General features: G+C 44.2%; 2 protein-coding genes across 2 annotated transcripts; both read left to right on the top strand.

Moving 5' to 3' along the window:
* Positions 1–19,744: 19,744 nt before the first annotated feature.
* Positions 19,745–28,602, top strand: DPPA4 (developmental pluripotency associated 4). Its single transcript, XM_040980914.1, has 8 exons — positions 19,745–19,768; positions 20,012–20,191; positions 21,280–21,394; positions 22,947–23,107; positions 23,193–23,243; positions 23,652–23,940; positions 25,178–25,376; positions 28,566–28,602. Exons 1-8 carry the CDS (start codon positions 19,745–19,747, stop codon positions 28,600–28,602), a joined length of 1,056 nt encoding a protein of 351 aa, XP_040836848.1.
* Positions 28,603–34,307: 5,705 nt separating this feature from the next.
* On the top strand, positions 34,308–58,169 carry DPPA2 (developmental pluripotency associated 2). The gene is made up of 7 exons (XM_040980915.1): positions 34,308–34,444; positions 41,960–42,177; positions 43,358–43,518; positions 43,609–43,662; positions 44,425–44,686; positions 49,587–49,782; positions 58,067–58,169. Exons 1-7 carry the CDS (start codon positions 34,308–34,310, stop codon positions 58,167–58,169), a joined length of 1,131 nt encoding a protein of 376 aa, XP_040836849.1.
* The last annotated feature ends 13,377 nt before the right edge of the window (positions 58,170–71,546 follow it).

Here is a 71,546-nt window from a genome sequence, read left to right on the forward strand (position 1 = left end):
TGTGTCTATTAGACGTATTATCATCTAAGATTACTATTAGCTCAATAACATTCATCCACCTTCTATGACATGCCAGCCTCACTGTCCACCACTAGTTGCTCTTAGGTTGAATGAAGCAGGATGTTGGCCTGAGGCACAGTAAGTCCACAGGCATCATCCCATCTCCATCTCTTCAGAATGTCTAGAATGTCCCACAGGACCCACTCAGTCTCTGTCTTAGCCTGCCACTATGAGTACCCTGAGCTACAGATCACAAGCATCCCATGCCACAAGCCTAAGATATTTAAAGTCCAGTGTTGCATACCATGGGCAGCTATTTCCCAAGCCTGGTCACTCCTCCATCAGAAAGTGGCCCTGGGGCATCTCCTACCAGGGAGCAGTCCATCAGACTCTTTCTAATAAAACTCTCTGCTTCAATTGCAAACCTCTCTCTCACTCTCAATAGCCTCTAAACCTAACACTGGCTAACTAGGGTCCTACTAACACATTCTCAACAACAAAATATCCTATCTGAATCAATAGCCTGATTTTTGTGGACAGACACCAAATGCAGGCTCAGTAACAATGAGGAAAAAGACAAGAGAGTCTACAGGACATTTTCTTTGTGCATTTATCCAGTCGTTTTCTTACTGATTACCCAATATTTATGTGCAGCACCCTTAGTCTAGAGTTTGTGAGTGAAGTTAAATTAGACACAGACCTGGTAATCTAGGACCTATAAATACAGAACAAGAATTGTGCAACTATACCTAGTGCCAAGCAAAAACCAAGAGAAGACTGAATAAATGGTGAAGTAATTGGTCAGATCAAAGAAAAATATAGTATGACTTTTTTCAATGCTGCCTCTAGAATCTTGGCCAAATCTAAATCAATGATAAGTAATTCGTTTTCATTCTGGTTGATTCACGCCAACATGCTTCAACAGTTGTCTAGTGCTGGGATTTCCTAAGGACACAGTAAATACTACTCCTTTTCATAGCTCTTTACTTCAAATGTGATGTTAACATCACTATCAAATATAAACCTCACTCCTGTAACAAAGTTCAATTTTCTAACAACCGCCCCCCCCTCCCCCCGCTGCCGGGGGTTCTACTTGTGCAATGCTTTATATAATCTTCCTTGATTTTCAAGTGCCACCAAAAACCACCTCATTCTGATCTTTATGGTACTTAGCAGTCAGTTTCACAACAGTTTCTCTCTTTTTTTTTTTTTAATATTGTTTGCATAGTTGAGAGGAATACACACCCAAGTGGGCTTTTGATTAGGTGTGGAGATTCAGGTAGAAACGTGGGAGGGACATGTTTCAGGATTTTGTTTGGGGGTTTTTGGGGGTGGTGGGGGTTGTTTGTTCGTTTGTTTTTACTCCTGTATCCACAAGGGAGGAATAGGGGGTGTTGTGGGCTATGGAGTTGACTAGCACTCCTTAAGCTGAGCACCTACAGGGAGTGGGCTTGGGGCTAGAAGCACCTGGTCTACTCAGAATCAGCTGTATCCAATATGTGCTAATGAGGGTGTGGGGGAAAGAGTAAACAAGAAGTAGGTGAAAAGTCAAGAGAGGAGGCAATAAAGGGAGGCCTCAGAGAGGCTTTAGAGAGATTTCCACCATCACTGGTCTCCGTGGGTGCCTCATCCCTCAGATCCTCGCCACATCCACGTTACTGGCTCAGCTGGCCGCAACAGGGGGATGACCACTCATTGATATCAAGCTACAGGGATGGGGGACAATCATTTAATGATGCCTTAGAGACCTTGATGTGGGATACTGTGTTCCAAGGGTACGGCTTGAATAGTTTTGATAGTTCTGAGTTGTTGGTTTCAATGCTCCAGGATTGAAAAGATTTTTCCATGGTCTACTAGTGGACAAAGTGCATCTTATCGCATCCACATGCTGCAAAACTTGGCCAAGAGGATTGTCCAACCTCTCTGCTTTTCATTCTCTGACAAGGCAGTTAACATCCCCTGCTGGCCTTCAGGTCCCATATGTATATGGACATGCTGCCCACTATACAGACATTAGCACCTGAGAAGGCCCAGTCCTGCACTCCAAGATCAAACCACACATCCTGTGATTTTCCCTGTGGCCTGGATCTGAATCCAGAGCCTAGTCGGGGAGTCCTCCAAAAACCTTGACTGGAGTGATCTCAGACGTGACTCTTGTGTACACCAGCCAGTGCAGGGTCAGGTGCGATCTGTCACTTGCACCAGCCAAAAAACATACCAGCAGATGCAGCTTCCCAATCAGTTCTGCTCTAGTCCCATATCTCACATGGACTGACTGGTGCTGCAGCCCAGCCCAACCTACCTCATCCAGTCCACCATAGAACTGATCCCTCACACATATCAGTGGGTGCTGCTGCCTGTTCAGGATGATCCCAAGCAGTCCTCACCAAGCCAATCCCAAGCCCTGGTTCTTGTGTGTGCCAGCTTTTGCTGCAACTTAGCCTGGCCCATATCCCATGTGGCTCTCCTACACACTCATGGGTCCTGTGATTTAGCTCAGTCCAACCCATCCCTAGACCTGGCAGGGGTCTGCAAACATGGGGATTGCCCACAGTTCCCCTGAGAGGTATGTTCCCAGCTCTGGATCTTGCACCTTACAGGGGATACTGCAGTCTAGTCTGACATGACTCACTTCAACTTCAGGCACTTGCTAGCTGGTGCTGCAGCCTAGCCTGGCTGGCTTGCACCCACTCTGCTTCACCAGTGGAAGTAGCAGAAGCAGTATCCCAGCAAGAGAGCTGTCAACATTCCCCTAACAGGCCCAACTCCCAGCCTCAGGTCTTGCATGTGCCAGCAGCAGGTGCTCTGGGCACTGAGCCTAAGATGGCCTGCCTCTACTCTCAATATTTGCCAGCAGGTCCTACAGCCTGGCTCAGATTGGCCTGCTCCCAGTCCTATCTCTCATCAAAGGGTGCAGCAGCCTACCCCAGTCCGGCCCAGTTCCAACCCTCATGTGAACTGGTGGGTGTCATGGTCCAACCTGTCCTGGACTGCCCCCTCTCCTGGCTCTCACTCGTGCCAGTGTGTACTGTGTATCAATCCTTCCCAGCCTACCTCCCAGACCCAGCTCACACATATGCCAATGGGTACTGCAACCCAGTCTGGTCTGGCCTGTTCCCAGTCTCAACTCTTAGGCTCACCAGCAGGAGACGTGCCTAGCAGTAGTGTTCCAAAGTTCTCCCTCTACCAGGCCCATTCCCAGCCACAAGTCTTGTGTTTGCTGGTGGATGCTTTATCCCAGCCAAGCATGGCCCACATGTAGGCTAAGTTCTTGTTGGTGGGTATTGCCCAGAAGGGCATGGCCTACACCCCATCCTGAGTCTCATGCGTGCCAGCTAGTGTTATGTTCTAGCCCAGCTTGGCCTGTCCTCAGATGTGGTTCACACAATGCTGAGTGCTATAATCTTCCCTAGCCTGGCCCACCTCCAGCCCCAGCTCTTGTGCTGCCCAGAGAAAGCTGTATCCTAGCAGGGGAGTTCCCCAAGTTCCCCTCTCAGGTCTGCTGCCAGCCCCAGATCTCACTCAAGCCAGTGTGGGCAATGGTCCTGCTTGGCATGGTCTGCCCTCTGTCTGAACCATTGCATTCACCAGCAGGTGCTACAACCAGGCACCACCTAGCCTTCTCCCATCCTTAGCTCCCATGAGTGTCAGATGGATTCCTGCTAGCTGAGTTCTATGATCTAGCCTGGTTCAGACCATCATGACTCTCCTGCTCTCCATACAAACCGGTGGATGCTGCAGTACCAGAGAGGAAGGCCCACAGAATCTGCTCTCAGATCCTATTCTCTCATATTCTGGCAAGCACTGTGGCCCAGACTGATGTGTCCCACCCCGTTTTGACTCTTGCAGGCAGTGACTACAGCCTAGCCCAGCCAGGCACACTCTCTAGCCCCAGCATTTGAGATCACCATTGGGCAGCAGGTTATACTATTTATCCCCGAGCAAGTTTCCCACATAGGTGGATGCTTTGACCTGACCCAGACATTTCCTCTGGTTTTCCTGTTCTAAGCTACTCCATCCCGGCTCCCTCACCTACAAGTGAATGCAGGGCCTCAGTTTGTGCAAGACCCTAGAATTCACTCCTTCCCTATCAAACATGCTCTCAGCCACTCCCACTCCAATATTTCCCTAGGCCTCCTTCCCTGGGAAATCTGCAGTCCTTTCCTTTCCCCCACCCCACCACCAGCCCTAACTTTCCTGCCGTCCTTTTTTTTTTTTTTTAAAGAATAAACCACCATGCTGGCACACTGGTGTAATTCATGTAAATGTAGTAATAACGAGGCCCAAAATTCCCAACATCTACTGGCTGCTTTTCTCCCAGCAGTGTAACACTTGCTTAGTACAAGGCTATATAAGCAGTTGCTTATAGCTGGGGATCACAATAGCTTCTTAGGGTCATTTTCTTAAAGGTAACTCATTTTAACATCTCTCAGGAGCACAGCTGTGTTCATCATTAAATACTCATCAGTATTGGCCCCTAGGGGTCAACATTTTTTTCTTAGAGTTGACCTCTGATTCTTGTTAATGAACTTCCTGATGTGAACACAAAGTATATTTGACGTTTTTAGCATCTACTTCACCACAGTTTCAAGAAAGTTTATGTCCATTAGCAAGAATTTTTGTCTCCTTTGGACTAAGGCAAAGTCCTACTAACATATTTTTTTTACCCTGTTACTTAGTTAATAACAGAATGACCACATTCTTACATTCATTACATATTTTTTTTTTAAGATTTTTTTTTAAGATTTTACTTATTTGGAAGGTAAAGCTACAGAGAGGAAGGGAGAGATTGAGAGCTTCCACCTGCTGGTCATGTTCCAAATGACCTCAAGGGATGGAACTGGCTCTGGCTGAAGACTAGAACCAGGATCTTCATCCTGGTCTTCACAGAGCTGGAGGGACTCAAGTGCTCTACCATCTTCCACTGCTGTCTCGGTTGCATTGGCAGGAAGGGAAGAGGATTATATGGGATTCAAAGTGGTGCCCTGTGAGATGCCAGTATCAGAGGCAGGAGCCCAAACTACTGCACCACAGACACCAGATTCTTTTTCTTTCTTGTTTCCTCTGTTCGCTTTCTTTCTTTTTCTTTCTTTCTTCTTTTTTTTAAGATGCATTTATTTTTTTTAAGATTTATTTTTACTGGAAAGTCAGATTTACAGAGAGGAGGTGAGACAGAGAGAAAGATCTTCCATCCGATGATTCCCCAAGTGAGTGCAACGGCTGGTGCTATGCTGATCAGAAGCCAGGAGCCAGGAGCTCTTCCGGCTCTCCCACACAGGTGCAGGGTTCCAAGACTTTGAGCTGTCCTTGACTGCTGTCCCAGGCCTCAAGCAGGTAGCTGGATGGGAAGCGGGACCGCCGTGACTAGAACCAGCGCCCATATGGGATCCCAGAGCATGCAAGGCGAGGACTTTAACCACTACACTATCACGCCAGGCCCCTTTCCTTCTTATTTTATTATTTCTTCCTTTCTTTTAATCTTTCTTCCTTCCAACCCTTCCACCTTCCTTCCTTTTTTTTCTTTGATCTTATCTAGTTATGTATGTATTCTAATTAACAAAATTATGTTTTTTGTGTACAGCATGACATGTTAAATTTTAAGAACACATTTCTTTATTAATTTGAAAAGCATAGTGACAGAAATGGAAAGTCAGAGAGAAACAGAGATCTTTCATCTACCACTTCACTCTCCAAATGACTGTAATATCGAGGGCTGCGTATGGTGAAACCAGGAGCCAGGAAATACATTCTGGTCTGACGTGGGTGGTAATCAGGAGCTGCCTCCTTGGTGCAGAGGCGCCAAGCTGATCTGAAGCAGAGCAGCCCCTCTGGCATGGGATGCTGCTGTCCCAAGTAGTGGCTCAAGCACTGCGCTGGCCTCAATAACTGTCATGTTTTCAGCCTTTTACAATCATTATATTTTAGGTTGGCTACATCCTAAAAATACAAAGGCCAGTACTGAAACTGATACAATGACCATTTGGAGATGAAGCAGCATATAGATCTCTTCCTCTTTTTTCCTCACTCTGTCATATTGCCTTTAGAATAAATATAAATCTGGGCCTGGCACAGTAGCCTAGCGGCTGAAGTCCTTGCCTTGCAGGCTCCTGGATCCCATATGGGCATTGGTTCTAATTCTGCCGGCCTCACTTCCCATCCAGCTTCCTGCTTGTGGCCTGGGAAAGCACCAGAGGAGAGCCCAAAGCCTTGGAACCCTGCACCAGTGCGGGAGACCTGGAAGAAGCCCCTGGCTCCTGGCTTCAGATCGACACAGCTGCAGTCATTGCAGTCACTTGGGGAGTGAATCATTGAACAGAAGATCTTCCTTTTTGTCTCTCCTCCTCTCCATATATCTGACTTTCCAATCAAAATAAAATAGATATTTAAAAAAAAGAATATAAATCTTTAGAAAATTATTCTTTACTGGGCTGACATTAAAATGCAGCAAGTTAAACCACTACGCTGCAGACAGCATCTCATCTGGGCCTCATTCAAATTCCACATGCTTAATTTCAGCCCAGTTCCCAGGTTATACTTTTAGGAAACAATGGCCCACATTTTTAGAATCCCAATTGAGATAATAAGTTGGAATCCCAGGCTCTTGGCTTCAGGCATCTTCTCCTTTAAGTAACCCTGACATTCCCAAAATCTACAGAACAGAAGAAGTCATTAAGATAACCTTCAGGCTTGTCCTGCTGGACTGGATTCTAGAACATCCCCCACCAAATGCCTAAACGTTATTATTTCTTTAGAAAGTCCAAGTGAACTCACATTTGGCAAGAACCTAATGTTTCTCTGCAACATCACTTTGCATCTACTTCTGATATGGGGTTTTTTGTTTCTCACAGCTGCCCAAGACCGCATAGCTTTCCTTAAGTTCCACCAATGGATTGGACTCGTCTTGAATTGGGTGGCTTTTCTTAGTTTTATACTGAATACTGGTGTTTGCCACTGATTTTTCTTCACTGTGTTTTTCCAAAGCAGCTCTGAAAGTCATTATCGGGTAGACACAGTCAGAGTATGCATTTCCAGTAAATTCCCAGGTGACATTGGTTCTCCTTGTTAGAATTCACTAGTTTATGGGTTAACTTCTCAGGCTCTTGACAGTGGTAGCTAGATTTGAATCCACTCTCTCTCTTTTTTTTAAGACTTATTTTCTTTATTTGAAATGACAGAGCTACAGAGCAAGAGGCAGAGGCAACACAAGAAGAATCTTCAGCCCCCTCATTCAATCACCAAATGGCTGTAATGGCCCTGGCTGCCTGGCTAAAGTCATTAAAAGTATCTTGGAGGGGGTCAAACACAGTAGCCTAGTGGCTAAAGTCCTCACCTTGAAAGCACCAGGATCCCACATGGGTGCTGCCACTTTGTATCCCAGCAGCCACACTTCTCACCCAGCTCCCTGCTGATGGTCTGGGAAAGCTCTAGAGGATGGCCCAAACCCTTGGGACACTGTACCCGTGTGGGAGACCCAGAAGAGGCTCGGGGCTCCTGGCTCCAGCCATTGTAGCTGCTTGAATCAACGGACGGAAGATCATCCTCTCTGTCTCTCCTCCTCTCTGGAAATCCGACTTTCCAAAAAAAATGGAAGTTTGGAACAGTGGTTAGAATGCTGCTCAGGACACCCACATTTTATTTCAGGTGCCTGGGCTCAAATCCCTGTCCCTTCTCCATCTCCAGCTTCCTGCTCACGCACTTTAACAGCTGATGTCTCAGGCCTGCCCCTGCCACCAATGGAGAAGGCTTAGATTGGATCTGACTTCGTCCGGGCCCAGAGTACTGCAGCCTTTGTGGGATGAGCCAATAGAAGGAAGATCTCTCTTCATATGTCTCTCTGCCTTTCAAGCAAAGGAAAAGGAATACACAATTTTTTTTTAGGAAAAAGAATTGGAAAAATGTATTCTATCATTGCTCCATTCAAATACCTGGCCTGATAAATTTGAAAGTTATGTGTTGTTGGTTTTTTTTTTCCTTTGCTTTTTTTTTTTAAAATACTTTTTTTTTTAAAAGATTTTACAGAGAAGGAAGCTTTCCACCAACCGTTTCACTCCCTAAACGGCAGAACTGAGCTCATCCAAACTGGGAGCCAGCAGCTTCTTCCTGGTTTCCACAAAGGCACAAGGTCCCGAGGACCTGGCAATCCGCAGCTGCTTTACCACAGGCCAGCAGCGGAAGGCTGGAGCAGAAGTGGAGTGACCGGGATACAAGCCACTGCCAGGAGGATGAGCTTGCTACACCACCACACTGGACCTGGAAATTCTGTTTCTCTTTCTTATGATTCTGAATACATCCCCAGAAAAACAGGGGGAACCTTTCACCTTAATTCACAGATAGTAATGCTATATACAACAAATGAAAAATGTTTGAGTATAATTTGAATGTCAGTTGCTTAATTCTAAGTGAAGCATGACATTTTGTTTTATTTATTCAAAACGCTGCACTTTTAAAAATAAATAAATAAATAAAATGCTGCATTTTTAAAATACTGCCTTTTGGTTCTGGCACAATAGGCTAGTAGCTAAATCCTCGCTTGCATGCCCAGGATCCCATATGGGTGCCGATTTGTATGCAGCTGCTCCACTTCCCTTCCTGTTCCCCGCCTGTGGCCTTTCAAAGGCAGGTAGGATGTCGTGGTCACAGAGAAAGCTTCACTTGCTGTGCCACAACTGCGGCTCCCACCTTAGCTTCCTCTGTGACCACGACATGCTCCACTGGCTATGGGTTGAGCCCCACCTGCTCCATTTCGATGCAGCTTCAGGCTGAGACACCTGCAGGTGGGGCTCTAGGACAGGCACCGTCCCCGTGTGAAATAAAGATGACGCCCAGTGGAAGAGCTCTGGGAGTGGGTCGGGCAGAAAACTAAGCTGTTTTGAAAAAGAGACTAATCGACTGGGACCATTTTCATACTCATGAACACTTCGTGCTCACCTCCCCTCTCCCTATGAGAATCATCTGTGATTCGAGTGCTTGACTAGGACCATCGACCCTGGAGATCTGCATTGGGTTCCTGACTCACTCAGATTCAGTCTGACCCAATTACTGCCCTTGTGGGCCTGTTGGGAGGAAACCAGCAAATAGAAACACTACCTGTGTCTCTCACATTCTCACTCTTTTCTAGATTAAATAAGGAGAGGATTAAACAAATAAAGAATATTAAATCAAATTGTGTTGTTCAATAATTCTGAGAGCAAGTATACACCATGGTATTGTGTGTTAGGCCTCCTCCTCCGGTACTGGCATCCCATGTGGGCTCTGGATCGAGTCCTAGATATTCCACTTCCATTCCAGCTCCACTAATGTGCTGGGAGGGTGGAAGGTGATGGCTAGGTCTTTGGGCCCCTGCACCCTCATGTGAGGGACAGAAGTTCCTGGTCCCTGGCTTCAAAGTGCCCCAGCTCCAGCCACTGTGGCCTTCTGAGAAGTCAATCAGCAGATGGAGGCTTTTTCTCTCCCTCTCTCTCTCTCTCTGCCTTTCAATTAAATTAAATAAATCTTTAAAAAAAAAAAAACAAATCATTTTTCAACATTTAGAAAAAAATAATTCTAAATAAATGTGTTCAAAGTTTGAGAAACAGAGACAAAAATTTAGTGCCTTAAGTTCCAGGTAACGAGTCTAGAAACCTAAGGTCTTGGCTCTGTGTGAACAATTCTTGCAACACAACTTCACAGGAGACTGAGGCATAATTGCAAATGAAGGTAATAGGGAAAGACAAAATGCAAAGAGAAGCAGCTAGCTTCTTCAGGGATATTTGGTCTCTCTTTCCAGCAAAAGAAATATTCAAAGGTTGCAAATTTATACTTACAATTGCTAGAGTATTGGTATAATGTTAGTATGTTAAAATGTTAAGAATATTAATGTTAGGTGATATTAGGCCCTTTTGGGTGAGAAGCCACTACTTCACTAGGTCAGAAGGCGCCTGCACTGTGGGAAAGCTCCACTTTAGTGATAAATCTGTCTCCCTTGTTTCTCTGTGAACTTATCTACCATCTAACCTGGGTGCAGGAAGGCAGGGGCACAGTTCCCCGGCCCCAGAGACTGGAGGAGCCATAAAGATAAGGGTGCCAGGATGGGATGAGCCGTAAATAATAAGTGTGGGAGCATAAACAATAAGTGTGGGAACGTAAATAATGAGTGTGAGAATGGAACAGACTGCTTGCACCTAAATTTGTTACTTTTGAGTTGACTTTGATATATGTTACAGCCAAGACAGGGTATATAATCTCCAGCCTTATGTTAAGTCGGGGTCCGATCCACTTGGCTGGCCTGTGTGCCCCAAGTACGATCTGACCCCAGCATGCTGGCACAATAAACTCTGTTTGCTTTTTGCATTACCAGCAAGACTCTTTGTCGTTTTCTGGGGGTTGACTAGCTCGCACCCTAATGTCTGGGCGGGGAGCTCTGGCCCGGACTCTAACACAATATAATGTGATTAACAAGGAAACAGCCTGAAAAATTAGATGGAGGTCCTCTTGGGTCCCTGTCTTCAGGCCCCGATTGTTGACACCGTCTGACTTTCATTGGCCATACAGTATTAAATACTAGACTCTAAAATGTTCAGAGGGCCCAGCACAATAGCCTAGCAGCTAGAATCCTCACCTTGAACTCTCCGGGATCCCATATGGGAGCCAGTTCTAACCCAGGCAGCCCCACTTCCCATCCAGCTCTCTGCCTGTGACCTGGGAAAGCAGTCAAGGATGACCCAAAGCCTTGGGTCTCTCTGTACCCGCTTGGGAGACCTGGAAGAGCTCCTGGCTCCTGGCTTTGGATTGGCTCAGCTCCAGTCGTTGTGGCTGCTTGGAGAGTGAACCATCAGATGGAAGATCTTTCTCTCTGTCTCTCCTCCTCTCTGTATATCTGCCTTTCCAATAAAAATAAATAAATCTTTAAAAACAAAATAAAATGTTCAGGAATAAGGAAGTTGCACAGCTGTAATAATTTTCAGTGCTCTCACCAGAAGGCAAACACAGAAGCATGTACACGTTAATTCTGGATCTTGTGTTGCTGCCTTGATTTTCCTATGTGGACTTCTCTGTTCTTTCCTATTTGTACTTAATTTTATCCCTTTAAATTTGTTCCCTTTGTGTTTCCCTTCTCTTCCAATCTTAAGTCTTTCTATTTCTTTCTCACTCCTTCCTGTTTTCCTCCCATCCCCTCCCTTTGGTTGATTACAGCATATGTGGAAGCATATTTTTAAATAATAGGCATATTGAAATGTTCTCATAAATTGAGAAAGACACAGGACATTTGTACTTTCTAAGATTCCATGTATCTTTCCAAATGAGGGGGTAGAAATTTATCAGATTAAGACATCAACGTTCCCTACGATACGGAGTCTGAATCTCAGCTCTACTCTCCGTTCTTGTAAATGCAAACCCTGGGAGGCAGCGGGTGATAACTCAGGTACCTGTCCCCCGGGTGCAAATCCCAGAGGCTGTTCCTGGCTGCTGGCTTCCTTCAGAAGCAGCACAGCAGTTGCAGGATCGCTCTCGCTCGCTCACTCTCTCTCTCTCCCTCCTGCTCCTTAAACAAATAAAAATATTTACAATTACAGAGGAAGAGACAGAACTTCCATTTATTGATTCAATCCCCAAATCGTCTCAGCATGCCAAGATCCCATATGGGCGCCGGTTCTAATCCCAGCAACCCGCTTCCCAACCAGCTCCCTGCTTGTGGCCTAGGAAAGCAGTGAGGATGGCCTGAAGCTTTGGGACCCTGCACCTGCATGCGAGACCTGGAAGAGGCTCCTGGCTCCTGGCTTTGGATCCACACAGCACTGGTCACTGCGGTCTCATGGGGAGTGAATTATCAGATGGAAGATCTTCCTCTCTGTCTCTCCTCCTCTATAGATATTTGACCTTTCAGTAAAAATTAAAAAATAAACCTTAAAAAAAAAGATCACATGAGTCCCTAATGATAAGTATTGTGTGTTTAAGATTTATATGTTTTCACAGAAACTCAGATATACAGAGAGGAGAAGACACAGAGAGGAAGATCGTCGTCCACGGATTCACTCCCCAAGTGACCACAATGGCCAGAGCTGAGTCCATCCAAAGCCAGGAGCCAGGAGCTTCTTCCAGGTCTCCCAAGCAGGTGCAGCATCCCAAGGCTTTGGCCTGTCCTCAACTGCTTTCCCAGAAAACAAGCAGGGAGCTGGATGGGAAATGGGGCTACCGGGATTAGAACTGGTGCCCATATGGGATCCCAGCACGTGCAAGGAAGGTGAGCACTTTTACCCCCAGGCCACCGTGCCAGGTCCTGTTTGCTTGTTTTAAAGTAAAAAAAAAAAAAAAAAAGAAAGAAAGAAAGAAAAATAAAACAAAGAAAGAAAATACCCAAGATCATAATCTCACAAGAGAAGAGGGTTGGTACCAATGTGCCTCCAGGGATCTCCAGACCACGCTATAAATGGGAAATCCACAGACTGTAGTTGAGGCTCTAGTGGAGCTAATGGCCATGTAAACAGCTGAGCACTGGCCAAGCTGTACTGCAGCAGTATCCAGACACTTCTCTGCTGCATTCCTGGAGACCCTGTTGCCATCCATGACTGAACTGGTTCTGGGAGTATACCATACCTGCCATCTCCACCTCTATCTCTAGCTTCCACCACAAATTTGGAGTAGTTGAGAAATACGTCCTTCTCTTATTATGGCTTTATCCCCAGTGAAAGAAAAACTGCTTCAAGAGCCGTAAAAGTAGGTGGTCCACTGGTTCCTTTGAAACTCAGAGTAGGGCCCAGAACAGTAGCCTAGTGGGTAAAGTCCCACCCACTGGGATCCCATATGAGCACCAGTTTGTGTCCCAGCTGCTCCACTTTCCATCTAGCTCTCTGCTGCTGGCCTGGGAAAGCAGCTGATGGCGGCCCAAAGCCTTGGGACCCTGTACCCACATAGAAAACCCAGAAGAGGCTCCTGGCTCCTGACTTCTAATCGGCTGAGCTCTGGCCATTGCAGCCACTTAGGGAGTGAATCTACAGACGGAAGATCTTCCTCTCTGTCTCTCCTTCTCTCTGTATATGACTTTGTAATAAAATAAATAAATAAATCTTTAAAAAAAAGAAAAGAAAAGAAAGGCAGGTTTTTGTTTTTTTTTTAATGCAACGGTTTATTCCCTATCTGCTCCTGAAAGTTGCAATTCTCAGTAGTCACTCTCATTTAAGTCAGGCTTACTGTGGTGTACATGCTTACGCTGCTAGCTAAGGCATAAAGCAATGCTTAACATAAAAACTAGCTGATTTCAGAGCTGGGTAAAATTTAAAGTCACAAGAAAATGTATAACATTTAACAAGAATTAAGGCTTTTGAGGAAAAATGCAAACATGCTACAGAATTAAATTAGCCTGCATTTATACTCTCACTGCTAAATTCATTGGGATGGTTACACATGTATAAAGGCCTCCACTCATCTTTTCTGTTTCTGTGACCATTGCAATGCTAAACCGTAAAGGCCTGCAGGGGGCGCCATTCGCAACAGCCTGTTCCCCAGGAGATGAACCACTGGGCCTCACTCAGCAGTCTTCACGCGGGACTGCATGAAGAGAGGACTGTAAGTAAGGAGATTATTACAAGGGTTTAAGCGAGAAAAAATGAAATCCAAAATACAGATATTAGCTGAAAAGGTGAAAATTAGCACAGAAAAATAGTTCGGAGGCAGACTCAATAGCATTTGATGAACAAACAGAAGGAAGTAGGAATTAGGACGCTGGGAACTGAAGACAAAGTGCCAGACACTACATTTCTAAACTGGTATGTTTTCCATCCTTTACCATAAAATAGGTCATTGTATCTGGTTGAGTTCTTAGGATAGCAAAGACAAAAAAAAAAAAAAAAGCCCGTTGACTAGTCCTGCAGTCTTACTGCCATCTCACTTTCCAGCAAACGAGTTGCTAAGTGGTGTAGCCAACACTGACATGGGCCTCCTCAGTGACTTAGACAAGAACTGCTCCCGGAAGTCCTCAGTGACTCTGGAGTAAAGGTGAGAATCCTGAGGTGCTGCCTGATACAACTCATCTTGACTTCAGAACACTCCTGACTCTATCCTAAGTAACAAATTTGAAAAGAATTAGGGACACGAAGCTGTCACACGGTTGTACAGACTAGAATCTCCAGGAGAGTACCTCAGGGAAACAGCTACAATTGGCTAAGCTGAGGGTGTCAGAGGAAGGTTGGACAATGGGTACCACAAAAGTAGGAGTAAATTCTAGAGTTCTGTCACAGAATGGAGTAAACAAAAGAGCATTATGTACAGCAGACTCTATGTAGACCTGATAGGAGATGATAGGCTTCAAATATTAAAAAAAAATTAAGGAAAATAAATATAAAAGGTCTGCTTTGATCAAAATACTGTGGAGCCCGGTGCAGTAGCCTAGTACCTAAAGTCCTTGCCTTGCATCCACCGGGATTCCATACGGACACCAGTTCAGCTCTGGCCATTTCAGTCACTTGGGGAGTGAACCAGCAGATGAAAGATCTTTCCTTTCTGTCTCTCCTTTTTCCTGTAAATCTGACTTTTGCAATAAAAGTAAATAAAGCTTTAAAAAAGCACCATAATGATTGTCAAAAATACAAAAAGAAAAAAAGCACTATAACAATTACTGAAATATTACACAATGCCCCGTAACTATGTGCAATTATTAAGCTTTAATTTTAAAATAATTTCGTATTATTATCATTTCAAAGACAGACTGACAGAGAGATGGAGAGACATGGAGATAGAGATTTCCCATGGTTCACTCCCCAAATGGTCACAATGACAGGAGCCAGAAGCTCCTTCCAGATCTCCCATGTGGTTGCAGGGAACCAAGGACTTCATCCGTTCTCTTCTGTTTTTCTAGGCCACGGCAGGAAGATGGATCAGAAGTGGAGCAGCCAGGACTTGAACCAGTGACCATTTGGAATGCCAGCACCAAAGCCAGATGTTTAGCCTACTACTCCACAGTGCCAATGCCAAAAAGAGTATTTTTTTAAAGCCTAATTTATTTACTTTGGAAGTTACAGAAAGACAGGGGGAGAAACAGAACAACAAAGGGTGTTCTGTCCCCTGGCTCACTCCCAAATGGCTCTAATGCCAGCAGCTAGAGTTCATGCAGATCTTCCAGGTAGGTGGTAGGGACTCAAACAGTGGAGCCATCTTCAGCTGCTTCTCCCAAGCACTTCACATGAACTGGAACATTAGTGGACAGGCCAGCACATGCATGGGTGCACACATCAGAAGCCAGTGGCATCGCAGGCAGGAGGTCTATGCAACTTCTCTCATTAAAGATAATGGCTAGGCCCAGCATGATAGCATAGTGGTTAACAAGTACTCACCTTGAACCCACCAGGATCCATACGGGTGCCAGGCGCTGGCTCCCACCTTCAGACCAGCATATCTCTGGCTGCTGTGGCCGGTTGAGGACTAAACCAGCAAGTGGAAGATTTTCTGTCCCTCCTTTCTCTGTAACTCTACCTTCCAAATAAGTAAATATATAAATAAAACAGATAAAAAAAAGAAAAGATTACAGAGAGAGATAAGAGACAGGGAGGGAGATCGGCTGCTTCCCTCCCCAGACAGCTGCAACAGCCAAGTGTGAGCCACCTGAGGCTGAGATCCTAAAGCTTCTCTGAGGTCTGACGCTCTGGGCAGCGGCACAAACACTTGGGTCATCACTGCTTTTCCCAAAGTACTAGTACAGAGCTAGGTGAGAAATAAAGCAACTGGAACACAAACCAGAGCCCATATTGAATTCTAGCATCACAGCCATCTGCTTTAGCCACTAGGCCATAATACTGGCCCCCTAAATAGAATTTTTTTTTTAGATTTATTTATTTTTATTAGAAAGGCAGATATATATACAGAGGAGAGACAGAGGAAGATCTTCCGTCTGATGGTTCACTCCCCAAAGTGAGTGCAATTGTCGGTGATTTGCCGATGTGAAGCCAGGAGCCAGGAGACTCTTCAGGGTCCCAAGCCTTTGGGCCATCCTTGACTGATTTCCCAGGTCACAAGCAGGGAGCTGGATGGGAAGTGGAGCTGTCAGGATCAGAACCGGCACCCATATGGAATCCCGGCGAGTTCAAGACAAGTAATTTCAACCACTACACTATCACACCGGGCCCCAAAATAAAATTTTTATGAATTAGATATCAAGTAATAGTGTGCTAGTGAAAATGTCAGTCTTTGGATATGAAAAGATAGGTTCTAATGCACTAGTGTACCTTGATGAAATCATTCTGATTTTGAGCTGTATGGAAATTTTCCATAGGCTTCATTTTATTCCATTAAGACTCCCTTTTTTAAGAAAACACAAAAACAAAGAAAGTCCCAGATCGAATCCATCTTTCAAATCTGTATTCCTTACAGTATTTCATCAGAATCATCTCACACTGACCCAAACTGTGCTGTCCCAAACACCATGTTCTTGGCACATGAGAACAACCCTCTGTGTAGTAGGTGCTAGTCCCATCACTTCCATTTTACGCACAAGGAAAAGGAAAAGGAAAGAAGAAGAACCTTCCTTCCCAGATTGTCTAGCTGACAAAAGCGTTTGGGGTTGAACTGCGGCTTGACTTCGGAGTCTGTGCTCTTAGTATCAACACAAACCAGGAATGGAGAGTAGAACTGGGACCTGAACTCCAGCTCTTTGATACTGAATGTCAACTTCTCAAATGGCATCTTAATCACTGAGCCAAACATCCTGCAGAGAAACCTCTCATTTTCATCATTTTACCAGAACCACCGACATGAAAACAAAAGCAACACCACAAAAGGACGAAATGGGCTGCGTAAGCTGACAGAGCAGAGCTTGAGTCCCATAATCACTGTTTCTAAACAAGAAATCCCTTCCCTTCACATCTCTCCTATAACTTGACATGATTTATTTTAAAAAAAAAAAAATATTTGTTTCATTTCATCTGAAAAAGACACAGACACAGAGAGGTATTTCCCCCTCCACTGGTTCAAGTCTTGAATCCTGACAACACTTGTGGCATGGTTAGGCCAAAGCCAGGAAACGAACTCCAGGCAGGGCTCCCACATGGGGAACAGAGGCCCGAGCAACTTAAGCCACCATAGTTGCTTCCCTAAGTGAGCACTGCTAGCACACGGAAATTAGCAGCACAGTCAGGAGTAGAATACAGGCCCTCCAGTACAATTATACACATCCCAAGCTGCACCTGGACTGCCACACGCGATGCCCGCCCCATTTTTGATTCATTCCTTCATTAATTTAAAAATTTTAAAGGAAAAATTTACAGAGAGAAACAGAGAGCCTACCATATCTTTAAAAAGAGAACCTTGAACTTATCTGGGGGAATCAGTAGATTAAGGACTGTGATATCAAATACGCTAACAACAAAGCTTGATACAACTGTTGTCTTCTATAAAATGAGGTATAATAATGACTGCATTCATATCTCGCTGGGGCCTCCAAAACAAATAATAATGATGACAGCAAATTTTTATTTTAGCAGAGAGACACAGAGAGAGAGAGAAAAGACAGAGCTCCCAGCCTCTGGTCCGTTCTCCAAATGCCCACGATTGCCAGGACCCTGAAGCCAGGAGGCAGGAATCAAACACACACATCTCCGTGTGAATGGCGTGAACTCCACCACCCGCTGCCTCCGCACGTCTGCCTTAGTAGGAAGTTGAAATGAGGAGCTGGAGCACATACAAACTCAGCAGCTCCCAAAATAAGACACAGGAATTTTAACCAAAGTCTGAAGCCTAGAACTTGATATACAACAAATATTCTATAAACTTTAGAAAAGAAAACCCTATTACGGGGACAGATATTTAGCAAGGCAGTCAAGATTTTCAGAATGCTGGACCCGGCGTGGTAGCCTAGCTGCTAAAGTCCTCTCACTGGGATACCATATGAATGCCAGTTCTAATCCCAGTGGCCCTGCTTTCCATCCAGCTTCCTGCTGGTAGCCTGGGAAAGCAGCCGAGAAAGGCCCAGAGTCTTGGGACCCTGCACCCGCATCTAGGAAACCCAGAAGAGGCTCCTGGCTCCTGGCTTCAGATCAGTGCAGTTCATGCCTTTGTGGCCACTTGGGGGAGTGAATCAACAGACAAGAGATCTTCCTCTCTGTCTCTCCTCCTCTTTGTATATCTAACTCTCCAATCAAAATAAATCTTTAAAAAAACAAAAAAAGATTAGCAGAATGTTGAGGTTCACAAGGTATCTTTGCTGTTAATTCCAGCTTCCTGCTACGACTCTTCTTAGGAGAGGACAGGTCACCAGGGCCGAGTTTCTGGCTCCTGGCATCTGGGTAGTGATTCAGTGGGTGGAAAATTTGAATTTTTCTCTCTGCTTTTCAAGTACAGAAATTTCCAAATATAGAAATAAAAAAATGTTTTAAATCACTTATTATTGGTTGTTGGCAAATTTCTAAAAAGTACTAATTATTATTAATACAGAAGGCCACCTCAGTGTTAAACACATTGGGAAACTTGTTTAAGAAGGAAAGATTGGGCCCAGCGGCATAGCCTAGCAGCTAAACTCCTCACCTTGAACGCACCAGGATCCCATATGGGCGCTGGTTCTAATCCCAGCAGCTCCTCTTCCCTTCCAGCTCCCTGCTTGTGGCCTGAGAAAGCAGTCGAGGACAGCCCAAAGCTTTGGGACCTTGCACCCCCGTGGGAGACCTGGAAGAAGTTCCTGGATCCCGCCTTCGGATCGGCATAGCACCAGTGGTTGCGCGCACTTAGGGAGTGAGTCAATGGACGGAAGATCTTCCTCTCTGTCTCTCCTCCTCTCCGTATATCTGACTTTACAAAAAAAAAAAAAGAAGAAGAAGGACCGTAGGACTGGCAATGTTACACACCGTTAGGCATCCACTTGGGAAACCTACAGCCAATAGCAGAGTACCTGCTGGAATTCCTGAAACTGTTTTACAGCCAACTGCCTGCCAATACCTCCTGGAAGAACAGATTGTGGTGCAAATCCTTGCCTTGCCCAGCCCTGGCTGTTACGCTGTTATGTGAGGGGGGGAGGGGCGGGCCTTTGTGTTTGGGGGTTGGGAGAGAAAGAGAAAGAGAGAGAGAGAGAGAGAGCGAGCGCAATCTTCCATTTGGGGACTCATTCTCCAAAAGCTGAGCCGGCCAGAGCCGGTCCGAGCTGAAGCCAGAATTCCGGAGCTCCGTGTGGGTCTCTCACGGGTGGGAGAGGCCTGGGCCATTTTCCACTGCATTACCAGGGAACTGAATGGGAACTGGCATAACTGAGACTTGAACCCACGCTCATTTAGGGTGCTGGCGTCCCATGTGGCGGTCGCTTAGCTGTCCCAACTGACTTTCCTGGAGACTACCATAAAAAAAGCAAAGAAGGAAACGAGACGAGACGTACACGTGGTACAAGAAAACAGCTCGCTTCAGGGCTCTAGGCTGGCCTGGAAACCCTCGCCTTTCCACGGTTCCACGACACACATGGTTCCACGACACACCTCTTCCGAAGCCTCCAAAGCCTGTCCCCCCCTGGAGTTATTCGGGAAAAGTCTTCAGATTCCCAATGCTTGCCACACCTTAGATAACAGTTAAAAGGTCACAGGAAAGGGTCTGGCATAACCTCTGTAATCCAGCCTGCCGTAGCCGCCTCATGCATAAGCAAATGCACTACTTAGCACTCTGCAAAGGCGAGGGGGTTGGGAGCGAGGGTCTGGGAGAAGGAAGCGCACCTAGGGCGACAGGAAGTGGGTGGAGACTCTCGGGCCTCGGACCGTCTTCCAAGTGCAGCCTTGTTTTCGTCCGCTCCATTTCTCTCCCGAGTATGGAGACTGCGAGAGGCAAGGAGGTAAGGCCGCTTTTATTGGGTTGGTTTGTGTGTCTCCCGTCTCTCTCCCCTTCTGACCCTCCATAATCTTTCTTTGGTCCTGAGAACACAGTAAAATTTTCGCCGCATAACTAAAAAAAGAAAGTAGTGCCCTGGACAGGCTTGTACCCTACACTATTGGGGGAGGCAAATAAGAAATGAGGTTCCACGCGGGAATTTGGAGAGATACCTTAGCTTGTGGCAAGAATATGCGGCTAAAGGCAGGTGGTGAGCGGCGCGGAGGGGAGAAGGGCCCTGAAACCAGGGCGTCGCGGCCGACGTCGAGGTCCTCTCCCCGGGGTCTGCAGACCTGCGCGACGTGACCCGGAAGACCTCGCTGGGCCGGAAGTGAGGGAGGCGCGGAGCCCCGCGGCGGAACAGCTCCCAGCCGCGTCCCGCGACCAGGTGGTTTTTTTTTTTTTTTTTTTTTTTAGCCCATTTCATTTTAAGACTTATGCGAGGCCCCGAAGTGAGTACTTCTTGTGAAGGAAATGCAAATGTGAAACTTGAATACGATTGTGGAAGTGGTATAGAGATGCAAAACTACCACGCAAGTGTTAATTTGTCCAGTACTCCCACTTTGAGGGTGATGGAAGGGAACATAGGTTTGGTAGCAAATTTATCCAGGCATTAGGCTTTTTCCCTGCTACGACTCGATAATAATGATATTCTCTTGCTCCTGTAACGTGCTCTTCAGCTGCCAGTCGTCTATGAGGTAACCTCTAGCAGCTGAAAGATAAGTAGTGGTTGTAAGATTGTTTGGAAAGATTAAATAAATGACTGTAAGAACCATGTGGAGCGACACGCTGGAGCCGTGAATCTTCATATGAAACCATTGTATTCCCACTGCTACTTTGTTATTTTAATTCAGTTAACCAATGTGGACTAAATGTCTTTTGAATATACCTTTGTATTTACGATCGGATGGACTCAGTGGCATTGGTCCAATTACACAAGCAAATATAAATTGTTACTGATAAGTGGTGAGGATGAGGTGATCTCGATTAGGTTTAATTCATAAAATGTAACAATACCTGCTAGGACTAGAAAGGGCCTTGATGAAATAATACTTAAAGTGACACTGAAAAAGGAGTTAGGAAGGTAAATAGAAATGGGGCTGAGGGCTGTCACTTCTGGTCACACTGATAATTAAGCATGAATCCTGAAAGCATGGGAAACAGCTGCATGACATGGGCAGGGCAGGAGATAAGCTGATAGATTTTGCTCAATTGTTTATTGTCTCTGAGAACAATAAGCTGCTGAAGGGATGTTGGGTTTTCCAAAGCGTAACTCTAGCTTCTGTTTGGAAAAATTACTTATTGGGAGACAGTCAAGAATGAAGGAATGAGAAGAAAGCCCCCTCCGTACCTAAATGCTGAATGTAGACAGTGAAGGTGGAACTGGAGTTAGATAAGAGTTCTGTTGAGACAAGTGGGGTGTGAACCGGTTGCTATACATAAAAAGAAACTGCTGATTAGTTCCTGTGTCCCCAGAAACCCCCCACAGGAGGCTCAAAGGAAGAATGTGCATTCGCTCAGCCAAGTACATCTTCAAGAACAACAGAAAAGGAAGGGAAAAAACGAAAGAGATCAAAGAAAGATGACAATGGTAAGGGGTTTACAAACCCTCAGGTCCCATTTCCTGAAACCTGAAGGTATTTTCTGAGTGCATGCAAAAGTCCAGGAAGAAATGCAATGTATAGCTTGCGCCCTGCACACCTGAGATTTCCTTTGAAATCTGCCCTCCATTGCACTCTTGAAATCCTTTCGGTCACTTGTGTTTTAACTCGTCTTTTCCCAGGTTCAGATTCCCTTATGTATTTGGTTCTGATAATCATTCTACTTCTGCTTGCTGCTTGCAGCTAAGGAGCTCAGTGTGCAATGATTTGAGGACAGTTTGAAAGCTGTTTTTATTGAAGGATTGGGGACCAGCATGTTGGCTCAATGGCTAGATCCTACCCTACAAGCGTTGGGGTCCCAGCAGGTGCCAGTCCACATCCCAGCTGCTCCACTTCCCCTCCCAGCTCTCCTCCCTGCCTGTGGCCTGGAAAAGCAGTAGAAGATACCCCAAAGGCTTGGGATCCTACACCTGCTTTTGGACACCAGGATAAACTCCCGGTTCCTGGTGTGGGATCAGCTCAGCTCCAGCTGTGGCAGCCGTTTGGGGAGTGAGATGAAAGTGTTTTCCTCTGTCTCCTTCTGTCCATTAATCTGATCAGAATTTCTCATAAAAATTAATAAATCCTTTTTTTAAAAAGAAAGAACGATTGTTTGAAAGGCACAGTTACGGGGGGGGGGGGGGAGAGAAATCTTCAATCTTCCATCTCTAATGGCCTCAAATGGCCACAATGGCTGGGGCTGGAACAGACCAAAACAAGGCATCTGGAACTCCATCCTATCTCCCACATGGGTGGGACACAAGTAGTTTGGAAGTAGGGAGAATTATCTTAAGATTTGTTTATGTATTGGAAAGTCAGATTTACAGAGAGTAGGAAAGACAGAGAGGAAAGATCTTCCATCCTCTGGTTCACTCCCCAAGCATCCACAGTAGCCGGAGCTGAGCCAATGAGGGGCTTCTTCCAGGTCTCTTCCACATAGGTGCAGAGTCCCAAGGCTTTGGGCTATCTTTGACTGCTTTCCCAGGCCACAAGAATGGAGCTGGATGGGAAGTGGAGTTGCTGGGATTAGAACCACTGCCTATGTAGGAATCCCGGGCGTTCAAGGTGAAGACTTTAGCCACAAGGCTACTGTGCCAGGTCCAGTCCCCTCGTGAAGTGCAACAACACCAGGGTGTTTGCTCAGCCGAGATGGCTGGCAGAATTATGATTGTTCAAGATTGTATGGCATTCTCAGATAATTGTTTTGGTCTGTAATAAGAGGACAAGGCACTAATACATTTATGAACTCAGTGTAATACATAAGTCTTTACCCTGGAATGGAATTGCAAAGTACAGCACAGCCACTTGGGTTGTCTGGGTTGGAACGTCCAGAGAGAAATGCAAGCTTTAGCACATGGGATGCTTTAGAACATCCAAGATTTTAAGTTTTATCCTATCTGGCCTTTGGCAAGTAACTTAACTTTAGAAGAAAAAAACATCACAACTAAAACTATCATAGCCAAATAAAAGCTACTGCTGATTTCTTTTTTCTGTTTTTCTCAGTTGCCTCCCATAAGGAAAAGGCAGAGCGTAGTGAAAACCCAAAACCTCGGAAGAAGATACCAATTCCTCCGATACCTACGACTCTGCCGCCCATTGACCTGGTTCACAGAGACATTTTGCGGGCCTGGGGTCAAGAGCTGAGGATAAGCACTAAAGGGCCGGTGAGTCTCTAAGCTTGTGAAACTGTGGCAACTGGGGAAAGCATAGGAACCTTACTTTCTTTACTAACTCAGTATTCTCTTTTAGAAAATAGATCTATATAGGCGAGTCTGTGAATATGCTTTCCCACACCAGAAGGTGAGTACCGTGCTTTTTTTTTTTTTTTTTTTTTGAGAGCATTGACAGTGAAAGGCTCGGTTCTTATCTCTTATGAATTTCATCATCAAAGAGTCAGAAAAACTACCTGATCCTTTCCTTCCCACTCCATTCCTAGTTGTAATGTTCCCCTGTATCTGTTTTCACCAGCGCTGCAACATGATGAAAGCTGAAAATTTAAAAATTGAGTGTCTTTGTTGTGTAAAACAGTTGTGCACTGTGGAATAACCAGATCAAGCTAATTTTTCTGGTGATTACCTATGGATCTAAGCAAGTTTCAAAAATCTAGTACATCGTCATTGACTGTGATCACATCTTCCCACCCACAAGGACATAACTTGTGACAGCGTTTTATTCTCTGTTATCTTTATTCTTTAGACCTATTTACAGGAAATTCCCACAACAGCAAAGGAGGTCAAGATCAAAACACCATCACAAATAAAAGCAAAGATGGAAAAAGAGGAACTGTCCCTGGAAAATGGTACAACAGTGTACCCTGCTGGGACTGAGGCCCTGGAAGCGGCTCCTCCCCTCCTGGAAGGCGTGCCTGTGCCCCTGGAGGACGTGAACACAGTTGAAGTGACAACTTCTGCCCCAGAAGCGGTGCTGGCCTCTTGGGCCAGAATTGTTGCTAATTCTGGGAAGAGGAAAGCAGTAGAAACACTTCCAGAGGCTTCTGGTAAGCCCAAGACAGAATAACCTCCCAGGCAACACTGAGGGTGCTGGTTGGGAGACCACACTGAAAAACATGGCTTTATGTTATCAGCCACATATGAAGAGGGTGACTGTCTGTTTGGCTTCATTTCTTTCCCTTCCTTAGATGATTTAAAAGTAATGGCAGGCCCCAGCGCAATAGCCTAGTGCCTAAGTCACTGCCGTGCATGCTCTGGGATCCCATTTGGGCACCAGTTAGTGTCCTGGCTGCTCCTCTTCCCTTCTAGCTTCCTGCTTGTGACCTGGGGAGAAAGCAATAGAAGGATAACCTTGGGACTCCAGCTGCATGGGAGATCTGGATGAAGGTCCTGGTTTCTGGCTTATGCTCAGCTCAGTTCTGGCTGTTGCAGCAACTTGGGGAGTAAACCAGTTGATGGAAGATCTTTCTCTGTATATCTGCCTTTCCAATAAAAGTAAATACATAAGGGCAGAATCTAAAATGCCTGAAATCAGAGGCCTAAGTTTTCACCCTATATTTTATAGTTTCTGCTACATAAGTAACATTAACAAGCTCTTTAAAACAGGTTTGCTCACCAAAAACTAGATTGGTAAAAGCAGCACGAATCTTACTGTTTTGAAGACATTTATTTTAAAGGCGAAAAGATATTTCATCCACTCAATGGTTCACTCCCAATGGCTGCATCTCCTAGAGCTGGTCCAAACCTGAGCTGAGCACTCATCCAGGGCTCCCATGTGGATGGAAGGGGCTCAAATATTGAGACCATTCTCAACTGCTTCACTCAAGCTTTAGTAAGGAACTGGCTCACAGCAGGGCAGCAAGGATTCAACCTGACACTTTGATAGAGCGTGCTGGCATTGCACACTGGAGCCTAACCCATTGCACGGCAGTGCTGGCTCCACATGCATTGCACAGTGAGACCTGTAGGAGATACAATGAAAGTGTCTATAAAGTGTTTGAGCCAGTTCATTCAGCTGTCATTTGCCCACCTGCACTAAGCCTCTTGGAACCAGATTTTTTTTTTGTTTGTTTGCTTTATTTTTTTTTTTCTTTTAAAGTTTGAGAGGACCTCCCTTCCCCAGGAATATGGGAAAGAAGTGAAGTTGGGATTCCCGAGTCCAGTTCTTGCAACTGCCACTTTAAACAACCTAATAAAATCCATAGTGACAGTCCATGATGCAGTCTTGAATCTGAACAGGTGGACCTGATGTGTTCAAGCTTACCTCCTTTTTTTTCTCCCCAGGTGAGAGGTGGTGTGTAGTCCACGGGAGAAGTCTCCCTGCAAGCAAGCGTGGCTGGGTTCAGCTGCAGTTTCACGCAGGACAAGCCTGGGTACCTGAGAAGAGAAAAGGAAGAGTGAATGCACTCTTCTTGCTTCCTTCCTGCAATTTCCCACCCTCACACTTGGAGGACAATTTGCTTTGTCCTGAGTGTGTTCACAGGTAATTGTTTATTTTCTTTACATGCTAAAAGTGAACACCTGGCTTTTCCTTGTGAGAGAAAAAGCATGAGTTAACATTGATTTGCTATATATTTCAAGATTCAGTATGTTATGCCAAAACTGAAGGAGGGAAGAGGGAATTGGACAGGGAGGGAAGGTGAGAAGGAGAATTTGAGGAAAATTATTTCTCACCTGGAAATGCTTATCGCCTGGGCAAAGAGCAGTTATGTGTTAAGTGAATGCTATGCCTGAAAATGTAAGATTCCAGAAGAAGACATTATGTTATTATAGTTGATGTACACGTTATATAATACTGCACTAAATACTGTGTACTGCTTATATTCCTACCAAAGAAGTATGTTTTATTCCAGCAGCCCTAATACTTAGGTTGTTTTTATTACTTCTGCATATAAATTTATATATAAAGCACACATTTATTTATTTATTTGAAAACAGAATTAGAAAAAGAGATCCTCCATCTGCTGTGTCACTTCCCAAATGACCCCAGCAGCCAAGGCTGGGCCAGGACAAAGCCAGGAGCCAGCATCTTTTTCTGGGATTGTCATGTGAACGAAGGAGCCCAAACGCCTGAGCTATCCTTCACTACTTTCTCAGGCCCATTATTAGTAAGCTAGATGGACAGTGGAACAGCCAGAACTTGAACCAGTGCAACTCTACTCACTACGCCACAGCACTGGCTCATGTTAAATTTTACAGAGAACTCACTGAAGAAGTTAATACAGTGTTTTAATGAAAAAAATGTACATAAGAAATTTGAAGTTAGGTAAAGATTTAATTATGTTTGTTGGAAAGGCAGCTTTACAGAGAGAAAGATTTATTTATTATTTAGAAGGCAGATTTAGGGCCCGGCACAATAGCGTAGCGGTTAAAGTCCTATCCTTGAAAGTGCTGGGATTCCATATGGGCGCTGGTTCTAATCCCCGTGGCCCCGCTTCCCATCCAGCTCCCTGCTTGTGGCCTAGGAAAGCAGTAGAGGATGGCCCAGAGTATTGGGACCCAGAAGAGGCTCCTGGCTTCGGATTGGCTCAGCTCTGGCTATTGTGTCCACCTGGGGAGTGAACCATCGGATGGAAGACCTTCTTCTCTGTCTCTTTTCCTCTCTGTATATCTGCCTTTCCAATAAAAATAAATAAATCTTAGATTAAAAAATAAAGAAGGCAGATTTACAGGAAAGAAGAGAGACAAAGATTTTTTTCATCCAAAGCCAAAGCTTAGAGCCAGGACTTCCTCTCGGTGTTATGTGGGTGGCAGGCATAGGGCCAAGCATTTTAACAACCTTCCACTGCTTTACGAGCTCATTAGAAGGGAACTCAATTGAAAGCAGGAAGCTGGCGTTATAGTCACATACAGTGGCTTAAAGCAGAGAGGAGAGAGATAAAGAGCTTCCATCCTGTGGTTCACTCCCCAACTGGCCACAGCAGCCAGAGCTAAGAGGATCCAAATCAGGAGCCAGGAGCTTCTTCTGGGTTTCCCACACGGGTGCAGGATCCCAAGGCTTTAGGCTGTCCTCAACTTCTTTCCCAGGCCACAGGCAGGGAGCTGGATGAGAAGCAAAACCACTAGGACACAAACTGGCATCCATATGGGATCCCGGTGCGTGCAAGGCAAGAACTTTAGCCACTAGGCAACTGTGCTGGGCCCTGTTATTGTTTTAAAGATTTGTTTATTTTACTTAAAGGTTATAGTTACAGAAAGAGAGGAAGAGACAAATTTTCCATACTCTGGTTCACTTCCAAAGTGGTCAGTCTCTAGAGATGGTCTGGCTTTTGCTGATGGCCAGCTTCCTCTGGATTTCCCACGTGTGTGCAGAGGCCATTTCAGGGAGCTGAGATGGAAAATGGAGCTGCCAGGACCCAAACCAGCACTCATGGGGTGCTAGCACTGTGTGTGGAAGTTTAGCGTGCTATGCCACCATGCCCACTCCATTTATAGTACAGAGGATAATAAACTAGGTTTTGTGGTCTGACCTAGGAGAGATACCAAATGGAGAGAGTATAAAAGCAGACTCCCTCTGAAGAGGGCTGGTTTCAGGATTACTGCACACTAGAGGTTCAGGGCAACTGAAAGAGAATCGAACCCAGGAGCCAGGATGGGGGAAAGACTCCCTCCATCAGCCCATGGAGAAAGAGGCAGGCCCGTACATCCTGGCAGTTCCCCTCTCCCCACGAGGGGACTACGTGTGTCTGTGCCTGTGCTCCCTCCGTTCTGGCTGCCTGGCTCCTTCTGCTGCAGTTCTTTTCACAGTTTCACACCAAGCATGTTGAATAGAACTGAGTTCACTTTGAATAGCCACTAGATAAAAAGATCCATTTGGGAGCCTAGTGGCTAAAAGTCCTTGGCTCGAATTCATCAGGATCCCATATGGGTGCCAGTTCTAACCCCAACAGGCCTGCTTCCCCTCCAGCTCCCTGCTTGTGGCCTGCGAAAGCAGTTGAGGACAGGCCAAAGCCTTGGGACCCTGCACCTGCGTGGGAGCCTTCTGGCTTTGGATCCACTCAGCTCTGGCTGTTGGCAGCCACTTGGGGAGTGAATCAATAGATGGAAGATCTTTCTATCTCTTCTCTCCATATATCTGATTTTCAATTTGTTAAAAAAAAAAAAAAAAAAACACGCACAGATCCATGTAGGCCCCTGCCTGTAAAGTTCAAGGGCTTGATTTTACTGGTCATTCTTCATATTTGTGATGTTGTGAACAACTCATCCGGTGTACTGTGGAACACAAGAACTTACTCTGGGCACTGCGTCGTGGCCTACTGGCTAAAGTCCTTGCCTTTAACACACCGGGATCCCATAGGGATGCCGGTTCTAGTCCCAGCAGCTCCACTTCCCATCCAGCTCCCTGCTTGTAGCCTGGGAAAGCAGTCGAGGACGGCCTGATGCTTTGGGATCCTGCACCCGTGTGGGAGACCTGGAAGAAGTTCCTGACTCCTGGCTTCGGATCGGCACAGCACTGGCCATTGAGGTCACTTGGGGAGTGAATCAGCGGACAGAAGATCTTCCTTTCTGTCTCTCCTCTCTGTATATCTGACTTTGTAATAAAAATAAATAAATCTTAAAAAGAAAAATAAAACTTATTCTATCAAAGCCATGGGTTTCTTTCACAAATGCAACTAGATCATTATTCTTAGTCTTCATCTTTTTAAAAGCAGATATTTTGTTTTCTTTCTAGGAATAAGATCTTATCAAGAAGCCTTCAATGGGATTAAAATATTGAGATTTAAAGGACACAGATTTCTACCTCCTTCTCTGGCATCATCTGCTTTCTTGAGGAGTAAGGAGTCCCAGAAATCATAACTGCTGTTGATGTAATTCCAAGGCCCATCTGCCCCACACACTCGCCTCACCTCACCAGAGCTGCTCTTCAGCTTCCAGCAGACGCATCACTACAAGCAACTTTTGAAAGGCACCCTTAGAGCCTCCACAGCCCTTAACGGGGCCTCTCCGAGTCCAGTACGATGCCTGTGACTGCCCGGACATCATCCTAAACCTCCCACTGTCATGGGAAGCCAAAACTGTGCCCTCTTATGTCTGCACTCCAAGCCTAGCAGACAGTTCACAGCTGAAGCAGTGCACCCTGCCCACTCAGCATGTAGTCCTTGGAAAGGCCGAATCTGTGTCCTCTGCCGCATTCTCCACTCAGAACTTCTGTTACATGGAACATTATTCAACTGCTTTTTCCCTTATAGGACAATCTGGGCTTGTAATTTTTGTTTTTTGGCAGGATTGTTTTTTTTCTCCTGCATCCCTTTCACCCTTTTTTCTGTGACCCTTTTAAAAAGTGAAATAGTGCCTGGTGACATTGGAAGGCCGGAAGAGCTGGGAGAAACCCGAGTCAGGACAAGGACCGAAATCTGTTTCTAGCTCCCATGTGCCAAGTTCCCATTGCACACAGGTACGATGAGAGTAAGCACTGTCTTGGTCCACTTAAGCCATTGCATAAACCCCAAGAGTATTATGAAGCTGTTGAGTCATCAGGCCAGCTATGACCTCGCTGCTGAGGGGGAGCCTAGGAAAGATCTTCACTCTGATTTCCCATCTGAGTGTTGACGTCACAGCCACACAGATGCATCTGGCCTCATAATCGTGTAGTAAGAACCATGTGTGAAGTACATAGGAAATGACAGTGATCTGGACACAACTTAAAATTGCTCTTCTTTCCAAAAAGCAATGGAAGACTCCATGAGGAGATGCTAAAGTAAATGAGCTAAAGCTAGAGGTTGGGCCAGACGTCATTGGTACAAGCAAATAGACCTGTAAAAAGGGTAACAATGAACTGGAATCAAAAGTGGATGTCGCTGCATCTCCTGGGGAAGGAAAAGGGGACATTTTTAAAATCCAGTTCATTATACTGGAGGTAATTCACTTTAAAAATGCTCTGAATACATTTCTATATTTTAACTACCAAGAAACCCCTTCTTTGTAAACCCTCAAGCAAAAGTTGAAATTTGGCCATATCTGTCTTAATTCTACACTTAGTACCACCAGAAATGGTAAGAATTGAGATTTGTTCCAGGTATGATGCCATGGAGAGCTTAGTATCACTAATTGTGTGAGCTTGACCACAAGGAAGGGAAAGGTCCTGATCACACTAATTGTCTATGATCATTAAATAATGTAAGGCAAAAATGAGAGAGAAAAAAGCTCTTGCATCCACAGGTTCACCCCCCAAATGACCACAGCAGTCATGGTTAGGCCATAGTGCAGCCAAGAATCCCATCCTGGTTTTCCAAATGAGTGGTAGGATTCCAAGCAGCGAGAGCATCTTTTGCTGCCTACCCAGATATAATAGCAAAAAGCTGAGTCCGAAGCAGGACAGGTAGGACATAAACCAGCGTTTTGGTATAGGATTCCAGAATGACAAGCCGAGGTTTAACTTGGCCATACCGTAACGCCTCCCCCTTCCATAGTAAGGTTGGACTTAAGATTGTGTTTGTGATATTGGGGAAATTTGGATGTGGATTTTCTTTAATTTTTTTTTGAAAGATTTATTTATTATTGGAAAGGGAGATTTACAGAGAGGTGGATTATTAGCAATGTAAAAGTTCTATAGTCTGAATATTTTTTATATGTAAGACTATGTATATAATAAGTAACATTTCCTCCCCAAAAATTATTTAGATACAGGAAAAGTACATTTGTACTAACTTTCCGGTTTGAAAAGTAAAAACTTCTAAGCATTTACTTTTTGTATGTGAAAAGATCTACTTTGAAGCAAGGAATGCTCTTTTCTCCCTCTTGGACATTCTTTACTTTCAAATCTTTAAAATCCTGTGTTTGGCATTGTTAAGCCTAGTTGTTCTACAATAGATGCTTGTATAATCAGTGAAAATTTACAGTGAAGTATAAAAGCATGGGAAATAATTCACATGAATCAGAACAATAAAGTTTTTATTTCCAAAGACTGGTTTGCTTATTTTTAGGGCAGACTGACACAAAGACAGATGTTCCACCTGCTCGTTCATGTCCCCAAATGGTCTTCGCAGCTGGGCTGGGTCAAGCAGAAATCAGGAGCCAGGCTCTGTAACTGGGTCCTTGTGGCTAACCTGAGCACTGGGCGGTGATCTGTCCTCCCTGGCTCATTGTAGGGAGCGGCTAAGGAAACAGTAGCCCAGTCTGGAGCTACAGTCCATTATAGACTGTATATCGCAAGTCGTAGCTTAATCGGCTTGCCATAACGCCTGTCCTTGAATTATATATATATATATATATATCTACTCAATGTCTAGGTACTGTTAAGTCACAGAAAGATGCTCTCACTTGTATGTATTACCTGGAATTCCCTATTCTGTTCCCTCTAGGGCTGTTGGAGGAATCCTCAATATATCCAAATAGCAACAACCCAATATCATAAAGTATGAAAACTTTTGTTTAATGTATGGACAATTGGAGGATTTGAATTACTGTCAAACAATGGTAAAGCATTTTTACTTCTAGTATAAAAAAATGGGCAAGATATATGAATGAAAATTGACATCTTTATTTGTTACTTATATAAAGATTTATTTATTTATTGGAAAGTCAGATATACAGAGAGGAGGAGAGACAGAGGAAGATCTTCCATCCGATGATTCACTCCCCAAGTGAGCGCAACGACTGAAGCTATGCCGATCCAAAGCCAGGATCCAGGAACTTCTTCCGGATATTCCACGCGGGTGCAGGGTCCCAAAGCTTTGGGCCATCCTCGACTGCTTTCCCAGACCACAAGCAGGAAGCTGGGTGGGAAGTGGAGCTGCTGGGATTAGGACCGGCGCCCATATGGGATCCTGGTGCGTTCAAGGTGAGAACTTTAGCCACTAGGCCACGCCACTGGGCCCTTTGTTTGTTATGTATAGCCTTTACCTATACTTCCAGCTGAAGTACGGTCTTTTGTTTATTGAACACTATTTCATGGACCATTACACTTTTGACTGTAGTGTAATTAAAAAGAGCTTTTCCTCAAAAGTAAAGGGAAAGGGCCCTGAGCAGTAGCCTAGCAGCTGAAGTCCTCATCTTGTTCGCGCCAGGATCCCGGCAGCCCTGCTTTCTCTCCAGCTCCCTGCTTGTGGCCTGGAAATGCAGTCAAGGACAGGCCAAAGCCTTGGGACCCTGCACCTGTGTGGGAGACCTAGAGAAGTTCCTGGCTCCTGGCTTTGGATTGGCTCAGCTCTGGCTGTTGGTGGCCACTTGGGGAGTGAATCATTGGAGAAAGATCTCTGTTTCTCCTCTCTGTATATCTGACTTCGCAATAAAAATGAATAAATCTTAAAAGGAAGCGAAAAAGAATGATAAACACAAACAATCTGAATAGGCTGAACTTACGAAGCCCATTGAATAGGTGTAAAGGGAAGCCATGAAAGTGCGGAGTGAACTGTGTACAGTGGAACTCTACCATACATTTAGGTCTCTAGGGAATTCATTTTAAAGCTTGAATAATGTGTGTCTCCCCATCCTCATCGACTTTTGTAATGTAAAAGCCAAAGTTGGCAGCAACCATCACTATTTCAGTTGTTAATTTCTTATCTGAAAGATAAGAAAACTCCTAAAATTGCAGTATTATTGAGATATAAAAGCATAGAGCTCTAGGAGGAAAAGAACATTGCAGGGAGACGCTTTACATCTGGAAGACTTCTCATTATGGGAATTAACTTGGGTTATTGTCTCGGGCTTTTGGCTACGAGACGACTGGAGTGACGTGGAGGTGTCCAATAGCTTCAGAAGATGCTAATTCTCTCATTTGAACCAATCACCAAATGCAATACTTTCCCAAGTTACACCTTAGTACTAACTGCAGATCGAGGAGTAGAGTTGAAGCAGATAAGGGGGACATTGCAGCCCTGGATGGGGCCTGTGAGGCTCCTGGGCTGAACGACAACTGAGCCAGGGGACAGCTATCCGATGAGACTGGAAAAGGAGTGGAGTCCCAGACAATGCAGGGCCTTTGTTTCCTCTTTATCTTCTTTAAAAAAAGATCTATTTATTTTTATTGAAAAGTCACATATACGGAGAGGAAGAGACCTTCATCTTCTGTCCATCGATTCACTCACTCCCCAAGTGACCACAATGGCCAGAACTGAGCCAATCCAAAGCCAGGAGCTTCTTCTGGATCTCCCACATGGGTGCAGGATCCCAAGGATTTGGGCTTTTAGTAGGGAGCTGCTTCCCAGTGCTTTTATTTATTTATTTATTTATTTATTTTTGATCATGTTCACATAGTTGGTAAGTGTGAGAAGGATGAAGGATTGGGGGAAAGTGGGTGAGACCACTGTTTCCAAATTGTCTTTTCCTTCTTCCTATATCTGAGGGAAGAAGGGAAATAAAAGAGAAGCCACACCAGCCTCCCAACTGTCTCAATACCCTGGGATGGGGAACAGGCACCCAATATTAACCCAGAGTCCCCGGCGGGGAGCATGTTCTAGGGCTCTGCTTCAGCGGTTTTGATAGCTCTGACATACTGTCAATCTCAGCAATCCAAGGATGAGGAAATCCTTCCAGTCACCGTTGCCTGACATAGTTAACCTTAGAGTCTCCATACACCCAGATATTCGCTGCCAGCACTTGGTGGGGATTGTTGTCCAATTGGTTCTGCCCTCCTGAGAGAGAGATCTTTTACCCATTAATATTCTCTCCAGATGGCAACAGTGACCAGAGAAGTGTCAGACCAGAACCAACAACCCACTATTCTGGGTCTCCCACAATGGTAGAGCTCCAGTTATTTGGGTTCCCCGCCACCCCTGCCATTTAAAGCCTCCCAAAATGCCATTATCAAGATGCTGGATTTGAATGGAAGCCAGGACTCAAAATCAAGCATTACACCCCAGAAGGAATGTAGGCCTGCCAATAGGTGGCTTAACCATTGTGTCACAGCGCCTATCCCGTAACTGAGTTTTAAACTGAAGGAAAGAGCTCACCATCAAAAGGCTGCTGGATTTTAGAAAGTAACAAAAGCAAAATAATTATAATAGTATTAGAAAAGTATTAGATACCCAGCCAAGAGTAATTGCTGAAGCTCCTGTTATAGATTGTCACTTGTCTTTGCTAAAAAGAAGTGATCCATAATTACCACCCACTTAGTCATTTCAATAGCTTGGTGGCTATGGGGATTTATTTAATATGTCAAACAGATTTATTGAAGTATAACTCACACACAGTAAAATGTATTCCTTTAAATATATAACCAACCCTGTGAGCATTGAAAAATGCATACAGTCAAGTCACTTCCATTGCAGGATATACCATTTTCAACCTACAGAAAAAATTTCCTCCTTGATAACAGCCAATCCCTATCTCCTGCCCCAGCTCCTGCCAGCTGCAGCTCTATTTTCTGGGCCAATGTTGTGACACAGAAGATTGAGCCACTGGTTTGGGTAACAGCTTTACTTAGCAGGGTTTCTTTTGAAATCCTGACTGCTTCACTTCAGTCAAATTTGCTAACATGTCTGGGAAAGCAGTGAATGATGGCTTGAGTGCTTCTGCGCCACTGCAGGCGAATCCCAGAGTCCTTGCTCCTGAGTTTGACCCATCGAGTCCAGACACTTACAGGCATTTGTGGAGTGAGCAAGCAGATGAAAGGTCTGTTGCTCGGTTTCTCCTTGTCTCTCTATCTCTTCACCTTTAGAATATATAAATAAACCTTCTTTTAAATTAAGCTTTATACCTTGTTCTTACAGTCTTGTCTTTTCCATGAAGACTTGTAGATGGAATGCATTTGAATTCTTTAATCTAGCATAATTACATTTGAAATTGATATTTTTTTAAAGATTTTTTAATTTTTATCACAAAGTCAGATATACAGAGAGGAAGCTCTTCTGTCCGATGATTCACTCCCCAACTGACCGCCATGGCCGGGGCTGTGCCGATCTGAAGCCAGGAGCCTGGAACTTCCGCCAGGTCTCCCACACAAGTGCAGAGTCCCAAGGCTTTGAGCCATCCTCAACTGCTTTCCCAGGCTACAAGCAGAGCTGCCGGGATGGGAAGTGGAGCTGCCGGAATTAGAACCTGCACCCATATGGGATCCTGGCAATTTCAAGGCGAGGACTTTAACTGTTAGGCCACCGCTCCAGACCCTGAAATTGCTATATTTTAAAATTTGTTTCTTTATATTAGTTTTGAGTATTGTGTAAATGTAACTTTTCATTCACAAATTGAAGAATTGTTGATTATTTTGTTTGGTGATTACAAATAAAGATGAATAAACCATTACATAATTTTGTGTGTGAATGTTAAACTTTTACTTCTATGGAGAAAATACCTAGGAAATCATTACATTTTTGCTTTTCAAACAATTCAGTTTCAGTGATAATGATGATGAAGTTCCCTCTGTACTTACAAAGAAAAAGATAAGCTAAAATAATATGGATATGGACCCTGCACAGTAGCCTAGCAGCTAAAAAGTCCTTGCCTTGCACGTTCCAGGATCTCAGATGTGAGAGATTTTCAGATCTAAAATCAACTGAGCAAAGATATCATTTTGTCCCTGGCAGAAACACTGTGCTCCCAGAATAAACCTTTAAATCCTACGGGGTCAGTGTTATGGTGCAGTGGGTTAGGATGCTGCCAGCAATGCTAGCATGCCGTACAGGTGTCAGTAGAACCTACAGATACTCCACTTCGAATCCAGCTCCACGCTAAGGAGCCTGGAAAAGCAAAAGATGATCCAAGTAGGTCCTTGCATTCCACGTGGAGCCCTGGCTGGAGCTCGAGACTCCTGGCTTAAGCCTGGCCCAGCCCCAGTACTTGTAACCAACTGGGAACTGAACCAGCAGACAGAAGATCCTGCTCTGTCTCTCCTCTATGATGGCTGCTTTTCAAACAAATTAACATTTGTTACATTATGTGACTACATTAACGGGGAACATTTTGAGGATCTATAACGACACTGATATCTCAATTAGCATCATAACCTCTGACAGGAAAAATGAAGCCTGGTTCTAACGAGAACCTGCTGTCTAACAGGGAGAAGAAATGAAATGTAAAATTCAAAATGCATACAGGACTACAGGCTCAGGTGTTTTCTGTAAAGAACGAGAGTAAGAGAACGGCAAGAGCAGTCTTTTTTAGGATCATTGCAAGAGACTGGTGTGTAAGCCTAAGGAATGAGGAATCAGAAGAGAGAAGTGGAAAGTTGCTATTCCTGTTGGAAATAAGAGGTTCTGACATTGCCCGGGATCAGCTGATTCACAGTAAGCAGAGAGGCTGAAGCAACGGGTAAAACAGAGCAATGAGTGAAACTAGATCTAGCCGGGCCCTACAGAGATTCTTAGTGTGCAAAATGAGTAAGACATGAGGCAATGGAATTGTACATTTTGCCAAATATTTGGTCATGACCTGTGTTTGAATTATACAATAATATTAAACATTTATTTGTATGTCTAGATATAAAGAATATGTTATAGCTATGAAAGAAAAACATTGCTTCTTTTCTAACCGTTTTGTTGTTGTTGTTGTTCTCTAACCTTAAGAATGAAATCACATTGGATCTATAATATTTGTGTATGACTTTTTAAATGAAGCCGGATTGACTAAGAATCAAGGACTGTTGATGGGGGATTTATATTATTTTTCTACATATTTCAATTCCTCCCCCCATCCCCGCACTTTAGCTTTGAGAGACAAAAAAGGAAAGCAAATACTTAAACTATTTTGTGATGAATGTTATGAATGTATTATAATAATAAAATGCGCTACTCCGTAGAAACCTTGTCCTAGCTTTAAGGTGTAAGGTTTGGCTCTGCCCGGTTAGGTTTTCTTATCAATGTCCCACTCCGAGCAGCAGGGGAAACCCTGGAAGTAGGTGGGACACTTTGTCATCTGGGTGTCTCTCGGCTGTCCGGTTTCTGGGGTGGAAGGGTTGAGTTGGGATTCCAACCATTTTAGGCACTTATCTCTAAAACCATCCAGTCAAATCCTGTTCTAACCAACTCCTAGACCTCAGAGGACCTGTCCCAGCAGTCTTCCATGGTCCCACCCTGAAGAATCTGATCCAACAACACTGGGCAGAGCCTTGCACTTTAAGTTCTCTTTATTTTCAAAAAAAAATTAAAGATTTATTTATTTTTCTTTTTAAAAATTTTTTTCTTCATTGGGAAGTTAGATTTACAGAGGAGAGACAGATCTGCCTTTCATTTTTCACTTCCTAAGAGGCTGCGACGGCCAAAGCTGAGCGGGAGTCCGGAGCCTCTTCCGGATCTCTCTGTGGGTGTAAAGTTATCAAGGTGTGGGATATTCTACACTGCCTACCCAGGACACAAGCAGGGAACAGGATGGAAAGTGGAGAAGCTGGGACTTGAACTGGTGACCATATGGGATCCCTGTACATGTGCGGAGAGGATTTAGCAGCTAAGCTATCACACTGGCCTTATGTTTGAATTTTTTTTAAGATTTATTTTATTTTTATTGGCAAGTCAGATATAGAGAGGAGAGACAGAGAGGAAGATCTTCCATCTGTTGATTCATTCCCTAAGCAGACAGAGCTGAGCCTGTGCTTGCAAGACTTTGGCTGCTAGGCTACCGCACTGGGCCCTTGCATTTTTAAAGATTTATTTTTTTAATTGTTGGAAAGTCAGTTTATATGTATTATTATAATATACATTATTACATTATTATATATATAATATAGTATAGATTATATGTATCATATATAATATATAATATAATATATAAACAATATACTATAATATTTATATTATACATTTATATTTATTATATATGTTATATGTAAATAACATATATAATATATAAATTATAAATATATGATATATAAATTATATATATTATATTATAGATTTAATTTTTATTGCAAAGTCAGATATACAGAGAGCAGGAGAGACAGAGAGAAAGATTTTCAGTCCGATGATTCACTCCCCAACTGACTGCAACGGCTGGTGCTGTGCCAGTCCGAAGCCAGGATCCAGGAACTTCTTCCAGGTCGCCCACACAGCTGCAGGGTCCCAAAGCCTTGGGCCATCCTGCACAGCTTTCCCAGACGACAAGCAGGGAGCTGGATGGGAAGTGGGGTCGCTGGGATTAGAAACAGCGCCCATGTGGGATTCCGGCAAGTTCAAGGCAAGGACTTTAGCTGCTAGGCTATGCCGCCGGGTCCTTGAGATTTTTTAAAAGATTTATTTATTTATTGTTGGAAGGTCAGTTTTACAGACAAAAGAAGAGACCAAGAGGAAGCTCTTTCATCTGCTCCTTTACTCCAAAAGTGACCGCACTAGCCCAGAGCAGAGCCAATCCAAAGCCAGGAACCAGGAGCTTCTTCCGGGTTTTCCACGTTTGTACAGGTCCCAAGGCTTTGGTTTATCCTTACTGCTTTCCAAGCTACAAGCAGGGAACTGGATGGGAAACGGAGCAGCTGGGACTTGAACCGGTGCCCAGATGGGATCCTGGCGAATGGAAGGCAAGGACTTTAGCCACTGGACTACCGTGCACCGTGCTCTGATGCGTTTAAGGTAAGACTTTAGCTAGTGAGCAATTATACTGCCATTTCCCCACCCCCTTATTATTAATTTTTAAAAGATTTTTTAAAAAGATTTATTTTTATTGCAAAGCCAGATATACAGAGAGGAGGAGAGAGACAGAGTAGAAGATCTTCCGTCCGATTGTTCATTCCCCAAGCGGCCGCAATGGCTGGAGTTGAGCCATTCCGAAGCCAGGAGCCAGGAGCTTCTTTCTTGGTCTTCCACACTGGTGCAGGGTCCCCAGGCTTTGGGTCATCCTCGATTGCTTTCCCAGGCCACAGGCAGGGAGCTGGATGGGAAACAGGACTGCTGGGGTTAGAACCGGCGCCCATACTGGATCCAGGAGCCTTCCAAGGTAAGGACCTTAACCCCTATGCTTCTGCGCCAGGCTCCTATTTTTTAAAGATTTACTTGTTTTTTCTAAGGTCATACTTACAGAGACAAGGCATGACGGAGAGAAAGTTTTTCTATTCAGTGGTTCATTTCCCGGGTGGCTGCAATGACTGGTGTTGAGCTGATCCGAAGCCAGGATCCAGGAACTTCTACTGGGTCCCCCATATGAGTGTCAGGTCCCAAGGCTTTGGGCCATCCTCAACTGTTTTCCCCTGCCAAAATCAGGGAGCTAAAAGGGAAGAGGAACAGCCATGTTATGAAACGGCACCCATATGAGATCCCAGGTGATGCAAAATGAGGACTGTAGCCTCTATGATCCCAAACCGGGGGCCCAGAAAACCAGATGTACACAGAAGACAGAGAGACAGAAAGATCTTCCACCCACTGATTTACTCCCCAGATGCCCACAACAGCTGGAGATAAGCTGATCCAATGCCAGGAGCCAAAAGCTTCGTCTGGGTCTCCCAAGTCAGTGTGGGGTGCCAAAACTGGCCAGTCCTGCACCGCCTTCCCAGAGCATAAACAGGGACCTGCATCACCAGTGGAAACCCAAACCTGTGTCCCTGTGGTATCCTAGTGCTTTACACAGTGAGGACTTAGCCATTGCATCACCGCTCTGCTCTCACAATTTAAAATTTTACATATAAAACATTAAGCTCAATAAAATGAAGCTGGACTTTGCAACTGTACTTTGAATATATTACACTAATAAATTTACCAGGGTTTCTTTGTCCTCAGAAAAAGGGGCTAAATATTTTTCCTACAGGCAGAGAAAACCACACAGGGCACTGATCTCAAGGTTCTCACATTCTCTTTATCGCCAATTTGTAAAACTGTGGCTCCCTATGTCCTATGAAAACTGAACCCAACCATCCCTCAATAACATTGCTGAATTTTGTATTGAGAATTGGATCTCTAAATTACACAGTCTGTCTCCACAATTAAGATACTGGATTTCCCAGTATGGGACACAGCAGTGGAAATTACCTAGTTACAAAATATCTCCCTGAATCTTGTGAATCTTTGAAAAAATTCGCTCTTTGACCCATTGTTGTAGTCTTTCAGCAGCACTGTTTTAGAACTGTGCTAAAATGCTGTTTGGAGTTTCCCAGTTAAAGTTTTCCGTCAAGTATCACATTACAGAAATAAAGACAAGAATCTGATTTCTTAAAAAGGATTTGGAGACTTGGTGATTAAAGTATACCTTCACTGGGAACGTTCAGGTTATACGACTGATCATATCTGAGTCAGATAATGAGGGAGGAGAAACAGAGGAGTAAGGAAAACAGAGCTAGTCTGGGTAACAGGAAGTCAAAGGATACATTTGCTTATAAAAGGAGAAATCAGAAACCCTGCGGGTTAAAGAAGTAAACTGCTGATGTCCTTAACATTGCCTGCCGTCATTACTTTCTCCTGGGCGATCTGAAAATGTTTGACTCAAGTTACCAAAGCGGCCAGGTGGTAAGTTTTGGTCTAATTTTAACTTTGTCCCAGCGTCGGTTTTCAGAGCCTTTCTAGAGCTCGTTTGCTTTTTGCCACAAACCCTGACTTCTGGATGTGGGGAACCTCCGTCTGGATAACCTGCTCTTGGCAACTGGATTCTTAACTTTTCTTTGCCACGTGATTGAATGTCTGTGTCTGGGTGACGGTAAAGCGTAAAGTTTCTTGTTTCTAGTCCAAAGAAAGATTTATTTTAGGGAGGACGAAGAAGTGCTGTGGTTGGAAAAGGTGGAAACGAAAAATAAATGGAGGGATAGGAGGGAAATAAAGTGAAAATGGATAATTCAGGTGAAGGCAAAAATAAAGTGACCTAATTCCGTTCTTTTCTTCGGGAATAACAAAGAAAACCACTCCAGTGCCCTTAGTGCTAGATAGGTTTACAACCTAGGCATGGGCAGTCTGGGCAGGGTGAGAAGTTAAAGATGTGAGAATGTATTTACAAAGCCCACCTCACCAAGCTGCGGTCGGGGGCAGCTGAGCTGGCCAACCTTAGGTGTGCGACTGTGGAAGAATTATGTAGCTACTTTTCTCCAAAGTAAAGCAATATTCTAAAATCTTGTCACTGCTTCTTTTTGAAGCAGGTCCCAGTGACTGTGTTTTGGGGGGGAGTGCCTTGAAGAAGTCCTATACAAATGCAAAAGCCACTACGGGCTAGCTGGGAGAGTCACAGCCTTGCCGAGCCATTGTGTAGATTTAAATCTGGGGAGGAGGAGGGGTGTGGTGTCTGATTTGGAAGTGTTAACCTCGGCCTGGCCTGGAAAAGCTAAACTCGGTTTTACTAGCACATGTTACTCTACGGCATTGTTCATTTAATTTTTGAGACTTGACTTTCTCAGTTGTAACACAGGCAAACAAATCGCAATTACCATGAGGATTAAATCCGAGAAACAGAAAAGACAGGAGCAGTGTCTTGGATATTGCAGAGAAACAGTCCTGGTTGCTTCTTACCTGCCTGTATACTTCATTAGGTAACAGAGAGTGCTTGCTCTGGGCTGCATTAGTTACAGCAAATGCAACAAAGAATCAAACAGGTTCTCCCCTCAAGGCTTCAGAGCTGGAAAGGCAGGCGGGGCTCAGACCACGGGAATTTGCAGGTTACACAAGCAAATTCCGGGCTATTTTTTGCATTTTGTCTTTAACCTGGAAAGCAGTGAGGAGCCATTGAGGAATTTTCAGTGGCAGGAGAGCAGCCTGATCACCAAGCCTGAGCTTGGGATAACCGATTACTGCTTGTCCCTGTGACATTTGACAATAGCTGGAATCTTGGGAGAAAAGGCAGAAACACATTCCTTACAGATTTATGAGATAAAGTGGAAGTATTCAGTATTTACTTGATTGGGAGAAGAAGGGAGGGGAGTAATTGCCTCAAGTCCTACCCTTGTATTTTCTCTTTTCCTTATCACCCTTTGTAAATGGGCTTATTGCCCCATCATTGTTTTCCCTCTAGCAGAGGGTGTGTCAATCAATAATCAGCCTCACAAGGAGTTACAGTAACTTTTTTCCACTAGTGGACATAGTTCAAAAGGTTCCTGGAGGGGAACCACAAAGACAAAATTATTTGTTTGCAAAAAAAAAAGAGAAGAAGAAACACAGGCAGTTTTCTTATAATACACATTTTTATAACTGTGTGTGGGGTTTTTTTTTTAACCAAACCATCTTTTTTGCATTGCATTTTTCCCCCAACCTTTGAAAAGTGGTCTCACAGTGATTTTAGTTTCTCATTACATATTAGTGCCTTGACAGTGAGTGTAGTTGCATGGCATGAAATGGAAATTGGTGATTCTTTGCAGGAATACCTTAATGAGGACGATGAGCAAAAAGTGATTTTAACGTTGGTTCCCGTTGATGCTGAATGTAAAGAAGAACATCCGGAGGAATCAAATGTTTCTTCAACTGCAGATATTGAACCTGCAGATTTGAATTCGACGAACACCGTGCAAAACAACCAAGGTGAGAGCAGGGATTGCTCCGGTAGCGACACCCTCGGGTCTGGGAGTATCAGGAATACAGTTCTTCTTCCTGTCCTCGAATTACACAGCAACCACATTGTTTCACACCTGAGTACTTGTGCTAAGAGATTTCTTCTTTGCTGAGACCCACGTTCTGCATTTAAGCACAAAACAGGAATGTAGAATCCTGTGGGCAGACCATACTGTTAATGTGTCAGAAACATGAATTTAGAATCACAATCCATAAAGATCAATTTCCCCTTTTAAAATGGGATTAACACAAATGTCTATCTTCGGCCCAGTGTGATGGCTCAGTGGCTATATCCTTGACTTGTACGCGCCAGGATCCCATGTGGGCACTGCTTCATGTCTTGGCTGTTCCACTTTCCATTCAGCCTGGGAAAAAGCAGTCGAGGACAGCAGAAAGCCTGCACTCAGGTGGGAGACCCTGAAGAAGCTCCTGGCTTCTGGTTTCAAATCAGCTCAGGTCTGGCCATTGTGGCCACTTGGGAACCAGCAGATGAAAGATCTTTCTGTTTCTCTTCTCTGTAAATCTGCCTTTCTAACAAAAATAAATAAATCCTAAAAAATTGAATTAGAAAAAATGATCTAGTAGCCCTTAAAATCATGAAGTTTTGCATTTGTTCGCAGTATTTTATATAAGCATATGAAATGCATATTTCTGGAATGATTTTATTTTTGGTGACTAATAATGAGAACTCCATGACTACGTAGATAATAATTAGAGCCAGCCCAAGCGAGGTGACTTGGGGTGCTGTAGAGAAGAAAGCAGGATCACAAGTGAGCTGCTTTTGGGCCAGAGTTGGGGTAGTTCTCTCATTAGTGTAGCAAGAACTGACTGGTCCAAAATGTAGATATTTGGGAGTAAAATTAACTATAACATTCTTTCCAGGTGGTTCCTTTGGGCCAAAGAAAACAACAGACTAGTGCGTATAATGTAAAAGATATGGAATTTAGCATACAAGTGTATGTTTAAATCCTAGACCTCTCATGTCTAATAGCTGTGGTCTTGGGCAAGTCCTTTAATTCCTAAATGAGTTATCACATGTATAAGAAAAAAATGGCTATGGGAATGTGGGCAATATAAAAAAAAATCTTTGTCAAACTGAAGAATCTGATAAATATTACATCATTACTGAATTTGTTCCATTCTTTCTTAGTTCACCTTTCACAAACAAATGAACAAACCGATGCACGTTCAAAACCTCAGTACAAAACCCAGGTTCTTCCCCTGCCAGCCGTTTTGCCCCCAATTACTGATGTGTCTCGAAACACTTTGAGGAAATGGTGCCAGGCACTTCGTTTGAGTACAGATGGCCAGGTGAGCACACTGGTGGGAATCTTTTCTGCTTGGATTCAGTATGGGAATTTGTCAACTTCTAACTTTTGTTTTGCTCTTTAATTTCCACAGAAGATAGAAGTGTATCTGAGGCTCCAGAGACATGCGTATCCCGACCAAAAGCACGTGAGTGATGCATTGTTGTAGCAGGACAGAGGTGGCTTCGCACTGTAATGGTCTGCTCTGCCACCACTTTCATCTATGTTGGACTGGAAGGTAGAATTTCTTAATAACCAGGAGGGACAACTTTCTGAGCAGGGACAACTGATTTTTGTTTGTTTGTTTTTGAATTAGTTCTGTGCATCATGAAGTGTTTCCTATTCTTAGCCTGTACTCACTAGATGGCTGTAGTAACTCCCCCCTCCACTTTCTCACAGCCTCCACAATTTTTTTTTTTAAAGATAGGTTTTCAATTTTTTCACTGGAAAGGCAGATTTTCAGAGAGACAGAGAAATATCTTCCATCCTCTGGTTCACTCCCCAAATGGCCGCACTGGCCAGTGTGGAGCCAATCTGAAGCCAGGAGCTTCTCCGTGTCTCCCACATGGTGCAGGTTCCCAAGTCCTTGGGCCATCCTTGACTGCTTTCCCAGGCCACAAGCAGGGAGCTGGGTGAGAAATAGAGTAGCCAGGATATAAACCGACTCCCATATGGGATCCCAGTGGATGCAAAGCAAGGATTTAGCTACTAGGCTATTGTGCTGGGGCCTTCCTCCACATTTTGAACATCAGGTATCTTCCAGTTGACAACCTGTGTTCTAAAAGAACCAATATCCCTAAGCCACATTGATATATGTGGGTATGTCAGTGTAAGCAATGGTAAAAGCAGTACAAAGTTCCTGTTGGTAACATCAGGTGTGCTGAATATTGATCGTGAATTTAATTTGTAGGATGTTCCTGGGACACCACGAGAAGCCAAATTGAAGGCATGTTCGAAGAAATATAGAGCAAAGAGCATTGGAACACAGCCCAAGGAAAGCTTTGCTATGAACAAGGGAGAGGAAGAAAGTAACATAGTTGAAGTGCTGACGTCAGCCCGGGAGGCCATGTTGGCATCTTGGGCCAGAATTGCTGCTAGAGCCAGTCAGCCCAAGGCTCTGAATTTCTGTGACATTCCTACCTCAGTGGTACCCTTTTTGCAGGAAGCCTCTGGTAAGATCAACCTTAAAGTGTGTGTACTTTTGCAGAGGTTAATTTTTGTCATAAATTCAATGCTGAGAGATGGCAGAAAGGGATAGAATTAATCGAATTATATGTAGATCAGTAATTGAATTCAAGTAGAATGTGTCTCTTTGAGTTATGTTTGGATGGGATTTTAAGCCAGTTGCTAGAATGGCGATCTTTTTCTCATTGCTAAATAGGATTTTATTTTATTTTTTTAAAGATTTATTTATTCTTTGCTACAATGTCAGATATACAGAGAGGAGGAGAGACAGAGAGGAAGATCTTCCCTCCGATGATTCACTCCCCAAGTAAGCGCAACGGCCAGTGCTGTGCCGATCTGAAGCCAGGATCCAGGAACTTCTTCCGGGTATCCCACACGGGTGCCAGGATCCCAAAGCTTTGGGCCATCCTCAACTGCTTTCCCAGGCCACAAGCAGGGAGCTGGATGGGAAGTGGAGCTGCCGGGATTAGAACCGGCGCCCATATGGGATCCTGGCGTGTTCAAGGCGAGGACTTAAACCTCTAGGCCATGCCGCTGGACCCTAAATAGGATTTTAAAAATGGAAGGAAGATATAATAATGTGGCTGATTATAGACTGAGGTCTGTTTTCTCCTTAATACGTTGTGAGATAATGAATGAGAAGAAAAGCATTGATTCAAATCATTGTTTTACTGTTTCCAATGTATGTGACATTGATGTGTTACTTATTATAAGTCCTGGCATCCTGGTCTATTAAAAAGAGTACAACTACTTGTCTCAAAGAATGACATAAATGATTGACTTATATGAGACACTTGGCACAATGAAAGCAAATGATGAAAAGGTTCTGGACCTTTGGTCGCTAAGAAATCTTGAGATTGATGCAATGCCATCGTTCTCTCTCTCTCTCTCTCTTTTTTTTTAAATATTTATTTATTGTTATTTAAAAGGGCAGAGTCACAGAGAGAAATAGAGAGATCTTCTATCTACTGATTCAACTTCTTAGCTCAACAGGTGGAGCTGGGCCATTCAGAAGCAGGAACTAGGAGCTCCCAGTTCTCCTATGTGTGTGCAGGGGCCAGGACTTGGACCATTGCCAGCTGCTTTCTGAGGCACTTAGTAAGGAGCTGGATTGGAAGGAGGGCATCCAGGAATCAAATTAGCACCTCTATGGGATCCTAGTTCACAGGCAGAGGCTTAGCCGTTTATGCTAAGCCACTGGCCCGTATTTCTGACTCTTGCTCCTACTTGGCCATTTCTTAATTTCATTTCCAGCAAATCCTATCTCAGGCCAGTACAAAATCACTCTTTCTGTCCTGAATTTTCTTTAAAAATTTACTTTATCTTTTTAAATTGGAAAGTCAGGTTTACTGAAAGGAGGAGAGACAGAGCGAAAGATCTTCCATCCCCTGGTTCACTGCCCAAGTGGCTGCAATGGCTGGAGCTGAGCCAATCCAAAGCCAGGAGCTTCTTCCAAGTCTCCCACATGGGTACAGGGTCCCAAAGTTTTGGGCCATCCTCTACTGTTTTCCCAGGATACAAGCATGGAATTAGAAGGGAATTGGAGCAGCCAGGAATAAAACTGGTGCCCATATAGGATCCCAATGCGAGGATTTAGCCACTAAGTCACCATGCTGAGCCCATGACTTGAATTCGTCTCCCCAACCACAGAAATGTCTTGTTTTTTCCTTTATGTGTGTGTTTATTTGAAAGGGGGAGTCACAGAGAGAGAAGGAAAGGTGGAGATTTTTCATTTGCTTATTCATTCTCCAAATAGCTCTTGTGAGTGGAACTGGGCCAGATCAAAGACAAGATCCAGCTTCTTTTGTGTCCGTCTCATGGGTTACATGTTTCATGGGCTTGGGAGATCTTCCACTGCTTTCCCTGGCAGATCAGCAGGATCTGGATTGAAAGTGGAGCAGCGGGACTCCAAGCAGGTCCCATATAGGATGGTGGCACTGCAGAAAGCTTGGCCTGTTGTGCAAGAACTTTTAGAACTAATTCCCTCCAAAGTTTTCTAAAGTCAAAGCCAACTTTAATGGTAGAGTGTTCTTTTCTTCCAGATGCATTTATTTGAAAGGCAGGGTTACACAGAGAAGAGAGAGATGGAAGTATTCCATCCATTAAATTGCTCTCCAAATGTCCCTAATAGCTGGAGTTTCCATGTCAAAGCCAGGAGCCTAGAGCCTTCACACCTGCGCATGGCAGTAAGGCCCTAGTACTTGGAACATCGCTGCTTTTCTAAGTGCGTTAGCAGTATTGGATCAGAGCTGTGGCATCTCATTTTCCTTCTCTTTTCTGTTTCTTTCTTTCTCTCTTCTCTTACTGCCTCCCTTTTTATCCTGATAAAGTTTATTTAAAAGATGAGGCAATCATGGGCACGCTTAGCCTGTATATAGGGATAAAGTGGTCAGGGTGGGGGAAGGTGGAAGAAAGATTTCTACTTGTGTCTGGGGAAAGAGAGCACCCCTCGCCATTTTCTGGCAACATCTGTAATGAAACAGTATCATCCTATAAGGGCTTACCCTTTTGTGTTTCTGTTCATTGGGTAGGCATCTGCTGTGGCTAAGGAGTGTATCCAACTGCTATAGCTCTTACTCTGAACATGTAGTCTCTCTTCCTTTTATACTCTAGGTTGTGTACACTGGTTATCTATAGATAAGGGAGCCCACCATGATTGCCCCTTCTGATTTCAAACTCGTGGTATTTGTACCATTTCCCATTCCTTTGCTTTCTCCCTTTCCCTTCTCTTCCCTTGTTTTCTTGAAAATACTCATTTCTCTAATTGGTTTTGTTCCTTTAAAAAAAAAAAAAAGGTGTATTTATTTGAGAGGGTGAGAGAGACCAAACTCTGTCATCTTATGGTTTGTTCCTTAAATGTGTTTGATTTTCAGGGCTGAGCCATGCTCACGTCAGGAACCAGCCACTGATTTCAGGTCTCCTACGTGGGTGGCAGGGACCCAAGTACTTGACTAATGTTGGGATACAGACTGGGTGGGCGCTGGAATCAATGGTGGGACCGAGACTGGACCCAGGCACTCTGTTATGGCATGGGGTGTTCTAATACCTAGCCGCCTGGCCAGGTACTTGCCTCTTCCTTTAAATAAAAACTGGCCTGTTTTCACCAGTTGAGGCAATACATTGTAGTTGTTAGGTAAATGGTCTATAATTCAGAATTCTTGTTCCTTTGTCTTGGCATGGGTAAGGTTTATATATATTTTAACATCTAATTTCATTTATTTGAAAAGCAATTTTAACATTTATTTTATTTATTTGAAAGACAATGACAGAGGAAGAAACAGATTTTCCATCTGCTGATTCAGTCCCAAGGGGCCACAAAAGCTGGGGTGAGCCAGCGCAGACAGGATCCAGAAACTCCATCTTTGTCTCGCACATAGGTTATTGGATGCCTAGGCACTCGGACCATCAATTTCTGTTCTCTCAGATGAGTTAGCAGGAAGCTGGGTTGGAAGTGAAGTAGCCGGGACTCCAAACAACACTCCAATAGGAGATGTAGAGCTTCCCCTAGTGTGCCATAGCACTGCTCACAGCTCCGGATTTGGGGGAAAGTTATATTTAACACTGCAAGCTATTGCTGTCAGAAAAGCCACTGGGAGATAAATATTAAAAATATTCTTACAAATACATGTATTAATTTATTTCAATCAGTTGGTACAATTCTAGTATTCCAGAAAAGGTAGATACCATTATCTTCTGTGCTATCCCATTTGTGAACTTTGCACGCTTCCTTGAATTTTCATTTCTGAGGCATTTCTTTTGATCTACACGTGAACAGAATGTGAGCAAATTTAAGAGTGCATTGCAAAGAGGTTGTATTGATGTACGGTGTTTTTGAAAATGGTTTTTCACTTTTTGAGGATTTGATTTCTTTATTTGAAAAATAACTCTTGAGCCCTCCTAACGCAGGATTTTACGTACAACCGGAACAAAGCAGTAGGAACACCAGTTGTAATTTTTTTCCCTTGCAAGTAGTGCACATCTCGGGTTTCTTTCGCAGCTTCATGAAAGCTGAAGAAAATGATAGTGAAGTGTAATTCCAACATTGATTTGAATGACAATTGTGCCGTGTACAATTGCTCCCTCATTCTGCTTGTGCATTTGTGTTGAAATTTTGCGTAAGATACTTCTTCATAGATACATTGGATGAAAAGTAATATTTGTTGTATTGATTCCCCAAAATGCAGCCAGCAAATAGAATGTCCTGTTTATAACTGAATAGCATGTGATTTAGCATCTAAGTTTTACAATCCTAGAGTTATATCCTGTCTTTAATGGTGAGTGTATACTTGACCTTGGGCAAATTTGTTTCTTTCTTTCTTGTTTATTTTACTTGCAAGAACAATAAAGAGAAAGAAATTTCCATTTGTTAGTTGACACACCGCAAAAGCCAGGACTGGGCCAGACCAGAATAAGGAACCTAGAACTTGTTCTGAGTTCCCCACATGGGTGGCAGGTGCCCATTTACTTGATAATCCACTGCTTTTCCAGATGCATTAATAGGAGATCTAAGGCAGAGCAGCTGGGGGCAGAGGACTGCTGTTCCCATACAAGATGCCACCATCACAAGCTGTGATTTCTATTTGAAGGATTTACCGTTTGCTGGTTCATTCATCAAATGCCCACAATAACCGGGGTTGGACCAGGCCAAAATCAGAAGCCTGGGTCTTCCAAATGAGTGACAGGGACTTCAGTGCCTGAACTATCACCCACTGCCTCCCATTGTGTGTGTAAGAAGGAATGTGGATTTGAAGCACAGTAGCTGGGACTTGAATCAGGCACAGCAATATAGGATCTAGGTCTCTAAAGTTATGACTTAACCACTGAGCTGCCCTTTTAGAAGCAATTGTGATCTCTGCTGTTGATATTTGCTTCTCTTTCCATCCTCAGGTTTCCGGTGGTGTGTGGTGCATGGCCGACTTCTCCCTGCAGATGTACCTGGCTGGGTTCGCCTGCAGTTCCATGCAGGTCAGGTCTGGGTGCCTGACACTCGCAAGAGAATGATAAGCCTCTTACTGTTACCAGCCTGCAATTTCCCAACTCCAGGAATAGAAGACAACATAATATGCCCTGACTGCACTAAGAGGTAATGCTGAAGTATTTTTAAAAAAAATGTATTTAGGGGCCCGGCGCGGTGGCGCAAGTGGTTAAAGGTCCTCGCCTTGCACGCCCGGGATCCCATATGGGCGCCGGTTCTAATCCCGGCAGCCCCGCTTCCCTTCCAGCTCCCTGCCTGTGGCCCGGGAAAGCAGTCGAGGACGGCCCAAAGCGTTGGGAACCTGCACCCGCGTGGGAGACCCGGAAGAGGCTCCTGGCTTCGGATCGGCATAGTATCGGCCCGTTGCGCTCACTTGGGGAGTGAACCAGAGGACGGAAGATCTTCCTCTCTGTCTCTCCTCTCTGTATATCCGCCTTTCCAATGAAAAAATAATAAAAATAAATCTTTAAAAAAAATGTATTTATTTGAAAGGCAGCATTAGAGAGAGAGAGAGATAGATCTTCCATTCGTAAGTTCACTCACCAAATGATTGCAGTGGCCAGGGTTGAGTCAGTTCAAAGCTGGGAGCCAGGATTCCCATGGTGGTGTCCTATGCGGGTGGCGGGGCCCAAGCACTTGGCCTGTTTCCTGCTGTTTTATCAGGTATTAACACAGAGCTGAGTTGCAAGTGAAACATCTGATATACTGGCACTCGTGGGGGATCCTGGCATGGCAGGTCTTCCTCACAATTCAGTATTGTTCTTTTTTTTTTTTTTTAAGATTTGTTTTTATATTGCAAAGTCAGATATACAGAGAAAAGGAGAGACAGAGAGGAAGATTTTCTGTCTGTTGATTCACTTTTCAAGTGCCCACAACCCTCAGAACTGAGCCAATCTGAAGCCAGGAGCTTCTTCCAGGTCTCCTACATGGGTGCTAGGTCCCAAGGCTTTGGACCATCCTCTGCTGCTTTCCCAGACGACAAGCAGGGAGCAGGATGGGGAGTGGGGCCACTGATATTAAAACCGGCACCCATATGGGATCCTGGCTCGTGCAAGGCGAGGACTTCAGCTGCTAGGGTACTATACTGGCACCAAGATTTTTACATTTTTATTAGAAAGACAGATACACAGTGAGAAGGAGATACAGGGAGATCTTCCATCCATGGGTTCACTCCCAAAGTGACCACAAAGACCAGAGCTAAGCTGTTTTGAAGCCAGGAGGTTCTTCCAGGTCCCTCACACGGGTGCAATATCCCAAGGCTTTGGAATGTCTTCCCCTGCTTTTCTAGGCCACAAGCAGCAACTTGATGGGAAGTGGAGCAGCTGGGATATGAACCGGCAGCCATATGGGATCCCAGCATGTGCAAGGCGAGGATTTAGCCACTAGACTATTGCGCTGGGCCCCATTTTGTTCTCATACTTGGCCTATAGTTAAGGTTAGGAACAGGGCACAGACAGACTTTACTAGTGGATGAGAGCTCAAATGAATGCAGCTGGTCTTTGGCAACCTGTGCAGAGGAACTGAAAGTCACACCCCCTTAGTAACTTGGTCTCAAGGAAAAACTCAAACATTGAGCTTTTTATTATTACATACTGGATATGTACCAGCAGATACAAAAATTAATGGGTGCTTGCATGCTTTGGGATCTCTATGGGCACCGGTTCGGTTCATGTCCTAGCTGCTCCCCATCCCATTCAGCTATACCTGAAGCGGTAGAGAATGGTCCAAAGCCTTGGGATCCTGCACCCGTTTGGGAGACCTGGAAGAGGTTCCTGGCTCCTGGCCTTGGATTGGCATAGCACCGGCTGTTGCGGTCGGTTGGGGAGTGAATCATCAGGCGGAAGATCTTCCTCTCTGTCTCTTCTCTGTATATCTGACTTTCCAATAAAAATAAATAAATCTCTAAAAAAAGGAGAAACTTCAAATGAGATTACATGTATCTTTTTTTATTGGAATGGCAGATTTATAGAGAAAATGAGAGAAAGATATTTCATCTACTGGTTCACTTCTCAAGTTGTAATGCATGGTGCTCAGCTGATGTGAAGCCAGGAGACAGGAGCCTCTTTTGGGTCTCCCACATGGGTGCAGGGTCCCAAGGCTTTGGGCTGTCCTCTACTTTCCCAAGCCACAAGCAGGGAGGCGTGTGGGAAGTGGAGCTGCTGGGACATGCGCTGGTGCCCATTTGGGATCCCAGTGCCTGCAAGGGGAGGATTTTGCTGCTGAGTCAATGTGTTGGCCCCAGAAGAGATTACGTGTACTGCGGAAGAGCTTATCAGTTGGAAAAGAATAATTGAAGTCTTTTTTGTGAAAATAGCATATACAAATATGAAGAAATAAAAGAATAGGATCCACTCAGAAACTACTAAGGTCACTATAATTAAAGCTTAGCATGAAAACGTTTTTGGTGAGGGAAGGAACAGTTCCTGAAGGGTTTTACAAATGTCATTTTACAGCCATATTTTGTTATCTTGATTTATTTTGTTCAAAAGGCATGGTGGGAGATACAGAGAGATCAAAAAAATCTTCAAACTGCTCAGACTGAACCAGGCTGAAGTCTGGAGCCTTGAACTTCATCTAGGTGTCCAACACAAGTGACAAGGGCCCTGCACTTGGATCATCTTCCACTACTCTCCTAGCTTCATTGACGAGGAGCTAGGTGTGAAGCAGGGCAGTCAAAACTGGAATTGGCACTCTGATGGAGTGCCCATGTTCAAGAGGCAGCTTCATTTGCAGTTCCACAACACAAGCCTTGCAGCCATTGTTGGCATTCAGATTTAAGGGAAGGATACACCAAATATGCACAAAAACATTACTTTTAAATATTATATGCTCTGTAAAACTCTCGATGTTCACCCATGAGCGTGAAATTTACCTTTACTGTTGGAATTGGGAAGTGATATGAGAGGGTGTATATGGGGAAGATGTATTTACTGGAAAGGCAGAGTCACGTAGAGGGAGAAAGAGAGGTAAGAGTGAGAGGGTTTCCACCCACTGGCTCACTCCCCAAATGCCTGCAACTGCTAGAGTATGATCCAAAGCCAGGAAGTCTGGGTCTTTGAAATTTAAAGTCAGAAAAACAGATCATGCATTCACTGGGTCACTTGTCAAATGCTCAGAAGCGCTAAGGGCCAAATGAAGTCAGGCCCTCACAGGGGTGGCGGGATCCAAGTAGCTGAGCCTGGATCTGCTGCCTCCTAGCGGATGCAAAGGCAGGAAGCTGGACGACAAGTGCGGTAGCTGAAGTGGCTTTGCTGTAAATACCACTCTTTTTTTTTTTAAGTGTATTAAAATTTTGCACTGGAGGGTAGATCGGTGGGTAAAGAAGAAGTTAACATAATATCTCAGGAATGGTATAATTATAGGAGCAAAGAATTTGGAGATGAATGAGACATTTTAGAGATATGGGAGAAAAAAGGACTGTAAATGCTACTTTTTAAAAAAAAATCACTGGTTTTATTGGAACAGCAGAGACTTTGGGGAGTGAAGCAGTAGGTTAAAGGTATCTATGACTGTCTCTCCCTGTGTTCTTTATTTTTAAAATAAATGAATAATTAAAGGAGCTGAAGGAGAGGTGGGAGTCACATTGATGCTTAGATTAGCAGTGTGGATTAGAGATCAACATTCTCATTGCCATATAGATTGTGAGTAGAGGAGGAAAAATTAGAACACATTTGGAAAGAATGCTGAAGAGAATCAACTTGCCAATCAGGAAAATAATAACGAAAAATTGGAGGTTGAGACATCACTGATTGAAGAGGAAATATGCAAAGGTGTAGACAAGGCAGTGCTTGACAGTGAGATGGCTGTGTAAAGTGATAACTCGGGGGAAGGAAGGCTGGATACAGCACGGCTGCTTGGCTCTAGGGTTCAGAGAGGTCGAAGGGACTGCTTGCTTTTTTATTTTTATTGGAAAGGAGAGACAGAGAAGATCTTCCTTCCGATGATTCACTCCCCAACTGATCACAACGGCTGGTGCTGTGCCGATCTGAAGCCAGGAGACTGGAGCTTCTTCCGGGTCTCCCACACAGGTGCAGGGTCCCAAGTCTTTGGCCCGTCCTCTACTGCTTTCCCAGGTCACAAGCAGGGAGCTGGATGGGAAGTGGAGCTGCTGGGACTAGAACCGGTGCCCATATAGGATCCTGGCAATTTCAGGGCAAGGACTTTAGCTGCTAAGCCATTCTGCCAGGCCCACAGGCTTTCTTTCTTTCCTTTTCTAAAGATTTTTTTTTTTTTCACTTGACAGTTACAGAGCAAGAGGAAAAGAGAGAGAGAGATCCTCTATTCGTTGGTTATTGCCCAAATTGCTGCAGTGGCCAGAGCTTAGCTGATCCAAATCTGGGAGCCGAGAGTTCGTTCTGAGTTTCCCACATGGGTATAAGATCCCAAAGACTTGGGCCATCCTTCAGTACTTTTCCTAGGCCATTATTAGGAGGCATGTGAATTAGAAGTGGGGCTTCTATGATTAGAATTGGCACCCATATGGGATGCCAGGGCTGCAGGTGGAGCATAAGCTTGCAACATCACAGCACTGGCCACACAGCTTTTTAAATTAAAAAAAAAAAAAAAAAGGTAGCTTGGAGTGCTTTTGTTACTTATCGGAATCTAATAACCCTGCAAAGCTGGGTTGCTCTTTTCATTTCAAAAGTCAGACCCTGTATCCCATATCAGAGTCCTGACATTGTTTTCCCATCCAGCTTGCTCTTAACGTCTGCTCTGGGAGGCGGTCGGTGAGGACCAAGAACTTGGATCCCCGCAATTCTTGTGGTAGATCCAGATGGAGTTCTGGGCTGTGCTCCTGGCAATTGTGGGCATTCTCTCTCCTCCTCTGGCTTTCAAATAAATAAGTAAATAACGATTTAAAAACTGCAAAAAATGGGGCCCAGTGTGGTGGCCTTAGCAGCTAAAGTTCTAGCCTTGAAAGCGACGTGATCCTATATGGGTGCTGGTTATAATCCCGGCAGCCCTGCTTCCCATCCAGCTCCCTGCGTGTGGTCTGGGAAAGCAGTCAAGGATGGCCCAAAGTCTTGGGATCCTGCATGCATGTGGGAGACCTAGAGGAGTTCCTGGCTCCTGGCTTTGGATCAGCTCAGCTCTGGCCATTGTAGCTGCCTTGGAAATGTATTATCGAACGGAAGATCTTCCTCTCAGTCTATCTTCCTCTCTATATCTGGCTTTGCAATAAAAATAAAATAAACCTTTAAAAAATGAAAATGATTTTAGAGAAATAAAAATCAAACAGAGAAATCTGGAGACTAGCATCCAGTGTCAGAATGTCAGTGAGTCTCAGTTGCTTTGCTTCCAAATGAGCTTCCTGTTCATGCATCCAGGAGGCCACAGAGGATGGTCCAAGTCCCTGGGTCTCTGCACTCATGTCGACAGAGATCTACCTTCATTCCTCAAATGCTTGTAACAGGTATAGCAGGGCAGGGCTGAATCCAGGAGCACAGGAGTCAGGTGAAGTCTCCCACTTGGGTGGTAGGGCCACTGCTCACTGCTCTCTGACAAGGTGCAAACAAGAGGGATTCATAGAATGGAAGGATAACTAGCTTACAAATATTGACTATTTCAAAATTGATAGGAGAGAGAAGTGTCGCTGTCCTGCGGCGATGGGCGACAGAGCCAGTAATAACACGCGTGGACTCTGACTAATGGTCATATAAGATAAAGGAGGAGGTACTGAGCTTATCAACAAAGCCCATCAACTGTTTATATGCCTTTGCAACTCTTTTGTTTTGTATATCCCACTCAGCTGTTCTCATACAAATGATATATCCATTTAGCTATTCGCATGGTACCCACTCATTTATTTTCATAAAAATATTTTCATACAAATATCAGTTGTAATCCTGTGCTTGCTGACCTTCCAGGGTCACAGTGTCCTTCTATAAAGAAGGACATTTTATGCTCTCAAAACAACAACAGCAACAAAATGACCCAGTAGGGACCAGCACGATGGCTCAACTGACTAATCCTGCAAGCACCATGATCCTATACAGGTGCTGGTTGGTGTACCAGCTGCACCAGTTCGCAACCAGCTTTCTCTTGGTGGCCTGGGAAATCAGTGGAGGATGACTAAGTCCTTGAAACTCTGCATCTGTGTGGGAGACCAGGAAGGCACTTCTGGCTCAGCTCGGATCAGTACCATTGTGGCCATTTGGAGAGTGAACCAGCAGTTAGAAGATCTCTCTGTCTCTCCTCTTTGTAAATCTGCCTTTCCAATAAAAGCAAATTAAAAAAAAAAAAAGAAAAGAAATGACCTATGTATAGAAATAATACACTGTACCCAAAAAAGACAGATATAATTACTATATGGTGATGAAAAAATGAAACATTTAATTTAATCCTAATGTTTTTTAAAAAAGGATTTATTTATTTATTTAAAAGAGAGAGAGAGAGCTTGCATTCTCTGGTTCACTCCCCAGATGATCACAACTGCAGAAGCTGATCTGATCAGAAGCCAGGGGCTTCTTCTGGGTACCTTATGTGGGTGGCAGAAGGCCGAACACTTGGACTATCTTCCACAGCCTTCCCAAGTGTCTTAGAAAAGCTAGGGTTGGAAGTGAGCAGCCAGAACTTGAGCCAGTATTCATGTGATATTCTGGTGCAAATGTGGGATACCAGCAGTTCAGGTGATCAGTTTAGCAGCTATGCCATGGTGCTGGTCCTAAACATTTACTGTAAAATGTAGTACTAGGGGAAATTGACTTGGGGGGGTATTGGATTTGTAGGGGGATGGGAGATCCTACAGGCTATGGAACTGCATCATAAAGCAACAATAAATACTGGATTAAAAAATGTAATAATAGGGACTGGTGCAATAGCCTTGTGGCTAAATTGTTGCCTTGCACATGCCAGAATCCCATATGGCTACCAGTTCATTCCCCGGCTGCTCCATTGTCCTTCCAGCTCCCTGCTTGTGGCCTGGAAAAATGGCCCAAAGACGTGAGACCCTGCACCAGTGTGGGTGACCCGAAAGAAGCTCCTGGCTCTTGGCTTCGGGTTGGCTCAGCTCTGGTGTTAGTGGCCACCTGGGAAGAACCAGCAGAAGGATTTTTCTGTTTTTCCTTCTCTCTGTAAATCTACCTTTCCAATAATAATAATAAAACTCTTTAAAAATAAATATAAAATATAACAATACTGTGCAGTTGAAATTGGCAGGTTGGGACACCACTGATAGCTTTTTTGAGAATAGATTGGGAGGGTCAGTGGAAACAAAAGGGTGGGGCCTGGCACGGTAGCCTAGTGGCTTGCACCTGCTGGTATCCCACATGGGGTTCTGATAGCTCTGCTACCAATTCAACTGCTTGCTTGTGGCCTGGGAAAGCAGTCAAGGACAGCCGAAATCCTTTGGAACCTGCATCCGCGTGGGAGACCTGGAAGAGGCTCCTGGTTCTTGGCTTTGGATTGGCTTAACTCTGGTTGTTTCGGTCAATTGAGTGAGTCAATGGATGGAAGATCTTCCTCTCTGTATCTCCTTCTCTCTGTATATATGATTTTCCAATAAAAATAAATAAACCTAAAAAAAAAAAACAAAACAGAAGGATGATTGCAGCAAGGTGACTGCAGTATGAGAAGCACTGCAGTCTGGACCGTTTGTGGCTGGAAGGAAGTTAAGGAAGCCATGACCGCAAAGAATGTCCTTTTTCTTTGTTCCCCTGCCTCCCTTTCTCATTTCTCTCATTTTCCTCCCGTCATTTTTGTTGTGCATCTAATTTGGGATACCAAATGTCTAAATAAAATGGGGGAAATCATGGCCGTGTGTGAATGGGGAAGAGCTGTGCCAAGGGAAACAAGAAGGAAGACATAATGACAGAGTGGAACCAATTGTAGGACACAGATATGAGCCCCAAGAACAAGTGAGCACCCTGGGCCTCTGTGTGCTACAGAAAGTTTTTAAACTCACTAGGCCCAGATTTTACAACAACTTAGGAGGAACCCCAGATTCAGATTTCTTATTTTGTAAGCATTTAACTTCTTTCCTTCTTTCCTTCCTTCTTGATTAATTTATTTATTAAAAAGAAGGCAGACTGGCAACGTTAGACCAAAAGTGAGAGTAAGAGAGAGCGTCTGCCATGCATTGGTTCACTCCCAGAATGACTGCAACGACCAGGGGTAGCCCAGGCTAGAGGCAGGAGTCTGAACTCCATTCAGATCTCCCAGATGGGCTTTGTGGCTCAAGTACCTGGACCATTTTTTCCGCCTTCTGGGCACATTAGCATACTCATTAGCATGCTGTGACATGGGGCTTTGGCGTTGTTGGCATGAGCAGACTCTGGCTCACTGCAGTGACAGCACCACTAGCATTTTCAATGATATGATGTGGAATGGTTTATCTCACTCTAGCAATATTTTTACAGTTGTTTTCTAACTTGTTTTCTAATTTGTCCCACAGGAATAAGAAATTGATGAGAAGATTGATGACAGTGGGGAAGAAGATTAAACGCACTGTAAGAAAACAGAATATGCTTATGCCACCCCAAAATATGCCACCTTAAGTAGTGTTCCAGTGTGATTTTTACCTTAGGGTACTTGAGAAGAAGGAGATACAAGGAAAGTTCCCTTGTTTACCACTATTAAAAAAAAAAAATCCACTTTTTTTTTACAATAAGTGGTATTTAAGTTAATGAAAGTCCTCCCTCAACCTCTACCAGGAAGGAGAAGTGGTGGAGTCATCTGGCATGCATCTCAGTAATTCTGACCATTCTCGATGTTTCCTGATGCTTTTTGTATAGGCTTATTAAAACTTTAGTCATGTTGAATTCTGCTTGGTTTGGTTCCAGATTCTCTTCCTTATGTGAGCGATTTCAGGAGAAATTACAGATTTCCCATCTATTTACTTCCCCCCTACACCGCCATGTGCCCACTGTGCCTGATTTTTCACAACTGCTTACATTAATGGTGTACATTCGTTGCAACTAATGAGTCAGTCAGCTTAGGCACATTAATTAAAGACCAGACTTTAAAATTTTGTTTTTATTGATAGAACATGTAGTTTTGACAATACAAGAGTACTTCAAAAAGTCCGTGGAAAAATAAAATTTAAAGATATGTTGGGAGTATGTGTTTGGCCTAGAAAGTAAAGTCGCTTTGTCCCTTATTGGAGTTTATGAGTGAAGCAATCAGCAGTGGCATCCATCCGACTTGGGCCTCTTGCTGACAGGGGCTTTGGGTGATGGTGATGGTGGCTCTCGTAACTCAACGTCCTGCTGCCTACTCGACAGGAGACCTGAACTGAGTGCCTAGGTGCAGCCTCAGCTCAACCTCACCTGTTACTGGCATTGGCGGAGCAAGCTGGTGGAGGGGAACTAACTATGCCTCTGAAACATTTTTCAAAGAATGATACATTTATGAGCATGAAAAAATCAAAATTTATGCATAGTTGTTTTCATAATATACATTTTCATGAATCATCTAAAATAGATTCACTGCCCTAAAAATCTCTATACTCAACCTAGTCCTTCTTCCTTCCCATTGATTCCTACATCTGTAGATGGCTATTATTTCCTTTTACTACTCCGTGTCTTTCATCTTATTTCATCTTATTTTAACAGTGATCAGTGGATTAGCGAGACTTTTAAATTTTATTTGTTTGAAAGCAGGGTGACAGAGAGGAAAAGTGATTTTTCTATTGGCTTATTTATTTATTTATTTATTTATTCATTCATTCATTCATACATGAAACAGATGGGGCAGGGCCAGGACAAAACCAGGAGCCAGGAAATCCATCTGAGTTTACCCTGTGGGCGGCAGGAACCCAAGTGCCTTAGCCATAAATAGTTCTGTTTTCTTTAGAACAAACCTAACATCCTGGATAAGAAGCCAGGCACTTCTTGTGATTTGTTTCTCCTTTTGAGCTTTATATGTGACTATAATATTCAAAAATAGTCTAAACACTTAATGCACATAGACTAAAATATTTCTCATTATACTGAGACACCCATGAACAATCATGTTATGTACATAATTTTACAATAAAATTACTGAAACTATTTATTGTCCAAAATTCTACAAATGGAATTGCTGAACAAATGTATTTGTAAATATTTAAATTGCCTAAGCATAAGACACTTAAGTGATGCCAAATTTTCTTATAGAAATTGCTTAGCAAACATTAGACATGGCAGGTTTTCAAATAGCAGTCCTGTAGTTAAAAAAAAGGATTTTTTTTCTGAAAATGCAGTGATATAGCAGAAGAAAAAAGCAAATATCCAATTATTATGTATTTTTAAAAAGATTTATTTTACTTTCATTTGAAAGGCAGAGTTACTGAAAGAAGAAGAGACAGAGAGAGAATCTTTCAACCAATGGTTCACTCCTCAGATGACTGTCACGGCCAGGGCTGAGCTGATCAGAAGCCAGAAACTTCTAGATCTCCCACACAGGAACAGGGGCCCAAGTTCTAAGGCCATTCTCAGCTGCTTTCTCAGGCCATACACAAGATCAAAAGTGGAGCAGCCAGAACTCAGACACCATGTGGGTTGCCAGCACAGCAGACAGAAGCTTAGCTCACTATGTTATAGTGCTGGCTCCAAATGTCTATTGTATGGGAAGGGTCTGAGTTTCTTACCCAAACTACTAACATGATGGAACAATTATCATAATATCTTACATGAGACTTTCCAGTTCGAGTTGCATTTGTCATATCTCAAAACCCACAGAATTTATCTGAAATCTGATTTTCTTTTTTTCAGAAAAAAATTTTTTGAGGCAGACATTCAGAGAGCTAAAGAGAGATCTTGCATCTGCTGGTTCACTTCCTAAATGACCTCGGCAGCCAGAGCTGAGCTGATCTGAAGCCAGGAGCCTGGTGCTTCTTTCTGGATTCCCCATGTGGGTGCAAGGGCCTAAGGCATTAAGTTGTCCTATATTGCTTTCCCAGGCCATAAGCAGGGAGCTGGGTCTAAGATGGAGCACCCAGGACTTGAACCAGTGCGTTCTTGGCGTGGTAGACCAAGGGTCAGACTGCTAGCCATTCTGCTGGCCTCCAAACTGATAATTTTTCCATGGAATACTCTCTCTACTTTCTTGGGTTTAATATACATAAGTGCTTAAGCCTTGGCCAATGGCCTGAAAAGTCAAAGCTGTAGAATATTGTAACCCTGATGAGTTGGTTATTTCTACACATTGAAGGTGAGTATTGGCTACAGAGTTAGGGAAAAGAATAAGTATTTTTACTTATTTATAAAAGTTTTATATTTATAGAAAAGTATTTTTTCAAAATTTATTTAAAAATCAGAGAGAAAACTAGAGAAGCTCTAACCTCCTACCCACAGTTTCACTCTAAATGTTTGCTATGCCCAATACAGGTTTAGGTCAAAGCCAGGATCTTTATAACTTAATCTGGACCTCCTAAATGGGTGTCTGCTATTTTAGTGTTTGACCAGTCGCTTACTGCCCTGTGTCACGGTGCATACCAGCAGGAAACTGAGTCTGAAGCAGAGCTGGGATCAAATCCAGGCATTTCAGTCCAGGATACAGGCATTCTAATTGGGGATTCAGCCACTGGGCTAAGTGCCTGCCCTGATTACAGATTCTTAAATAATAAATCTTAACAACACAGTGTTCAGGAGTGACAGCAATTTTAGCAGCTTTGAGAAACATGACAATGTAAACATGCCCAAATATTGTGATTTAAAGATTATTTTTATGGAAAAGGCAGAGTTGCAGAGAGAGATCCTCTGTCCACTGGCTCATTCTCCAAATGGCCACAATGGCTGGGCTTGGCAATCTGAAGCCATGAAATAGGAGCTTTGTCTGGGTCTCCCATGAGGGTGCAGGGACTCGGCTGAATGCAGCTGCTTTCTAGGCTACAAGCATGGAGCTGGAAGGGAAGTGGAGCAGCTAGGACTGGAACCAGTGTCCATAACGGAATGTCGGCATTGCAGTAATTAATTTATTTGAAAAGGAGAGATGGAGCTCCTCCATCCGTCATGTTCAAAATGCTCGTACCTAACAGTCACTCACATGAGACTGAATTTTTTTCCTATGGTCAGATGTGGCAGAGGAATGCTTATTCTCTTCAGTATAAAATTAAAAGTTCTCTTTGAAGCAATTTTTTTTAAAGTCAGTAAAGTTTATAAAGCAAAAGTTAAACTGTGCATAGGTATCATGACTATACATTAAATCACCGAGTTATTCTTCAAAAACTCTAAACATTGTCTAATACAGCAAAGTTTCAGTTATAAAAATAACACAACAATATCATTTGTAGTTATGCTTTACAGGTGATGATCTGAAAAGGATATTAATTGATTCAATATACAACATCGCAAAGAATGATAAGGCTTATTTTTTTTTACGGTTTGTTGACTTTTTTTTTTAAAGATTTATTTTCTTATTATTTTTTTATTGGAAAGGCAGATATACAGAGAGGAGAGACAGAGAGGAAGATCTTCCGTCCGATGATTCACTCCCCAAGTGAGCGCAACGGGCCGATACTATGCCGATCCGAAGCCAGGAGCCTCTTCCGGGGTCTCCCACGCGGGTGCAGGTTTCCAAAGCTTTGGGCTGTCCTCGACTGCTTTCCCAGGCCACAGGCAGGGAGCTGGAAGGGAAGCGGGGCTGCCGGGATTAGAACCGGCGCCCATATGGGATCCCGGGCATGCAAAGCGAGGACCTTTAACCACTTGCGTCACCGCGCCGGGCCCAGGTTTGTTGACTTTTTAAAAAAAAGATTTATTTATTTTTATTGCAAAGTCAGATATACAGAGAGGAGGAGAGACAGAGAGAAAGATCTCCTGTCCATTGATTCAATCCCCAAGTGACCGCAACAGCCGGTGCTGCACCGATTCGAAACCAGGAGCCAGGAATTTCCTCCAGGTCTCCCATGCGTGTGCAGGGTCCCAAGGCTTTGGGCTGTCCTTGACTGCTTTCCCAGGCCACAAGCAGGGAGCTGGATGGGAAGCAGGGCTGCTGGAATTAGGACCTGCACCCATATGGGATCTCAGTGCATACAAGGCGAGGACTTTAGCCACTAGGCCATTGTGCCAGGTCTGAAGTATTAAATTGTTTCCAGTTGTAGCTATCCTACCATGCTATATAGGCATTAGATTGTGTCAGATATGCAACTTCCTTTTGTACCCATTAACCATCTTTTAGTGTGTTTCCCACTCCCACCCTTTTAAAGGACTAAATATTTTCTGTGTATAAATATCACATTTTACAATTTAACTAATTTTGTAGCTTATTTAAGTGACAGAGAGGGAGGTGGAGGCTGGTGTGGTAGCTCAACTGGCTAGTCCTCCAGCTACAAGCACCAACATTCCATGGGTGATGGTATATGACCCAGCTGCTCCATTTCCAATACGGCTCCCTGTTTATGGCCTGGGAAGGCAGTGGAGCACCTGGAAAGGCCTTGGGACTCTGCATCCCCACACAAGGTTGGGAAGAGTCTCCTGGCTTTGGATCAGCTCAGCTCTGGCCATTGCAGCCCTTTAGGAAGTGAACCAAGAGATGGAAGTTCTTTATGTCTCTCTGTAAGTCTGCCTTTCCAATAAAAAGAACTTCTGGGGCCCAGTGGCGTGGCCTAGCGGCTAAAGTCCTCACCTTGAATGCCCCGGGATCCCATATGGGCACTGGTTCTAATCCCGGCAGCTCCACTTCCCGTCCTGCTCCCTGTTTGTGGCCTGGGAAAGCAGTTGAGGATGGCCCAAAGCTTTGGGACCCTGCACCCGTGTGGGAGACCTGGAAGAAGTTCCTGGATTCTGGCTTCACATCGGCATAGCATCGGCCATTGCGCTCACTTGGGGAGTGAATCATCAGACGGAAGATCTTCCTCTCTCTCTCTCTCTCTGTATATCTGACTTTCCAATAAATAAATAAATCTTAAAAAAAAAAAAAAAAAAGAACTTCTGGGGGAACAAAAAAGACTGCCTTTTGCACTGTCACCTGGGCAGCAGGTTCGTGGGAGCCTAGGGAGTGTGGGCTAGCATAAGCTCTAGGGTACGGTGCTATTGGGGTGTGCAGGGACCTGGGGGCTCACGTCCAGGCTGGCAGAGGGAGCCTGGGAATTTCCACACATGCTAGGTCCTGGGTGGGTAGGGGGAGTGGTGTGGAGAGCCCTAAGTTAGCAAGCTGGCCTGGTGTGCTGGTGGACTGGCCTTGGGGAACTTTGTATGGCTCTGGATCTTGGATGTGCAGAGGGGTAATGGCCCAGTGCAGCACACGCACCAGAAGCTTGGTATCCTAGAGGGCAAGCAGAGCTCCAAGGGCTTTCAGAAGGCTGGGCTGGGCGTCCTATGTGTTCCCAGGCACTGGGACTGGACGCACCAAGCTGGGCCAGACTCCAACACCCTCTGGTGTCCTGGAGGACCAGGGTGGATGTGGGATGGGCTAGGCATGGTCTCAATCCCTACTGAGCCATGTGTGAGCTGTATGTGGGTATGGATGAACCGTGACTGCGCTGAAACACCCAACCGCAAGAACCAGATTGGGTTGAAGGTCAGTCAGGAAACGCCACTGTTCCTGCTAGGACAGGTGAACTGAGTAGGGCTGGCTCATGAACCCCTGGTATGCACCAAATCTGGCATTGGGAGAGGTTCTGATGGAGGAGCCTGGGCAACTCCTCTGGCAGGACATAGACCCAATAGGTAAGCACAAGAAACATGATAGGAAACACCCCAGACTAGGCCATGGAAAGTTTTCCCACTGGCGTACATTTGGCATGGGTTGGGGGCAGACCAGGCTGAATCAGTTCATGTCATCCACTGGGAAATCCAAGCACCAGAACAGAGTGTGGGTCAGGCCAGGCTTGGTCGCGACAAAAACCAGTGCACAATATGGAATGCCAGCATAAGATTGCCTGTACCGGATGACCACAGCGCCCAACCAGCACGCCTGAGAACCAATAAGGAAGGGAATAAGGGGGGGGGGGGTCCCCTTGATGGACAGCTATTCCCACTGGAGAATGTGAGCTGGGATGGGGGCAGACCAGACTAGGCAGGGCTTCAACACCTGTGCGCCTCATGTGGACTAGATCAGGGAAAATCCAGGCTGGGCTGATTATTCCTACTGGTGCAAACAAAATTAGAGTGGGTGAGGGTTGTTGGGGCTTAGCCGCAGCATCAGCTGACAGAAGCTGGCACTGGGGGCTAATTCTGTCAAGTCAAACCACAGAACCACCTGGAGAGTGCATAATCTGGGACTGAGAGAGACCTGGGAGGGAAATAGTGGGCTCTTCCATCTTGGGTTACCACTCCCACGTAAGGACATGAAAACTAGGACAGGTGCTGGGGTGACTAGACAGAGAGGCACTTAACAACATCCATGAGTGCTGGATAGTTGAGTTGGTTAGATGGAACTAAGCTTCAATACTCAACGACATGTACAAGAGCCACAGGGGATGTGGGACAGACTGGACTAGTCTGCTACACATACTGGCAAAGCAGAGTAGGGGACGGGCCTGGTAGGGGTTATTGTGGTTTGCTCTGACGAGGCTGAAGTTCCCACTGGTTTATGTGAGGGCTGAATATGTGCTAGGCAGAACCAGTCTGGACTGCAATACTTATTGATTCCGTGGAAGATGGGATTGAAAACAGAACCAACCCAGCGATCGCAACCACCAGCTGATCAGGGCGATGGACCGAGCTGGGCCCTGTGCTTGCTAGTACATACAAGAGTCTGGTCTGGGAACACCTCAGACAAAGTTTCTTTGGGAATCTCCCCAATCGAAATGCTGGACTCAGAACCCTAACACAGAAGACAGGACAAGGCAATCAATCACCTCAGCTATATGTTGGCAGTGAAATACTGGGCAAACAGAGACTCTAAGAGGGACTGTGTCAATCAGTGGATTCTTCAAAGACCTCATTGTGCTTGGAGTGGCGAGACTGGCAGCGATTCATAACTGGTGAACTATCAAAACCACTTGAGCAAGTATCTCAGAGCATGCCCGACATCTGGGACTTGGGGTGGGTGGGAAACCAAGTGGGTCTTCTCTGTTAAAATCCCCCTTTACCTCAGATACATGAAGGAAACAATATGGAAATAATAGTCTTACCCACTTTCCTATAGCTCTTGAACCTTTTTACACTAATTAACTATGTAAAGATTGTCAAAAATATATTCAAAAAAGGGGAAAAAAAAAAAAAGCAAAAGAAACCACCGGAGAAGAACTCTTGGAGCATGCTCCCCATCAGGGTCCCTGGGATGACATCAGGTAAGCGTTCCTTATTTCCGGGTTCTGAGGCAGTTGGGAGGCAGGTGTGGCCTCTCCCCTTCTTTCTACCCTTCTCTCAGATACAGGAAGATGATAAAGAAAAAATAGAAACAATGGTCTCACCCACTTTCCCTGATCCTCAACTCTCTCCACCATAATCAACTATGTAAACATAATCAAAAAAAAAAAAATTAAGGGCCCGGCACCATAGCATAGTGGTTAAGGTCCTTGCCTTACATGCGCCAAGATCCCATATGGGTGCAGGTTCTAATCCCGGTGTCCCTGCTTCCCATCCATTTCCCCGCTTGTGGCATGGGAAAGCAGTCAAGGATGGCCCAAAGCCTTGGGACCCTGCACCCACATGGGAGACCTGGAAGAACTTCCTGCCTCCTGGCTTCACATCGGCAAATCAACGACAGTTGCACTCACTTCGGGGAGTGAATCAGTGGACGGAAGATCTTCCTCTCTGTCTCTCCTCTATGTATATCTGCCTGTCCAATAAAAATAAATAAATCTTTATTTTAAGAAAAGAGAGAGAGATAGAGGGAGAGAAACAGAAAGACAGAGACAGAGACTGCCCAAGTACTTGTTCATACCATGATGCCTACAATGGCTGGGCTGGAACAGGCCACAGATGGGGGCTGTGGGCACAGTCTGGGTCTCTCACGTGGGACCCAGTCAATGCTGCCTCCCAGGCTGAGCATTAGCCAAAAGCTGAGATCAGAAGCTGAAGGTGGCTATCAAACACATTCACTATGATGTGCATCTTAATTGGATTCGTTTATTTTTAATGATACAATGCCATAAACTCAAGGTTTTCCTTTCTACTCTTGATTGGAGTCATAACCACTAGATTAAATGTGCACATCATTTAATATTTTTAATCCAAAAAAATTTCCTTATAAACATTTTTAGTTGTATGTATAAACAAATTATTATTTATTCAAAATAATTTTTTCCTCCTATACTTAATTTTTTCCTTCCTTCCAGGGCTCCTGTTAAATATTGTTGCTTTCATTGCACTTACTTGTTATATTTGCTTTGTTGTTCAAGATCAGAAATGAGGGCCCGGCGCGGTGGCGCAAGTGGTTAAGGTCCTCGTCTTGCACACCCGGGATCCCATATGGGCTCCGGTTCTAATCCCGGCAGCTCTACTTCCCTTCCAGCTCCCTGCCTGTGGCCTGGGAAAGCAGTCGAGGACAGCCCAAAGCTTTGGGACCCTGCACCCGCGTGGGAGACCCGGAAGAGGTTCCTGGCTTCGGATCGGCATAACACTGGCCGTTGCGCTCACTTGGGGAGTGAATCATTGGACGGAGACCTTCCTCTCTGTATATCCGCCTTTCCAATAAAAAAATAATAAAAATAAATCAATAAATCTTAAAAAAAAAAAAAAGATCAGAAATGAATGGCAGGAGATCTGAAACTTACAAGGAGTCCTAGACAAAGAATGCCTAGAGGTTCTCCTGTGAGAAGGTATAAGTTCCAGAATAAATCTATGCTCTCAGAGAAAGCAGTTAACTCTGCTCCTCAGTAAGCTGGTGGAGTTCCTCACTAAAGAGGGGGAAATCAGGACAGAGATGCCGACCTTGCTCTGTAACAGCTGCAGTCATTCAACGACTTTGCCCCTGTTTCCCATGATACTACGTCGACTCCTCCTTTAAAGCAAAGGGTTTCCATTTTTGTGCTTCCTTCAAACACTTCTCTTTTTCTTTTTCTTCTTCTATTTTGTTTTTAATTTTATGGTACAGTTTTCTAGGCTCTGGGATTTCCCCTACCTCCTCCCCATTATTCCCTCCCTCCAGCTTACTTCCCTCCTATTATTACAATATTATTGTGCTTCCTAAGCAGTCATCAATGCATCATTCTGTTATGTAAGGGAAGCACCTCTATTTCATACTAAGTTTTAAATCTAGCTGTTTGCAGCTTCTCATATTTGTCCCCAGCAGGGTGGGAATAGGAAGAAAAAACAGGTAAGGGAGATGCTCTGATCTCAAGTGGTACTTCCTCTCACCCTCTGCGCTTTCACTGCTTACAGGTGGAACTCAGCAAGCTTGAGAATGTACGTGTTTATGGCCCACAATACATGTTGTGAAATTAAAATGAGACTGCTCTGAACTCGGGCTGTTGATGGCTGGTGGCACCATCGTCCAATAGTCAGTCTATTTTAGAGAGGGGTCACACGAGTAGGGAGAGAACAGAAAGATGAAATGTCGCTTAGAAACCTTGCAGCTACAGTGCTTAGTTGGGTTTCTGAAAAATAGTCAGGGGAAGGTGTTATGACATCTGTCTCTTCGGAGTCCCACTAATGAATAGTCTTCTGGTGTAAAAAAATTTTTGTCCAAAGACTCTGCCTTGGAGAAGAATCGCGGAAATAACCAAGAAAGAATCTCATTAAATAACCCAACGAGAACCAGTTCTGACTGTTATTTATTGTGTAGTGTTTCAGTCTATCAGTCTTCATTAAAAGTGCTCTTCTTTCCATTCTTCTCCCTATGGTAGAGCACAAAATATCCTATTTTTCTTGACCTCAAAATCAGCTTAAATCACTGAAATCTGCCTTTCAGCTTTAGGCTTTCCTAAAGCCGCTTACAGAAGCAGGGGGCATGACTGAATGCAAAAGGAGGAAATTTGATGAGTGATTATGATCCACTTTTTAAAAATTTTATTTATTTATTTTTACTGGAAAGTCAGATATACAAAGACAAGAAGATCATCTATTTGATGATTCTTTCCCCAAGTGACTGCAATGGCCAGAACTAAGCCGATTTGAAGCCAGGAGCTAGGAGCCTCTTCTAGGTCTCCCACACAGGTACAGAGTTCCTAGACTTTGGGCCATGCTTGACTGCTTTCCCAGGCCACAAGCAGGGAGCTGGATGGGAAGCAGGGCCTCTGGGATTAGAACAGCACCCATATGGGATCTCAACGTGTACAAGGTGAGGATTTTATCCACTATGCTACTGCACCAGGCCAATGATCTTTTTTTTTTTTTTTAAGATTTATTTATTTTTATTGGAAAGTCAGACTTATAGAAAGAAGGAGAGACAGAGTTTCCATTTAATGGTTCATTCCCTAAGTGTCCACAATGGCCAAAGCTGAGCTGATCTGAAGCCAGGGACCAGGAACTTCTTCTCGGTCTCCCATGTGGATGGAGGGTCCCAAAGCTTGAGGCCATCCTCTACTTCTTTCCCAGGCCACAGACAGGGAGCTGGATTGGGAGTGGAGCAACCAGGAAACTAGATGCTGTCCACATGACATCCTAGCACACGTAAGATAAGGATTTAACCACTAGGTTACTGCACCAGGCCCAAGTGATGATGCTCTATAAAATAGAAATATACAGGGAAAGGGGAAATCCAACAGCCTATGGAACTGTGTCATAAATAAAGCAAAATAAACATAATAAAATAATTAAAAAGAGAAACATACAGGTTAATTTTTCACAGTGAAGATGGTTGCCTCAGTGACATAGGTGTACTGTACAGACCTGATTGATACACTAAAAACTGCTGCGGCCAGTCTTATATTTCTTCACTCAACATGCATCAGAATTCTTTCAAGGAGCAAAATTATGTTTCTCCACAATGGGATAAATTTCCTGAGCCTCTACTCAAGCTCCTGTTGTGCTTGAGGACAGAGGCGAAGGAAAGACAGTGCTACAGACAGGACAGATTAGAGGTGCTTGATGTAAACAAGGAAGGACAAAAAAGGAATGAGTGCATGTAAATTTAATGTTCGGGACCGAGGCTCAGAGTATAGGGGAGAGTGACAAGGATGGCCAAAAAAGTGTCAATATTAGAGGGGATGAGTCTATCATGATGCATTTAGGGAAAGAATTCTTACATAAATCACAAGTGTACCTGGGGAACTTATTCAGATAACAGGTTTGCAGAAACTCACAATTTGCCTGAGGAAGTTGAACTAATACTTTGAAGATACAGAATTCAACTCAAGTTGTCCTAACTCGAAGGGTCAGAATTTCTGGAGCCAGCATTGTAGAGCAGCACATTAAGCCACCACCTGTAATGTCAGCATCCCATATGGGTATGAGCTTGAGCCACAGCTTTCCCACTTTAGATTGAGCTCCCTGAATGTGAGCCTGGGAAGGAAGCAAACGTAGCCCAACCACTTGGGACCCCGCCTTCCATGTGGGAGACCCGGGTGACGCTCCTGGCTTTTGAAGCCTGACTCCTGGCCTCAGCTTGGCCCACCCTTTGCCGTTGTTTCCATCTGCGGAGAGAAGCAGTAGATGGAAGACCTTGCTCCCTCTCCATCTCTCTTTCTTTTGCTCTCTTTTAGAGTTATTTATTTTTATTGGAAAGGCAGATTTATGCAGAGAGAGAGACAGAAAGATTTTTATCCACTGCTTTATTCCCCAAATGGCCACAATAGCCAAAGCAGAGATGAACTGAAGCCAGGAGCCAGGAGCTCCCTCCAGCTCTTCCATGCAGATGCAGAGTACTAAAACTTTGGGCCATCCTCTATTGCTTTCCCAGGTCACAATCAAGGACATGGATGGGAAGTGGGGCATCCAGGACATGAACCTGCACCTCTAAGGGTTCCTGATACTTGCAAGTTGAGGAGTTATCCACTGAGCCATTGTGTTCGGTTTCCTCTCAAACTTCCCTCTTTTTTTTTTTTCCTTCAATACTGCCTTCTGAATAAGTATATGTTCAAAAAATGCAAGTCATCATTGCTATTTAATTATTCAACAACTGCTTAGAAAAATATTTTTGAGGGCATAGTTTGTATTTTTATTGCTTTACCTTTTATTATTATTATTATTATTATTTTATTGGAAAGGCGGATATACAGAGAGGAGAGACAGAGAGGAAGATCTTCCGTCCGATGATTCACTCCCCAAGTGAGCGCAACGGGCCGATACTATGCCGATCCGAAGCCAGGAGCCTCTTCCGGGTCTCCCACGCAGGTGCAGGTTTCCAAAGCTTTGGGCTGTCCTCAACTGCCTTCCCAGGCTACAAACAGGAAGCTGCAAGGGAAGTGGGGCTGTCGGGATTAGAACTGGTGCCCATATGGGATCCCGGCTTGTGCAAGGTGAGGACTTAGCTGTTAGGCTATCATACCAGGTCCTTAGTATTTTAGCTTTAGGTATACACAACATAAGGATTTAACTATTACTGAATGCATGTCTTTGAAATAGTTAGCTTTTCTAGTTCCAAAATGATAAACAGAATGTTTCCTCTGATACAAGGCAACTTTCATGCAAAATACAAAAGAATAAATATGTGGGTGAATAAGTATATGCATGTATTCCCATTATGTACTGTGTAATGGGGAAGTGAAGGTAAGTTGCAACAGGCATCACTAAAAAGGACTCCCGGCGAAATACCTAAATATACCTTACAATGGGATGGCGCATTTTCTACCTTTGCCTGTATCTACAACGCCATGATGCACTTAAATAACAGAATGGTAAACTTGTAATTGTTACTAAAAGACTACATTACTGTAATAATATGGGGAGAAAGGAAGGAGAAAGGGGGAATGGGGAAAACTTTATACTTCCAAAACTGTATCATGGAAAATAATAATAACAGTAAAAACAAATGAAAAACCTCAGAAGTCGCTTTTTCTAAGGGAAAGAGTATATTAATGCGCTAACGTAATCCTCTTCTGCAAAGAGAAGGATGCTTGCTTTCACATGCATCTCTGGTAAACAGCAGAAAATTTGGGTTAGATTCTAAAGTGTTGTGTTCAG

This window comes from Ochotona curzoniae, unplaced genomic scaffold (assembly GCF_017591425.1).
Source record: "Ochotona curzoniae isolate NIBS_2020 unplaced genomic scaffold, NIBS_Ocur_1.0 contig_3498, whole genome shotgun sequence".
In the NCBI taxonomy this organism is placed as follows: domain Eukaryota; kingdom Metazoa; phylum Chordata; class Mammalia; order Lagomorpha; family Ochotonidae; genus Ochotona; species Ochotona curzoniae.

Excerpts from the sequence above, each read along its gene's own strand:
- DPPA4 (XM_040980914.1), top strand. The coding sequence starts at position 19,745 with ATGGAGACTGCGAGAGGCAAGGAG. Across the intron at positions 20,192-21,279 it reads CAGCCGCGTCCCGCGACCAG|AAACCCCCCACAGGAGGCTC; the intron begins GTGGTTTTTTTT and ends CTGTGTCCCCAG. Across the intron at positions 23,108-23,192 it reads GGATAAGCACTAAAGGGCCG|AAAATAGATCTATATAGGCG; the intron begins GTGAGTCTCTAA and ends ATTCTCTTTTAG.
- DPPA2 (XM_040980915.1), top strand. The coding sequence starts at position 34,308 with ATGTCTGGGAAAGCAGTGAATGATGGCTTGAGTGCTTCTGCGCCACTG. Across the intron at positions 34,445-41,959 it reads AGTGAGCAAGCAGATGAAAG|TGCCTTGACAGTGAGTGTAG; the intron begins GTCTGTTGCTCG and ends ATTACATATTAG. Across the intron at positions 43,663-44,424 it reads CGTATCCCGACCAAAAGCAC|GATGTTCCTGGGACACCACG; the intron begins GTGAGTGATGCA and ends TTTAATTTGTAG.